The sequence below is a fragment of the Paramormyrops kingsleyae genome, chromosome 19 (assembly GCF_048594095.1).
Source record: "Paramormyrops kingsleyae isolate MSU_618 chromosome 19, PKINGS_0.4, whole genome shotgun sequence".
Lineage (NCBI taxonomy): Eukaryota > Metazoa > Chordata > Actinopteri > Osteoglossiformes > Mormyridae > Paramormyrops > Paramormyrops kingsleyae.
The window spans coordinates 2,166,351-2,238,439 of record NC_132815.1 but is presented as its reverse complement, the minus strand read 5'-3'; the positions used below and the strand labels follow the sequence as shown (position 1 = coordinate 2,238,439).

The window sequence follows — 72,089 nt, the reverse complement described above, 5'->3', positions numbered from 1 at the left end:
TGGAACTGAACTGCAAGCAGCCGCTAACACAAACGTTTATATGTTTAAAATTCCTGTGTATTTGTAAAAACTTAACAAACCAGGTTAACTGAGAGCAAAATAACCTTTGTCTCCATTTTGGATTAGTTTTTGTTTTTACTACTAGCTGGTATTTTCACTACAGCATTTTTTTCTTGGATGCACATGCTGTGCCCTCTGATAAAAAACAAAACTGAGATAGAACCAATGTAAAATGACTGGTGAAAGGGCATATTTCAGTTACACACTTAGTGAATGTAACCATTTTTCTTTCCCCTTTTGCTCTAGGGAAATCGTGAACTCTGGGTAAGGACTTCAGGCTGGGATCCGTAGGCAAGACACATGGTGCAGATTAAATAAAGATGGAATAATGGAAGTAAATTTGGATATCATGGCACATGCGGGTTCCTGTTAGTTCATACGTTCTGAGCCATTGTGTTGTTTTGTTGTTGTTGTTTTGTACTTGTACTAATGAAGATTAAGTGTTATTCAATGTATTCCATATGAAAATCGAATGTGATTCACATTGAAGAGTATTTTCATGCCTAATCAGTGCTTAATAATTGTATTATACAGCAAGTAATTTGGGGGAAAATATCAGTTTTGTGCCTTTCAAAAATTATTAGAACCACTGTAAAATTTTTATTAAAATTATTAACACATTACTATGGTAAAAGCAGGACGCTGCCTGCTTTAAAAGCATTTGTGCAAAACTCCAACAATACTACAAGAACACTCCAACAATACTACAGCAATACCATCTGCCAATTTGTTAGCTTTTCTCTATGAATTTTATCAATTGTGCGAAATGTATGTGGTTGTGCACTGTACAGTTTAATCTGAGCACTGCAAATTTTTAATGGGAATAGGTTATTTGCTTAAAAGGGCCAATTTAGAAGTATCAATAAACACCTTGCTTATATCTAAGTTAAAGTAAAAAAAATAATTCAGTACTAAATCTTATCAAACTATGATGCAGAGGTGGAGATTTCAGGTCCAGAGAGCAGAAATCCAGACCAAGATTTTGCTTCAACCAACCAGTTTAGTATAAAGAGTCACAGTCAGAGAGTACTCAACTGGTTGGTTGGAACAAAATCTTGGTCTGGATTTCTACTCTCTGGACCTGAAATCTCCACCTCTGCTAAGATGAATCAAAACTGAAAGAGAATGAGGCTTGACTGCCAGATCTGACTCTCTGGTATTGCATTTGATAATGTCTTGTCTGCTTTGTAAATGATGAAGCCGATTTTACGGTTAATGTATTCCATACGTCCATATCAGAACAGGAGTATAGCTGAGGACCCGAGACGCCTTCGCTTGCCGTAGCTGTTTGGGACCTGGTTCTCTTATCTGCTTTGTCTCATTCTGATTTCTGTTTAATATCCAACGTCAACATTTGCAGGAAATGGTTGCTGGGGAACCTTGCATGCACCAATCTGGCAGTTATACATTTGTACCAGCATCAAGAAGGAAATGTGTAGTGACAAATGTTCAGTTTAGAAGTGGTTGTTGCTTAGATACCTGTGAAGGGTCAGTATACTTGCATGGTCCAGGAGGAAATTACACATATGTTTTTTCAAGCATATCTGAAGTAAATCGCAAAAACAGGGAATTATGTGTTCTTGAAAAACCTCTCTTATACCAAATGGGTAATACTTGGGGCTTGGGGTGGTGCTGTGGACATTTGTTGCTTCGCTGGATGGACATAGTGGTTTACAGAGTCCAGGATAACGGGAATTGTCCACATACCCACATGGTAAACACATAATCACATTACATTTCTATGTTTTGATAAGCAAAATGCTTTGTTGTATGAATAAAATGCATTTGTGTGCTCTTTTTTTCTCATTTTTTATTTTTTTTTTAAATCTGGACCACAATAGGCACTATAAGCCTTTTTCAGCCTTTGCCGGCTTGTAAAACACGTCGGCGCAGCCTCTTTGCCTCTTTGCTTACACAGCCTCTTTGCCGGCGTGGCCTCTTTGCCTCTTTGCTTACACAGCCTCTTTACCTCTTTGCCTGTTTACTTACACAGCCTCTTTGCCTCTTTGCCTACACAGCCTCTTTGCCGACGTGGCCTCTTTGCCTCTTTGCTTACACAGCCTCTTTGCCGATGTGGCCTCTTTGCCTCTTTGCTTACACAGCCTCTTTGCCTCTTTGCCGGCGTGGCCTCTTTGCCTCTTTGCTTACACAGCCTCTTTGCCTCTTTGCCGGCGTGGCCTCTTTGCCTCTTTGCTTACACAGCCTCTTTACCTCTTTGCCGACGTGGCCTCTTTGCCTCTTTGCTTACACAGCCTCTTTGCCGACGTGGCCTCTTTGCCTCTTTGCTTACACAGCCTCTTTGCCTCTTTGCCTACACAGCCTCTTTGCCGACGTGGCCTCTTTGCCTCTTTGCTTACACAGCCTCTTTGCCTCTTTGCCGACGTGGCCTCTTTGCCTCTTTGCTTACACAGCCTCTTTGCCGACGTGGCCTCTTTGCCTCTTTGCTTACACAGCCTCTTTGCCGACGTGGCCTCTTTGCCTCTTTGCTTACACAGCCTCTTTGCCGACGTGGCCTCTTTGCCTCTTTGCCTACACAGCCTCTTTGCCTACACAGCCTCTTTGCCGACGTGGCCTCTTTGCCTCTTTGCTTACACAGCCTCTTTGCCTCTTTGCCGACGTGGCCTCTTTGCCTCTTTGCCGGCGTGGCCTCTTTGCCTCTTTGCCTACACAGCCTCTTTGCCGACGTGGCCTCTTTGCCTCTTTGCTTACACAGCCTCTTTGCCTCTTTGCCGGCGCAGCTCTTGCAGCTCCAGCTGACACCGAAGCTGATGTTTTTCCAAGGTAATGATGCCTCTTTGTAGAATTGTAGTAAATATGGAGCCTTTGCTAACCATTTCAAAATGTGGTGCAATATCAACATGTTTTAGCCAAAATAAATTAGCTTCAAGGAAACCTATTGAAACAAGCTGTCTGTTCACTTGTGGGGTTAACGAATTCATAGAATATAATTAAACCGTTTTGATTAAGGGAATATAGGCAGGCATATTTGCAAGCATGTCTACAGGCTTATTCATGGAAATCCATAAACCCTTATAATGAGTCTTTTTCTTATTGCCATTTATTACCACAAAATCCCATTAGGCTTGAATAGTCTCCATTTTATTAATTAAAATAGATTAAATGGCATTAAAAGTAATGAAGTATTTGCCAAATAAAGGGATCAAAAGCAAGGAGCTTAATCAAAACACAAAAACTAATTTTAAGCTGGTATTTAATATTAATTACATTGTTACCACAGATTTTAAATGTACCTTTTTGAGTTGAAGTCATGGTTACTTGCATTGTAACCCTTTACTGAGCCTCAGAAATGTAGCATATTACTGAGATCAAATTTCTTGTACTCAACCGCAGTCCAAGCTGCACAGACCAAATTATGTCTTTAATGCTTAAATGTAAAATGCAAAGTGATGTTTTTATGCTACTGACACTCTCTGCACCTTACAAGCCTCAGGAGGCTACACTGCAGCTTTGGTAAATTCCAGTGTGACCAGTGTAATGGGTCTGACTGGTGTAACAGGTGAGGAGATCAGTGAGTGAGTGTGACGTTATGGGGTTAGTGTGCGTGCCGACCCACTGGCCGGCAGTAACTATTCTACTCACTAGAGATGCCACATAGGATGGACCATACAGTCAATGCCCTCTGAGCGAGCACTTTACCATTAAGTGGCTGGACCAGAACAGGACCACAACTGTCACATCACAGTTATTATTGATAAACATATTCTGTAACATGCAGCATAAAATAGTGAGGGACCCCCCTCCCTGTGTTAGAATACTACAGCTTTGAAAATGAATTGTTTATCTATTTTCATATTCCATCTGAGCTACTCCTCTGTTCCCCTTTTTTCTGCATTTTGTGCTTCAAGCTGTCCAGCAATCCGGAAGGCATTTCCTCAGTGTGGCACAGTCCATTGTAAAATACTCCACTAGGGGCAACATATTTCTGAAAGCACACACATAAACCTCAAATAATAAGCCTCGTGTCCAAACAGCCTGTTCTGATTTTTCTGAACGATTTAATGTAATTTATTAAATATGTTCTTGCAACGTCTGACTGCCTTCTGTTGTCTGTTTATTTATTTATTTTGATATAATTTAAATTTACAATAAGTCACGGTCCACTTATGAGTAGTCATAAATAACATTCCTAAATACTTGCTAAAATCATCATAAAACCACAAATCCAGTGTTGTAAATTACACGGAGGGAAAATTATCACGCCATACAGTCAAAACCTTCAGAAGGCAGTATTCAAAGGCCAAGAAACAACAGACCAAATGCATCCAGAACGGGGGGAAGCAGCCTTTCCTCAGGTTCCGTTTATGTATTTGTTTAGGCTTTCAAGTCGGCGTTGAATCATGACCCATATAGATAGGTAGGTGGCAAGAATTAATAATAGACATACTCAACCTAAGCTGAGTTTAGGGATAAGGATGATTGTGTTAGAAGCAGATCATACAGAGCATCTCCCTGGCAAAAGACAAGAGTTTGAAATCAATAGGAGTTGCCAGATTTTTTGTAGGTGTGAATATGTGTGTGTGTTTATAATTAAACATTTGATTCCTTGTAAAACGTGTGTTTATTATTATTCGGTGTTTTTCCATATGGTTCCTTGTTTTGCCCTGTTTGTTTAATAGTTACCCTTGTTATTCTAGTCTCTTTTGGTGTTCAAACCTATTGCTATCTGTCGATTGCCCTCACCTGTACTTCAGTAGTCCTAGTCCTATTGTTAAATGCCTGCACTTGTTTCTCGTTACTCTTTGTAACATGTCTGCCCGTGCTCTAGTCTTCAGTCTGTCATTGTGTGTCATTTGTGTTGGTGTGTTCTGTTAGTTTCTGTTTCTGTGGTTTTTCTTGCTGGATTACATGATGACTGATTAATATTTGGTTCCTAATTCTATAACGCATGAGTTTTGGAAATTTGCTCATCAGTTGTGTGTATTTCAAGCAACAAACTGAAATGAAAAAATGATTCAATTCATATGACTTGTTTTGGAAGGGAGCCCTTGCTCCTGGTTAAGAGTTCACATATTTGAGTGTGATGCTGTCGTGACTTCGGAGTGGGGAAGCAGGAGCCAGAGCCGAGGAATCAGGTAGACTAGGGGTTGATTTAGCAAACAAAATGGAACACGAGACAAAGCAAAAAACGGACGTCACAACGTTAATGACCGTACTGGGGGAAACATACTTAAACACAGACTTAAATACACAGGACTAATGACAGGAACTCGAAACAGCTGATCACATGATTCCACATGAGGTAACGAAGGGGCGTGGCACACGAGAGGATCGGACGAGCGGGTCATGACAGATGCCATGCTTAACTAATGTCAGGCCATTTAGTCAGGAAGCTCTAACAGGGAAACTGAAATGAAGTTTCTTGAACATGCTGCTGGGAATAAACTGCGTTTCAGTGTCAGATATAAATGTATAACTCAGTGGGTCACGACGCCCTGGTTGTGATCTGAAGGTCACTAGTTGAAATCCCAGGTTCAGCAGACAGATTTCGCTGTTTTTCCTCTGCCAAGCCCTTAATCCCCAATTTCTCCAGGAACTGTCTGACCCTGCTGTGTCAAATGTGCATCTGCCAAACAGGTAAATTATAAGACAACCCTTCTTTTTGAAAGCGTCTTCATCTTGTTCTGATCTTGTCCTGTACCGCAGCATTTGTTTTAAAAATCTGACCATTTGACTCAGTGTATTGGTTTACCTCATTCTTTTCATGTCTTGTTGCCAGTAGGATAGTCAATTTAAAATAATTTAATAAATTTAAATAAAAACCATGGTTTTCCACGCCTGCAGACATATTTTTATTTTTATTTACAAAAAATTAGAAAATTTGTTGGAATTGTCCCTATAGTATAATTCTGTTAAGTCATGAGTAGTTCAGTGGTGGAAATCAGTAAATTTCTCATCATGTAACTAAGATTGCCGCCCCCCTACCCCGCCCCCCCCCCCCGAATGTGTGAACTCCCTACAAAAAACTGGATGAGTGATCGGAGTCCAACCATACCCGAAAAAGCTCAGTGTGCTTGCTGTTTGCCTTGGTGGAAGTTTGACAAGATCTTTCTGGATACTCAGATGTCCGTTGTGGTGTGTGTGAGTAGTGACCTCCAAGCTGGGAAAGTAGCTCACTGTGGGTCCGTGAGTTTTCCAAATGGTGTCAGCATCATGAAAACAATCCTTGTGATGGGCCAGATTTCACACTGGGATACAGGGCTCCATTGTTCTCCTTCTTCTAATCACAAATCTGTTTTATGTTACCGCTGGAGAAGCTGTATATCGGCATCCCTCCTCGTTTTAGAAGCCAGTGCTTCAGGCCTGAGCTGTGATCACTTGCACTTTGACAGAGCAGCACAGCTTCTAGGTGCGTATCGCTTCTTCCCAGGGCAGCAATGTAGAGCTTTCCCAGCTGAAGATTGTGTAAGTTGTGTGTTACTGCCTGGGAAGTGTACAGTCAGAGCTCCTGCTGTTGAGAGAGGAGTAGAGGACGGGCTTTCCGAGAGGAAGGCCAAAGGGTATCGATTCCCAGCCCAGGACAACGGGGCTGCAGGCAACATTCCTGTCTAACACCCCCGACCCGCCCCTCAATGTCTCAGCTGAGATACTTGAGATCTAATGGTTAAACAGTAACACTTTTTTTGAGGGGGCACAAACAATGTAGTAGTTCATGCTCACTTAATGTATGAATGAACCAGAAACTAAGTGCTAGTTTCAAACTGATCCCATGTTCGTTCATTAATCAGTCATAATGGTTCATGCATTTCATGCAGTTACTATATTTGTTCATGATTTGTCCTTGAGTAGTAACTGAGTTATTAAGCTACTTGTGCCCCCTCAAGTGCAGTGTTACTGATTTAATGTATCAGCACTGTTTCTCCACAGAAGCTGTGCGATTTTGATTAGGTAATGAGCGAGGGGGGGGGGCTGCAATCTAAAAATATATTTCAATACCAGTCAGGAGCAGAGTGTCTCGATTAATGTATTTTAAAATTTATTTTGTATTGATGTCTTTCTTAATATGGTAAATTAGCCACTGATGGGTATATGAATTATACAAAAAGTAAAATACTGATCTCATGTTTGTTCATCCTTAATGAATTGACGTGTCTTATCTCAAGTAGCTACTATATTTGTTCATGATTTGTATTTGAGTAGTAAATGAGTTACTACTAAGTTACTAAGAAAACTGGAAGAGACTTGTAATCGCTGCAGTGGAAACTCTGGGCAAATGTAAACTGCACTTGTATGCATTCAGGCTATCTACCCATTCAAACTGTTTCTCATCGTGGAGAAGCATCACATTTTGCTGTCACAAAAGTTTGATCTGCTATGGTATGTGTCACGATGCGGCAAGAAGGCGAGCAGGGAAGCAGGAGAGCGAGCCGAACTGACGGGTAATCAGGGGTTTTAATGGTCAAAAGACAGACAGGTAGGGACATCTATGGACACTACAATGACTAATCTGGGGAAGACTGACTGAGACTCGGACTAAATACACAAGACAAGGCAAAAGGAATAGACAACAGGTGATGACAATCAGGCAAAAACAGGAGGCAACGAGGTGGGCGTGGCACACATTAGGATCGGACGGAGCTGGGCGTGACAGTATGGAATAAATAAATAGTTTTACCGTAGAAAAGCATGTAACAAACAATTCCCTGTCCGTGCTGGAGGACAAACCTGCTCTGGTTACAATGTAACTCCTGATGCTTTATTATTGTCCACATTCCATCCGCCTATCCTGGGGAGGGTCACGGGTTTATTTTCTGGGTGATGCTAAATGACCTTTGTCAATATACATGGGACACACTGCAAGGTTGTATTTTATGAGGTTGACCTTTGCTCTGCCATTACAGACAGTGGCAGAGCGTGTAACCTATAAAAAATGACATTTTCAGTGGGTAAATGTCTTGCTTGGTGTGAATTGCTACACAAAATCTGGAGGGCAAAATTGCTACACATCTTCCACAAAATCTCAAAGTCACTGGCAGATTCAAACCAAGTATAGTAGGAAACCTTTTTCACAGAACTGATTTCATTTTCCCACACCTGCTATCTTAGGCAGTAATTATTCTGCACTTTTTTAATGCCGATACAATTTAAGTGAATTTTTGATTTATACTGAAATGTCCAAATGTTTTCTATATATCCACCTTTTAGAGTATAGTAGAGTTTAGTATAGTATATTATGGTCCCCCTCCTCTCCGTGAGTCTTTTTCAAAGGAATGCAGCTTGTTCCAAAATTTGAAATTCCTCATAATTAATGTTAGTTCACCCCCATGAAATGTCAATAGAGAGCGGCACGGTGGCAGAGTGGTTGGCACGGCTGCCTCAGACTTCTGGATCTGGGGTTTGAGTCTCCATGGTTCCATGTGTGTACGGTTTGCATGTTCTCCCTGTGACATCACCGGGTTTCCTCCAAGTACTCTGGATGCCCTCATCTGTCCAAGAATTTAAGGTGAACTGGCATTATCGAATTGACTATAGGTGTCACCCCATCCAGGGCTGTTCCCTGCCTTGCACCAAAGGCTCCAGACCCCCCATGACCCTGAACAGGAAAAGCAGTTGTAGAAGATGGATGGAAAATGTCAATACTCTAATTAAAGGGCCGTGAAGAAATATTTTCTTCCTGCAAGACCAAGTCAGTATTTTTGCACATTATTAAAAACCAAATTTAGCCAGATGAGTTGTACCGATGTATAGATTAAAGCAAAAGACACTATTTGTGTTTGTGTGTATTTGCAAGAAAGTGAAGCATGCGATCTTCATGTGTTCCCATCCTATTCATGCAATCCAAATGAAAGAATCCAAATTACTACAGTCAGGGTCAATTAGAGACAGTTTCTTGAATGTTTTGGTAAACATTCAGACGTGATTTAGGCTGAATATAAATCTAGCTATGGTCCTATTGTCAGCAGACAGATTCTGTAGTCACATTGTGCCACAATCAAAAGAAATTCCAGAACAACCCTAGGCAAGAAAAAAAACCATTGTTTTCATCTGGAAGGTGTTACAAAGCCATTTATAAGAGAAAAACCACAGTCAAGGGTCCAAATGGAGAATTCTTAGGACAATAATGAATTGTCCCAAGAGTGGCAATCCTGCCAAAGCTTCCCCAGCAATAGGACACAAAATTGTTCAAGAAGACAGAATGAACCCTACAAGAGCATCCATGGATCTGCAAACGTTTGTCATCTTGGCTGGAGTGATGTTTGCATCTCCACCATCAGATAGACACTGGGTGAAAATGGAATATTCTGGAAACTGATGCTCACCAAGAAGAGCATAAATAATGAAGTGTGCTGAAACCATTTGTTTGATCTTCAGGATTTCCGAATAATTTTCAAAGAACAGATTCAAACACATTCAGAGTCAAAACAGAGACAAAAGTGGAACTTAATAGGTGACATACATCCTGTTATGTCAGGCAAGTAGCAGCGGAAGTAGGAACCGGTAATCACTGGTATTCTGCTGCTGAATCAGATAACTATCCTGAACAGCTAAAGTAAAATGGCAGATGCACACATGGTTAAAAATATTAAGTTTAAAAAGTTTTTAAATGGTTATGTCAGCCAAGCATTTAAATATAGCAATGAAGTACTGTAGTGGAAAATGTGTTTTTTTTTAACCTTCAAAGATTTCATGACCATTTGCATCAGTCAAATAAAATGCATGAAATGTAAAAGACTGCATGTGGCTATTTAATTGAACATTTTGAATTAGAGAAATGTGTCATTTTTTTGTCCTGGGAACCATCTGTGAGTAACCATTTCCTTTTCTAAATGAGAGCTTTATTAACTAACGTTCGTCACAACGTTGCTTCAAAACTACTGGCATACGAAGTTTCTGTGAATCCCTCTGTTCTTCTGTACCTCTACACAGACAATGCTGGGTGGATTGCAGATCAAACCCAGTGTGACGCCCTGCCCTCTCCACCTGTCCAAACCCCTGTTCCCTGTGGAGGCGTGGCTGGTTTAGGGCCACGCCTCCTACTGATTAGTCCAGCCTATTGTTCTGCCCTCCTGTTAACCACCCACAGCTGCCTTGTGTTTTACTCCTCGTTAGTCATGTATATTAGTGATCCCCAGTCCTGTGCTCCCCAGTCCAGCCATTGTTACCTGCTGTCGCTTCTGGGTTTTGCATGTGTCTACACATAAAAGCCGCCCCTGAGGGCTGGTTGCACCAGCAGTGAGCTTTTGGGTTGTTCTTCATTTCCCTGGTGTGACACTGAGATGAGACGACTGAATGCGCTGATCGCCAAATGTTTAAAGCTCTGTGTAAGTGATGTGAAGATCGATTGATATTAAGTTTATCACCATTTCTTTTCATAGATACAGACCAGTCAAGTAATATTTTATCAGCACAAACCTGCATTTCTTAAGGACTATATATATAATCTTGGGATCCGTACTTCTTTACAGCTCTACCAAATCTACTTAATTAAATCGTTTGAAGAAAAGGCAGCACACGCACAGTAGGTCCCTGGGGTCAGGATTATGAAACATTGTATAAAAGACTAAACAAAATTACTTGCAAATGTTTTTCCAAGAATGTGGAAAAGAAACGGTTAGACCAAATTTCTGTAATGGTGTTAAAAGCAGAAAAGCTGAAGAGGAAATAACAATTAAACAAAAAAAAAAATGTTTCAAAACAGAGGAGGTTGTTTGTGTTGGAAATAGGCAGACCAGAAGAGAAATCCCCTGGGGGATGTTATGGAAGGAGTGTTTACTGAGAAAAGAGCAACAACTTTAAATGCGCCGAAACATGGAGGAATCATTTTCTCTGCAACAGGCCTGGAGTGCCGCTAAGGTGTGGGTTCTTTGGCGGTTTTATTTGTCTGCAGGTCGTGTGATCATGTATACAGCCTGGAGTCCGGGCCTCTTCAGGACGAAGGTGCCTGGACTTGCCTGCCTACTGGGAGACGCTGGCCTCTCTGCTGTGGTAACAGTATCTATAGCGGCACTTTCAGACCAACCCAACAATGTTAAAGCGGCTGATGGAGCCGTTTGTGTGCTTCTCATATATCATGGCAATTATGTGAATTTAACCTCGCCATTGACAGCTCCCAAATGATAGAATCTATCCCTCAGACAGCTTTATCAAGATTTTAGATTGTCTGTGCTGTAATGAGTCCTTTAAATAACCAAATGACAGAAACTAAGCATGCTTTTCTTGGGCAGTTTTAGTGTGTTGATACAACTGTAAGTGTTTTCTACTACAGCAGTTAATTATATCTATATACTCATCAGCAGCAGTATAAAGAATGGAGAAATGGTTCATTTACTGGTTCTGCACTTGAATGCTCTCCTGTTCCTTCCAGCCTAAGGAACCAGACCGAAAATAACAGTTGAATATAAGCAGCTGTAGCTGTTTCACTAAGGATGTTCATTAAACAATTGTAATTGTCTTCGTGTTTCCCATGTTGGATTCAATACAGGAACAATACTGATGTCTTACTCTTTGTGGGATGTGATTGAAATATTATGTCATGTTTCCACTTTAATAGGTTTAAGTTACGGTATATGAATATCAATGGAATATGTGAAACTGAAATCAAGTTAGGAATATAAACAAGTCTAAGTGGGGGTCCACCAGCTAAATAAGGTGGATTTTTAGATTTAAAAAAAAAAAAAAAACCCTACACTCAAACAAATACAACAATAAAACAACCTGAAGACCTTCTGAAGTTTGTACATCTAGCAGTGGTGGGCACAGCGAACCGGAAACTTACAGTAGCTTCAATAACCGCTAATCCACTAAATCCAAAGATTAATTTGACAACACTAAACCAATAAACCACTAAAAAAAATTAGCGGAAGGTTGTCTGGGCTAAACGTAAGTGAACGAAGATAAAGTCCATTTAAACTAGAGTATGTTAAATCCCACAAGTTATCCGGCTAAGCAAGAAGTCCAGCTTTGTGATACAGGTCCCTGTTCTCTGCTTAGTTTAAGGTACCCCAATTTAAATGGACTTTATCTTAGTACGGATTGACATTTGACAGCTAACATAAGTCTTAAATTATTTTTTTAAATAGCTTAAAATGTAAACAGATGACATGATGCAGTAAAATGCTGCCTTGAGTTTAAGAAACGTCTAACATGAACCACGCTTTTCAGGTTTCTGGCAGTAATAATACTAAATGATAAACATTTACTTGCCATTTGCACAAGAATGACTACAGGTACATTGGAATTCCTCTCTTTGCCTTCTCCACCTCACCTTAAGGGTCATAGCACAGGGTCAGTCGACACGCCACATCACTGGGGGTTAAGGGCCCCGCTCAAGGGCCCACGGACATGCGACTGTTCTGCCAAGGCTGGGGCTCAAACCACCATCTTCCAGTCATGGGCACAGAGACGTACCTCACTGAGCCCCTCACCACCCCCGCTATGCTTTTCTTGTGATCCTCACATCATTTTCTTAGCTTCTTGCTGACTAGTTTCAGCCATTCTGTTAGGGTGTGGATGAGTACTGAAATATCAGTATTTTTTTACCTGACAGTTTAAATATTTATATTATTTTGGAGTACAGGATATGGGCTACTATCAGACAGGGCCAAGAAGAATAGGCACCAAATATCAGGGTACCAGCCTCGGAATTTTTTGGTTGTTGCCCATCCCTGGTAAATGAATAAATTCCCTAGTTGCAGATCCCTTATTCTACATTAAGCAACATGCGCCAATATGCAAAGCAATAATGACATGCATGAGAGATGACCAATAGCAGCCCATGTGAGTCATTAAAAATTCAAACATGGATTTTTGCTGTCAATTATGTAAACATTTTTAAAATTCACTGGACTACCTGTTGAAAGATGGATGGATGGATGGATGGAAGGTTTTATTTCTCTCCGACTATTTGACTGCTGAATTGTCTGCTCCCTCCCAGTCTAAGTCTGAGTCTGTTAAAAGGACTGATACCTCAGGACTCGCAACTCTGAATCTAAATCTGTTTACTTACTTACTGTCTGCTTCAATGTCAAACTTCAGTACATATTTTCACCGTTTTCCCCTCCAATCAGGTGGTTAACTGTGTGTCTGTCTTTGTCTTAAGATCATGACTTAAACTGACAAGCCTAAATTATGCTTACATGCCTTAGTATTTCTATTCCTTTTGTTACTTATTCTTAATTTGAATGACATTTCAGCTCAGTGTGTGACTCCATGGATCATACACCAGAAGCTGACAGATACTTGGCTTATGATGGATGGATGGACCTTTCACACTGCATGTGTTCTGTGGAAAGTTCACTGAGGTTGCTTCACTGTAATGGTGTCTCAGACGTTTGATCGGAGACAGAGGTGTTGGGGTTATGTGCAGATTGAAGATGGCCGACATACAGGCGAGACGCACTGGAGTAAAAGACACACATCAGCAGCTCCAGTCAGCGTGCGGCGGGTTAATCCCGCGGGCTGCTGTTTCCGCGATTCCACGAGGCCTCTCCTTCAGAGGCTGTACAACAAAGGCAGTTCAATGTGTTTCTTTCTTCCAGCAAACGGCTTCCCTCGCCCAACCTCAGCACTGCAATGGGCCCCGGGGGGCCCCGCGGCCCCGCTCCCTCGCTCCCTGGCTCACTCGCGTCACCCTGGCAGCCTCGAGCAGATCGCCCACTTTGACAGGAAGGGCTCTCTCCAGCTGGGGTATCGCCGGCCCCGGAGGCGAGTTTCGGGCGCCTGCTGCTCCCTCAGACAAATGGCCCTTTCTGCAAGGTGTGGCGCTTCCAGACGTGGTCACCCCGAGGTGAGATGTGGTAGTGGAAAAAGACAATCCTCTCGCCAGTGGGTCGGAATGTTCTGCAACGTGGACCAGGGGAGAGGGGGAGTGTGGAAGGTGGGAGTGAGAGAAGCACTCAGATAATATCATGAGCAGATCCTGCACAAAAGCAGCATTTCACAGCAGTATATCAACCCCCTTATGCTGGGCACCTTGCTGCAGACCCACACTGACATCTAGTGGACTCCTAGGCTGTAGTGGATCAGCTCGAACCTCACAAGCATCGTCCCTTTGCTACAGGTGGCCATAGCTGCTGCAGGGAAATGATACAACAATAATGACATCATCTGCTGGTATCAACGCATCACACAGTCATTCATGTTCACATTATGATGTCATTGTAAATCACAGGGCATTGCTATGACTTCCTGGACATTAAATACTTGGACTGGGAGGAACACTTAAATTACACACATACCTGGCTTTAAAACCGGCTGATAATCACATAACATCTACCACTGTAATAAAAATGTCACCGAAGAAACACTGACCATAGAAATCTGGTTTCATTTAATTATTTAGCAGACCCTTTACCTTATCTGCATTGGTGGTTCAGTGCTGGAAATCACAGCCGCCCCATGAGCGGCCAATGCAGAGCTCCTCTTTTAGGGGTGGCCAGTCCCTCGGTGGGCTATGTCTCAGGGGTGGCGAGTCCCTCGGTGGGCTATGCCTCAGAGGTGGCGAGTCCCTCGGTGGGCTATGTCTCACGGGTGGCCAGTCCCTCGGTGGGCTATGTCTCAGGGGTGGCGAGTCCCTCGGTGGGCTATGTGTCACGGGTGGCCAGTCCCTCGGTGGGCTATGTCTCAGGGGTGGCGAGTCCCTCGGTGGGCTATGTCTCAGAGGTGGCGAGTCCCTCAGTGGGCTATGTGTCACGGGTGGCCAGTCCCTCGGTGGGCTATGTCTCAGGGGTGGCGAGTCCCTCGGTGGGCTATGTCTCACGGGTGGCCAGTCCCTCGGTGGGCTATGCCTCAGAGGTGGCGAGTCCCTCGGTGGGCTATGTCTCACGGGTGGCCAGTCCCTCGGTGGGCTATGTCTCAGGGGTGGCGAGTCCCTCGGTGGGCTATGTCTCAGGGGTGGCGAGTCCCTCGTTGGGCTATGTCTCAGGAGTGGCGAGTCCCTCGTTGGGCTATGTCTCAGGGGTGGCGAGTCCCTCGGTGGGCTATGTCTCACGGGTGGCCAGTCCCTCGGTGGGCTATGTCTCAGGGGTGGCGAGTCCCTCGGTGGGCTATGTCTCAGGGGTGGCCGGTCCCTCGGTGGGCTATGTCTCAGGGGTGGCGAGTCCCTCGGTGGGCTATGTCTCAGGGGTGGCGAGTCCCTCGGTGGGCTATGTCTCAGGGGTGGCCAGTCCCTCGGTGGGCTATGTCTCAGGGGTGGCGAGTCCCTCGGTGGGCTATGTCTCAGGGGTGGCGAGTCCCTCGGTGGGCTATGTCTCACGGGTGGCCAGTCCCTCGGTGGGCTATGTCTCAGGGGTGGCGAGTCCCTCGGTGGGCTATGTCTCAGGGGTGGCCGGTCCCTCGGTGGGCTATGTCTCAGGGGTGGCGAGTCCCTCGGTGGGCTATGTTTCAGGGGTGGCGAGTCCCTCGGTGGGCTATGTCTCAGGGGTGGCGAGTCCCTCGGTGGGCTATGTCTCAGGGGTGGCGATTCCCTCAGTGGGCTATGTTTCAGGGGTGGCGAGTCCCTCGGTGGGCTATGTCTCAGGGGTGGCGATTCCCTCAGTGGGCTATGTTTCAGAGGTGGCGAGTCCCTTGGTGGGCTATGTTTCAGGGGTGGCGAGTCCCTCGGTGGGCTATGTCTCAGGGGTGGCGATTCCCTCAGTGGGCTATGTTTCAGAGGTGGCGAGTCCCTCGGTGGGCTACGTCTCTGAGGTGGCAAGTCCCTCGGTGGGCTATGTCTCAGGGGTGGCCAGTCCCTCGGTGGGCTATGTCTCAGGAGTGGCTAGTCCCTCGGTGGGCTATGTCTCAGGGGTGGCGAGTCCTTCAGTGGGCTATGTCTCTCTGCCTGTATTTGGGAAATTGCTGATTCAAGCCCCAATCTTGGCAGAACAGTCCTGTGTCTGTGGGCCCGTAAGCAAGGCCCTTAACCTCCAGCTCCAGGTGCGTTGCACATTGGCTGACCTTCTGCTGTGCCCCCCCCCCCCCCCCCCCCCGAAGTTATTGAGAAGCTTGATTTATCATTTACTTACATCCAAAGCGACATACAACTGAGAAAATAGAATCAGATGGTTTCTGGGGCAAATGAGGATTTAAGGCTGTACTCACGGGCTTGACAGTGAATTCATTCTGCTGGCCATGGGATTTGAGCCAGTGACCTCCTGATCATCTGAATCCGCCGAGCCGCACAGCGCACCTAAAAGCAAAGTATGGCCCATATAGGAACCGATCTTGGGTAATGAGCACCAGGCTCTAACCAACTGAGCTTAACTGGGCAAGTGTTCAGCAGGCCAGGTTTCCCGGGACTGGGACTGCCAGTTTGCTGGCACGCCCTTTTCATTCATAGATGTGGCGTAATTGCACATAGGCAATGATCACTTACAGTGCTGGAGCACCACTGGAAGCAGGATTTGACACCTCAAAAATCCCAGGACGTTCCCTCACCCTCACCCAGGTCTCCCACAATTAAGTCTGCCGAGAGGAGGCAGAAGCCTCCCTAAATAGGGTCTAGGACCACCTATGAGTAGAAGTCAAATTCCCATAGAAGGCCTGTACAGTGAAAGTGTGTGTGAAATGAAGGGCATCAAATGGAGATTTGACCAATCTGGTGTGAAGAAGGTAGGGATGGACAAACTGAGGCTTCATGAACCACTTACTGTATTTTTTGACCCCACTAGATGGTGCTCTCTGTTCCTAAAAAGGGCACAAAGCCTCCCCCAAAGTAACCCAAGAGCACCATCTAGTGGAGTCAAAAAATACAGCAAATGGTTCATGAAAAGTATCAGAGAACTGAAGACAGCATGCAAATTATGACTGGCCAGGACTAGGAAATGTTTCAGGAGCTGTCCCTGTCTGAAAGTGACATGGAAAAAGAAATACTTCCTACATATGTATTGTCTATACATATGTCCCGTCTTAGACTTGTTTTGGAGGTTTTTTAATCTTTTTTTTCTCGTCTTAGGTCCTTGGTGCAGAGTGATGCTGAGAAGTTTGATCTGGGCTATAAGAGTTTGGGTTTGGCACCGAGACTGGTCATGGTCATGGTCATGGTCATGGTCATGGATTATGTGATGGCAGAGTTTTTGGGGCCTGGGGGGTGGAGTGAGGGAGTTTGATGTATAATGGATCTTTGGAGTGCCTATGTTTGTAGTTTGGGAACATGATCTTTATATAGATGGCCAGGGCAGGGGTGAGACATGACATGCGAGAGCAAAAAGGTCTGTATGGAACAAAAGGGATTTTCCACCATCTTAGTAAAAATGTGTCTTTGATGGAAACGTGGGCAGGATCACACATCATGAAAACAATGAGCTGAATCGTCATTCCAACTGTTGACATATTTTGTTTTTTTACTCATTTGATTTTATTTGTATTTCTCGCTTTTAATTAGTAGCACACATTCATTATATTTTTAAAACATGGTTAAAGTTCCCTTATCTTTTCCACACCATTTGAATGGTGTTAAAAATTTTACAAATAAACCCAAAGAACAGAGTAAATCCCCTTAATAGTGACCTGTGTAGTTTACCATAGTCAGTCATGATATGCTAGCAAAATAACATTTGGAATTGAAATATCGGTCCCTCTTTACAATAAGGCTCCCATTGGCTACTTGTAAATAGCAGTAACTCATTAATAAAAAGAAAATTGTGTTATAACTTGTTTAAAATTGTCTATTAGTAATTTACAAAGTGTTACAACCTAATTAATAACCAGATTATAAACCATTCTTAAACTCTTTATATGGGTAGCCTTATTGTAAAGTGGCACCGAAATATTAAAATCACTCCGTCTAAGAACGCCGTTATGGATCTTGACTCAGTCAGCTACACACCATCAATCAGAAGGTGCATTCCAATGTGTGCACACCAGGTCCAGAATGATCTCTGTGCTCCTCGCCATGCGTGGACCGTATTTGAGATGCAGAGAGGCGTACAATTATTTTTCTATAGCAAAATGTTTGATCTGACAGGTCAGATTATATGTTCGACTGTTCACTGCAAGCTGCTCTCATCTGTACACTATTCACGGGACTTTATTCCAGGACTGGGCCTCCCTCTGCTTTTCTTCAAGAATCACCAGTGAAATTGTGATTTGCAGAGAATCAAATCTGCAAATTCATATGAAATATTTATAATGAAAACACAAACAATTTTAAAATCCAGCTTTAATTTCCTTATGACATCAAAAAAGTTTTTCCTCTCTTTCAGACTGCCAGAAATGTTTCTGTTTTTATACATGGACAACATGCATGCAGTTCTGTTCCCAGGAGTTAATGCGGTATCTCTCACCACTGAATTCATGACTGTACACTGGCATCCCCGGAAGGGAATTTCGTATTTTGATCTCTGGCGTCTGTCTAGTTAGGGCAGTATGCTTCCTAACAGGAGTTACACAACCAGCAGAAATGCTATTTATCATTTACTAGAACTTGTAGAATGTGCCAGTCTTGGCACCATAAATGAGAGAATCTCTCTGTGGCACTTCTCCAAGCACTTTTTTTATATATCCCAATGGAAAAAGTTCAGTTTTTTTATAATGACTTTACCTGAAGGTAAATCTCTTGCAGGTCCTAACATGGATAACCCTCCACGTCTCCACAGGCATCAACACAGAGGTGTCTATGAAACACGCCTTCTGTCTGTCATCAGCGCTTCTCAGTCCTAAGCACTTGCCATGATTCTAATCTTCTCGAATAAGTATCAGGGCATCAGAAGACTGGAGGGCTTTGACAGAAGACAGAAGCTACCACTCATAGGTCACCTTTACCTTTTGCATTGTATTGCACTGGTGAGTATCTTTCTGCAAAAGGCATTTTTGTCCACTTTAAAAAGCACAGGGCACAGGACTGTCTAAGACAGCATGCCAGCTCGCCACTGGGCACACACATACAATGCCAATGTCCGTTCACAAATCTACTCAACTTGTAATATTCAAATGTAATGAGAACACACAGACTGCACACACAGATCTGGGACTGAAATCCGAACCCCAGAAGAGTGAGGCTGTACTCTGCCCCGGAGCCGTGATGCCACCCCTCAACCTTTAGAATAATCTACAAGTAATTCAAATGTAGACCTCAGTATTTTCATGATATGATTACGTCACGTGGGCTATTCAATACTGCAAAAATTGGATGGAAAAAAAAAAGTGTTATTCCTTGGAAGATGCCGATCATCAATCATTTACACAATGTCCCCACGATGAGATAAAAAGCTATTATTTTGACTTTGCCGGGACCATTTCTTCAGTCGCCACAAGGGGGAACTCAATTTTACAAAAATCTGTGACGGCAATCAAAAACACTAAAGTTAGGATTAAGGTTTTTCCCATAGAAATGAATTGATGGTCCCCACAAAGATGAATTCAAATACAGTATGTGTGTGATATACATAATCAATACTATGAATATGATTCAAAGGTTAATGGTAAAACCACTCATGATTCACATACGTAAGACATTCAAACACTGCTGGAGATTGCCTTCAGAGCTCAGCCAAATGACAGCACTGACCATGCCATATCATCTTTGTTGCAACAGTAGATAGAATCGAAGATGCAAAAGTTGGTGTATTTCATGCAGCTCTTTCCTGGGCTCCTTGTGATGACACGGGGGCTCTGCAGGGTGTCTCCTTGTGATGACACGGGGGCTCCGCAGGGCGTCTCCTTGTGATGACACGGGGGCTCCGCAGGGCGTCTCCTTGTGATGACACGGGGGCTCCGCAGGGCTAATGCACGGAAATCAAGCTGTTGCTTTCTGTCCACGTGTCCTTGACTTGTAACGTATTTGTGTAGCTCAACAGCAAGTGGAAAACTGTTCAGTGCTCCCAGCATACATTTCATCTACATGACATATAAGTCAAAGCATATATTAAAATGACATTACTAGCTGTCCAGCATTTCTTTAGACGACTTTCTCCCAGCGACGCTGGCGGGATAGAGCCATCTCCACTAGGCCTCACAAGATCTGGCTCTAATCGAATGCAGTTGGAGCTGACCACACGTTCCTGGATGGTCATGCATACACACCCATTCTGTGCTGTCTACTCATGTCAACTGCTCTGCAAACTGCTTTGATGCCCTTGCTGCAGACCCATTTTCTAGGTATAACGTCTAAACAGAACCTTTGTTCCTATTCCAGCAATCTGGACCATCTGAAGATTCTTCAAGTACAAGATCCTGGCAGCTCAAATCTTTTATGACTAAATAACATCATTTATTCTTTCATGTTTTCTAAAACAGGCTAACTCTAAGGCCAACTTCTCGTTGCGTGCGCTCGACTCAGCCGATGTCAGTTAACCACACCAGCGAGGGTCAAAGTCAGTAAAGCTTAGGGGCCAAGTTGGAAATGGAAGGCCTCTGATTTACGCTCCTTCTGGTGAGCTTGTGATCACTATTACGGGGATAAATGCATGCTGCTACCCTCCTCGGGTTTTCCACCACTTTGGTGTTGAGCCTCGTGATTCCAGAGATGGCATTCTCCTTCTACAGCTGATCTTCTAATTCAGACAGATCAGCTTTGAAAACTTCTGGGGCTTTGTTATCCAATCACTGTGATAACATACAGTCTGAGCCAGTGAACTGGACAGGCAGCACAAAGGTTTCAGTGCTTATGATATCCACCAAGTTTTTCTATCCTAGAAAACCATCAAAGACTATTGGAAAAAGAGAATAATATCACCAGAACATATAGAGAGTTTCTCAATGAAACCATGGGTGTTCACCAATTCAAATTCTCAGATTGCCCCCAAAAATCCTGGGACCTGTGTACTGCCACTCCCCACTGGAGGTGAAAACATATCCTTGACAAAATTAATCTTGCATGAATCAACTAAATGAAGCTTCATGAACCATTTGCTGTTTTTTCTCACCCTACTAGCGCTCTCTGTTCAAAAAGGCTCATGGGAGTTTTACTGACACAAAAATTCTAAGGGCAGAAGGAACAATGATTGGTTCAGAGAGCTTACCAATCAAATTGTTGAGGAGGTGGGTCCAAGCAACTAGAGGTGGCAGGACCAAGACATTTGATTGGTTGGTCCCACCTCCTCTAGCTGCTTTGACCCACCTCCTCTACAATTTGACTAGTTATCGCTCTGAGCCAATCATTGTTCCTCCCATGAGCTTCAAAAAGGCCTCAAATCATGCCCCAAAGGAAACCAAGAGCACCATCTAGTGGGGTCAAAAAATACAGCAAATGGTTCATTTTATCTGTCACTAATATCAGGGTCACGGCTGGACGTTGCGGTGAAAGTATTCTCATACATCACAATAGCATTATTATTATAAAACAATATTTTTCAACATGAATTACTTTAAAATGATGTTCAGGTGATACTGTTATCATGCTAACACTGACAAAACCATTGTTGAAATGTAAAACATATAAATGACGTTCCATTAACTTCACAGTAAGAACGTTCCCTGCCACTTCCCTGACTCACATAACGTTGGTTAAATTTCTTGGAACTTTCCCTGTTAGCTGGGTATTTGAAAAAGCAACGTAAATACTCAATTCGAGGAGCAGAGACGACACTTCAAACTAACTGTAGGTACTGTATGCACGATTCAACAGCACAATTTTTATTAACTCTCAGTTCTGCCTAAATCTCTGTTCCTATCTATGCTTTAATCTTACATGAATCCCGAGCAGAAAGAATGCAGTGAGAGGCTTTCAGTGAGCTGGCTATTTGCCTCCAGTGGAAGCTGTTCCACCCAGACACGATGTTCTTTATCCTGTTCTTCAGCTGGCCGCCCAGATGACGGCCGTATTGGGTTCTTTAGACTCCATTATCTTCATGTTCGGCCAAACAGAACAAGCGGACGACGCAGCACGGTGTCTGTCGCGTGTTGACATCCCACCCATCAAGCGAAGGGGCCCAACCCTCCATTGGCTGAGGCAAAGCTTTCCATGCATGGCATCTTCCTAGGGGTATCAGTCCCTCTCCAGGCACCACCCCCCCTACCTGCAGACTTGTGAACTGCACCCCCAGCCCTCTTATTTCCCTCCATTTCCTTTGTTCTCATTTCAGCCTCCTCACTGACACAGACACACGCCAAAGTCATTAGGTCACACATTCACACATCTGTGCATGTCAGCCTAGACTGAGCCGCACACTCCGACTACGCCCCCATGTTTACCACATGCAGAAAATTAAGTTAAATACTCAAAATTGTAAATTCTCCAAACTTGAAAAAGACAATAATGATTTACAGCTGTTTGAGAATTATATTTTCCCGCTAATTACATAAATCCTTTAAAAGTAAATGCAGGGTTACATATTTGGCCTCACTTTTAAAGATTGTTGCATAATAATTTCATAAGAAGGGCCTTTGTGACAAAGTGTGCTAATTAACCAGGAAATATCACACTGGAATAAGTAATACCAGCAGTGTCCATGTGTTATAGTTTGTTGTAAGATTAGCATCTGCTGGTACTGCAAAGAGAGCCACCTCACACTGGGACAGATGGACGGAATGGGGCATTTACCACAGCCCTGAGGGTACCGCAGCCCTGAGGGTACCGGGTACGGCAGCCCTGAGGTTACCGCAGCCCTGAGGGTACCATAGCCCTGAGGGTACCATAGCCCTGAGGGTACCGCAGCCCTGAGGGCACGGCAACCCTGAGGGCACGGCAACCCTGAGGGTACCCCAGCCCTGAGGGTACGGCAGCCCAGAGGGTACCACAGCCCTGAGGGCACGGCAACCCTGAGGGCACGGCAACCCTGAGGGTACCCCAGCCCTGAGGGTACCGCAGCCCTGAGGGTACGGCAGGCTGGGCCTGCATCCAAACCATTGTTTAGGCTCCAACAAAACAGGGACCGTCAGGAGCAAATTCAACAGTTATCCTCTAGTTTCTGATCTCTCACTTTTGTGTCAAAAAAGACGACATACTCTACTTAAGTTTTAATCAATTACAGTTAATCAGTAACTTTCAAATGAATCAATTTGAGATGCATGGAGGGGGCACATACCCAACACAAACAATTATCGCCAAGGGCTGGCTAAACTTTTGGAAGAGCATCATGGGTAAAATGTCACACTTAGGAATCACGGAATCACAAATTATTTCGGCCGATAATAGAGCACAGCCACAAGTTTAAGGTCTCCAGACCGACACCCAGTCCCAGAGTCTGCAGTCATAGTTGCTAGCTGCAATAAGAATGTCTCCACCGACTGAAAGAGAAGAAGGGCAGTAACAGGTCACCGTCTCCCTGCCCCTGCTGCGTGTGGGAGCCCTACATGCGACTCCATGTTGCATGAGTTATGGGCAGGGATTCCTCTTCCTCCTGGAGCCCAAAAACGTGTGGCTTCATCGATGACTCCGAAGCGACCATCCCAAGTGGTCATGGCCGGGGGTGTGTGATCTGTGATAGACTGTATGAGCATCCAGCATAGCATGCCCCCCCCCCCCCACCTCGTGGTCTGTGCTGCCAGCAGTACGATCTAACAGGGTCACCCACTACACTGTACTGGACAAGTGCTGGAAGATGAATGGATGAATAACAGAAGAATTATCCCCCCCCGGCAATGGAGACTCCATCTGTCAGGTTCACATTGGCCTGTTCAGTGGATTCACAATATCGAAATGCCAAAACTTACTGTGAAATGAAATACTGAAGACTGGCATAAAGAATTATAAAAAGCAGGCCTTTAAACTATATGGTATTACAGAACACAGTGTTCTGTTTTTTTTTTAACAAAATATATACAAAATTGTTGCATATCAAGATTGTTTCTCTACTTAATGAATGTTCTTAGTTTTATATAGCAGAAGCAAATGTGTTACCCAGCCAGGGAAAATTAGCTTGAGATAATACATTCATATTTGAACAGTGCTGGAAGTGCTTTACGGATCACGTCCTTGCGTGGTGAAGCTTTAAATCTGCTCTCTGTAAACATATTCAAGGCACCGGTTGCCTGAATGTGGAAGGAGTACAGGGTTGCGTTTGATGTCTCTCACCCTTTTGGAAGAACGGGGGAAATGTTTTTCTAAATCTGCAATGCGTGCAGCTGTGCTGGCATTAGGAAAGTTTTGTATGCATAGTCAGGAGGTGGGGGTGGAGATCAGTGAGCCATGGAAGACCAAGATAAAGTAGAGACCCTCTTTGTTCAAAAAACAATGAAATTCTCGGTTAACCTTTCTGAAGCACTCCCAGGAACACGCTGTCTGCATCTATGGTAATCAATATCCATTTGTCTCTTTAACACGATAATGAAGTGATATTTTTTCCTTTCCAAAACTGTATCCAAAACTGGAACCTGTATCACTCCAACATGCACACACAGACTCGCTGAGTCACTCAAACACACACACACACACACACACACACACACACACAAACCCGCTCACACACACACTCAAACCCGCTCACACACACACACACACACCATCTCTGTTTGATCGGAAACATATTTATCTATAAATGAATTTAGTGACACTACCGCTTGCGCTTGATGGATCTTCTCCAGTGTTTTAATTCCTCTCTTCATGTGGTTCAGACAGAGGCCGACGTAAATCAGGACAAATCGCTGTTTCTTCTTAGCCTAATTGGCCTTTGTGGTGCAGGAAATATATGGCAGCTGTCTAAATTTGTACTAGTAAACTAATGTTGGGTTAAAGTACAAAGAAAGACGATTCTTGAGTTAATGAGACAGTACATTGGGCCATTGGATCCCGATTACTGGCCGTGGAATAGAAAGAGGGTCTGGAAGTTTGCAGGGAACAGCGCGGCCTACTGTGTGTGACTGCAGAAGGCTTCATCTAGCCAGGCCTGAATTAATGAAGCACTGATTCAATCCAAATGCCCTTTGTTCAAACTGACAGCCTGTGGGAAACATCATGTATTTTCACTTCCTGGCATTTTCTATATAGCACACGTGACATAAATCACCAAACTGTCCAAAGGTAGAATGCACTCACACTAAAACAATGCAACATTTAACACGCATCACGGCAACTCGTGGCTGATGTGATTTCCCAGTCTCTGTCCATTTCTGCTTACACTGTACCTCTGGGTGGTCTTTGAGTTCAGGGATTTCATTTTGAATTCCATATTAGCATTTCGAAGTCCAAATATCTTGCGTGGGATGAAAACAAGAAGTTTCCAAAGTTTTTTTTTGTGGAGGAGAATCCCACGCCAGATGAGAACATCATTATTATTACGTGAAGCGCGGCACGGCCGTGTTTGGCTTCGCTGTATTCCCCTCAGGCTGTACGGAAGATGACCACATCGTTCCAGTCACTCAGAGCTGATTTGTGATTATGAAGACCAGTGTTTTGTTTTCTGTGTCTTATGTTTTCCACAACAATTTTCTTTGATTAATATAAAACCAAACAACACTTGATATTCATTGGACTCTGATCTAACCCACAGAAGGTTGTTATTGGAGGAGATATGATCAGCAAAACGCTATTAATTAATCATTATGTGGTTTATTAAACCTTTCTGCTGACTGAAAATCCTGCATTTTATTTATTTATATTTTTGCTTTATTTGCATTGCCTGTCCTCAGACATTAATAAGATCAACATGTATGAAGCTTCTGAGCTTATGCATCTCCTCGCCGTCCCCATGGAAACAGATCTGAACTGCGTGACCGACACTGCGTGACTCTGACACCGCGTGACCGACACTGCATGACTCTGACACCGCGTGACCGACACTGCATGACTCTGACACCGCGTGACCGACACTGCATGACTCTGACACTGCGTGACCGTCACCGCATGACTCTGACACCGCGTGACTCTGACACAGAGCAATGATTTCAGCACACATTTCTAGACCAATGTGAAAGCCAAACTATCACATTTTCCTGAATGTTGTACAATTCTGTTGTTGTAAATTGTTACGCCAAAGACAACCAAAATAAATCTAATAGTCCTGCCATTATTACTAAAAGCCAAACTCCAAACTGCCTAAATATGTCCATTTTCTTTCTAAAAAAACATGACCATAAATTCATTTTATACTCAAACTCAGTCTTACAACTAAGCTTACTTTGCCAAAGAAGAACTGAAATATTTAAGGACACACTTACATGTTTGATGATATATATATATATATATATTTTTACCGTGGTTCATAACACAATAATGGTTGCATTTTAATAGCCCTGAGGCCTTAGCTATTGTAAAACCACATGTTCTGCTAAATTCTCCTCGTTGCTCCACTCAAGCAGCATTGGATCTTAATCCAGCATCTGATCTGTTCATAGCCTTCTGCCTGCTGTGAAACTCTCCAGGCTCCCCTGGGTGAAAACTTACATTTTTGCTTGTTCTACACGAATCCTATGTTTGGTTTGCAGGTGTGTGTAATATTTCCAAGAAAACAGCAGTTATACACGTAGAAGCTGAATCATTATGACCACCCCCAACATGAAGTGACTAATGTTGACTATCTAGCAAAAATGGTGCATGTCAAGGTCTGGGTCATATTATACTGTAAGCTAACATACGATCTGAGTGACTTTGAAAAGGGCCAAATCATTATGGCCAGATGAGTGTGCCTGAGCATCTCCAAAGCGGAAAGGCTTGTGGCCATGGTGACTACCTGCCGAGAGTGATCCCAGGGGGGAATAACCAGGAACCACAACAGAGTGTGCAGGGTGTGAATGGGGGCTATCCTGTCTGAGGCAAACCGAGAGAAGGGCTACTATGGCAGATAGTATAGGGGGGCTATGAGTGTGACATGTCAGGACGCACAGGAAATGTGGGGCTATGTAGCCGCAGGGTGTCCATGCTGAGCCACTTTTTACTAGATAGTCAACATTATTCACTTCACAACCTGAGACAGCAGTCAGCTTAACTGTTCATAATAAGGTCCGTTTACATCAACAGCAACTAGCAAACTGCACTTTGCAACACAAATATACACGATCTATTCTATTACACTGCACACTGTACAGATACTGCCATTGTGATGTCATTTGAATATATTTGTTTTATATATATTTTCATTGCCTTTAGTCTTAACCTTTTAAATGTATCTTTAATTTGCAAAACCTTATTGCACAGCCTCAGGACCGAATCTGGGTTCGTTTCACTACAGATTGTACTTGTATAACTGTGCATGTGACAAATGAAGAATCTTGATCTTGAAACATGGGAGTGGTCATAATATTTTGGTTCATTGGTATGTGTGTGTGTCTATAGTCAAGTACTTCACAAAAACCCAAAAATCCAGGCAAAACACAGCCGACTCCGGTAAGTATTATTCCCACATGATTCATCTGCCATTATTTATCAGTGAGAACCACATTGAGGGTTCTATGCTCTGTAATGAGGGACCTATGCTCTGTAATGAGGTACCGGCACTCTGTAATGAGGGATCTATGCTCTGTAATTAGGGATCTATGCTCTGTAATGAGGGTTCTGTGTTCTGTAATGAGGGATCTGTTCTCTGTAATGAAGGATCTGTGCTCTGTAATGAGGGATCTGTGCTCTGTAATGAGGGACCTGTGCTCTGTAATGAGGGATCTGTTCTCTGTAATGAGGGATCTATGCTCTGTAATGAGGGATCTATGCTCTGTAATGAGGGAACTGTGCTCTGTAATGAGGGATCTGTTCTCTGTAATGAGGGACCTGTGCTCTGTAATGAGGGATCTGTTCTCTGTAATGAGGGATCTATGCTCTGTAATGAGGGAACTGTGCTCTGTAATGAGGGACATGCACTCTCCTGGGTACATTATTTGGAGGAAAGCTGCGGGTTCAGATCTGGGTGCTTGTGGGTGCTACATACTGAACTTTAGCCCTATATTAAGCTCCGTTCTGTGCCCTTCAGATTGTTTCCTGATGTGGCCTATGGAAGATAGCCACTCATCTGTATTACATAAAGAGTAACAATTCAAAAAGCACTCCTCTTTTGGCAGAAAAGCATCACTTTCTCAAAAATCTGTTAACGATCACATGCTAACTGTATGAATGTGAACGTTCAAAGTTTCCTAATTTATTCAATGAGACCTTGTTTTGTGCATAACTTTCTTCATGATACTGAAAGACTTGATTAAGTCTGCCATCTGGTGGTGGGTTTGTATTCTCTAATGCAGTACAAGCAACTAATGGATTATGTATTATGTAATTTATTGTCTGGTAAGCTGGTTGTAGCTTTACTTGAGAATGGTTTAGTTAAAGCTTTTAGTGGCAGTGATTCTAAAGACTGCTCACTCTCAGCCATTATTCCGTGTGCTCCACTATAAACACATGTCCACATCTGGCGACTCCTTGTAAAGCAATGATTGGACCAATGAAGTCCCATTTACATCCTATGCCATATGTGAGTTTCGGAAGGTCAATGATGAAAGCTTTAAGGAGGACGATCACCAGAGGAATGGAGAACATTCCATTTTGGTGGATTAAGTTTATGGCTGTCAGCATAAATAACAAATTGGTTTTCAAAGACTATCTCTGACTCTTTGTCCAGGACAATGAGGTTGGGCCGGTTTGTTTGACCCCCTTTTACAGGTAAGACAGAGTTCCTGTATCTATGTTATCATGATCCCTGGTGTGTTTATACCTGTATGCCTCGGGAGGTTATTGTGTGTACCCCCCAGGTGAGAAACACATCAGCAGAGGTGGGTAGTTCAGGTCCAGGGAATAAAAATCCAAATCAAGATGTTGTTTCAGCCAATTAATTGAGTACAAAGAGTCACAGTGACAGATACTCAGCCGACTGGCTGAAACTAAATCTTGGCCTGGACTTTTCCTCTCTGGCCCTGAACTTCCCACCTCTGCACACCGTCTTTGATTTTACTCTGTAGTCGGGTACAGAAGACTGGCCAGCTCACAGTTATTCAAATATTGTTATACTTGTCTGACTTTAATAAGGTGATCCCCATGTATGTTGTATAAAACACATTTTTGGTCCACCTATCAAAAAGGATGTACAAATGATTGCCATTGGTTCTTAGAGGAGAGCCCATTACAGTGGGCATTAAGACTGATGGTAACTGATAAATTCAACAGATGAACTTGGAAAAGTCACACAGAAACCAGTCTAAAACGTGTACTAGCTTGGGTTCTAACAGGATCTTGAAGAGACCCCCTTGGTTAGGCTTGTGTGACCCTTACGGCGTGCGGCCGTGAGCATTTTCACACGACTTTTACTCCGATTTGTAACTCATTAGATTATTTTCAGGTTCCTGTTTTTGTTTTTCTCTCTTTTTTCACCATAAATAGATGCAACTGGAATCAATCACATTTCAAAGCGGTTGTCCGGTCCCCCGACGGAGGGTACAGACGTAAGGCAGAAACTGCAGAGGATAAAGCTGCAAGCGACTGTCTGCGCTGGACTCAGGAACGACTCTGAACACGAGCAGCTGGGCTATTAGATGTCGTGCCAAGTTAATATTGACACCAACTGAGCAAAACTTTGAGGATTCCTATCAACTTTGAACACTTATTTCATCAATACCCACAATAATTAGGCAGCTGGGCTCATTTTTGCCTGACCAAGGATGCAATGCATTACCAAAGACAAGCTAGTTACCAGCTGCCTCAGTAACAAGAAAGCCTGGCTTTCCTTAATCTCTCATAGGGAAGCTGGACATCAGTCAAAACAAGTGTGGTGATCCATATGGGTCAGAAGAAGCAGAAGGGGGCCGTTTAAGTCGTCTGGCTTATGTTTCAGCGTAAAATGGGGTCATATCTATCTGGTCACATAAGCAGACCTCAGAGTGACATCACCTGATTGGTTGAATTTAAATCACTCCCTCCTGTCTCCAATCAGACATGCATGTATGTTAGCTGAAGACAGCTTGCAAGCATTAAGACGAGCCTTTGTAAATATCGTCTTCTTGTTGCTCTGATTGCGATCAAATTTGAAGAAGTGACATCAGCTTTGTTTCCAGGGATGCAGATATTAAATGAGGTAGACTGTACTAGGTCATCATCTTGCAGTTTTATTGAGTTTCCCCTGAAATAGTCCCAGTAAAGCAGAAACAGTTAAGCATCACATTTTGCACCCATGTTCTATTTTTGGCTTTTGTCTCAAGTGTCAAAAACAGAAGCGAAAATTGCTCTAATTTCTGAAAAAACACACAGAAGCAAAAATTTGCCCTGATTTATCAAAGAAAGCTGTAGGTGTTCGTTATTTTTAAATAGCTGTATTATCATGTTAGAGTTTTTTTAATTCTCAGTTCAAGATTCAAAGATCCACTTAAAATATGGCATTAAACCAAAAGTATTGAATAAATAACAAATGCATGTGCACTAATTAGGGACGCGAAGGTGTTTATAATCCCCTGCTGAAGCAGCTGTAAGCTTGTTGGATCAGTATTTCATAAAGAAAATGTTCACAGTCTCTCAGGCAGACTCAGTAACACACATTATTCTGGTGCGATGTGAACCTGACTCTCTTAGAGGCTTCGTGACCCTTTAACTGTGGACTAATAGACAGTTACGACCTTCCAGGATGGATGTGGCCTTTCCTGCCCCCACCTTGCTCCTTTTTGCTGCCTGTAAAGCAGACTCGCTAACCCTCTGAGATTTACGGCCGTTCTAAAAAGTGCGGCTTCTTTTTGATGCTCCAGAGCTCGAGGTCCAGATGAACTCCAGTGAGAAATATAAACTGCAGTAAATTGCAGTGCTCTGATCTCAGGAATCATTCAGTCAAGGTCATTTTAAGGGGAAATAGGCGTCATACTATGTTTTACACAGTAGCTTTTTACACAGTAGTATACCAGCCTTCAAGCTACTGGCTGTGGATGAACACGGCAAACTATTCAAATTAGTTGTCACTGAAAATAAAATGCACAATTTTTATCATAGAAAGTAATTTTTTTAAAATTCCAGAACATTCAGGGCTGAGTTTCCTTTTGCGTGTCATAGAAATGTCACCCTCCACCAGAACTCATAGAGCAGGAAGCTATACCACAACAACCGAATGTTCCTTAGTAAAGAAAGTCACTGTGCTTAACCAGAACACCATCTGTGGTCCAGGCATGAAAAGGTATGAAAGGCATGAAATCTGGACACATGTGTGTCAGTTTGCTAACTGAAATATGCGCTATAAAAAAAATGACAAATTTTCCATTTACTTATAATTGACAGGATCATTTTGCAGATGTTTTTTTTACTGTAATATATAATCGTCTGCATTTTAATGTTACAAATGTAGCACAATCACTTCTCATTCCAGGGCTGGCGATGTGAATCATCCCCAACCAGGATAGGCGCCTTGAAGAGTGACGGATGAAATAGATGGTTTAAAAAATGCTTATTTTATGCTACAAAATGGAAACCCGTGAAATATTAACCAAAACACTAGTGCATGAGGAGATTAGATTGATGGTAATGAACATTTGATCAGTACAATGGATTCTGATTGACTTACATTATGCAGAGTATTTGTGATGCTGATATTTCGTACGGCAGGACGCGTCTAACAAACCACATTGGTCAGTATTAGGAGCTGAAGCAGGAAGAGGATAAAGAGGGATGCTGGGCAGCCAATCAGAGGAGGCCGGGAGGCACTTGCTGCAGGTGCCGTGCTGGGTGGGCGGGGCACAGCGGGGCGGCACAGATGGCAGTCGCGCCCGCAGAAGGAGCATGTGGACAGGCTGCGGAGCACTGGGGTGTTGTAGGTCCTCATCGCTCTCCTGCCTGAAGCAAGGAAGTCACATTCAAATCCTCCTTTATCCCGCACTCAGACCTGATAAATGTGTGCAAATTCGTTCCAGGTCTTTTTTAAAATCAAGATTTTGATGATAACTGAAGTTCAAAACATTTTATATTAGGTAGAGAAATTTTAATTTTGAGAAGCTATCATATTCAGTTACAATGCTTGATTATTAAATTTGTACGGTGCTACTGATTGGTCTGAATTATAATAATTTAATGTTGAGTTTAACTGAAATGATGGACGTCAGCTTACGGGGTTCGTAGAAGTCATAGACGATGACCATGGCATCCTGTACAAGAGCCACTTTGAAGCTCCTCACTGTGGGGATTCCTACACATACTTGTGATTTGGTCACCTGTAGATGATTCCAGTTCATTTGAGAAGACATTGCGGAGAAGAACTGAGAATCCTAGAAATGCCGATGGCTCTCTACTCCATATGAACACAATGCAGTAACAACAGTGCAAAGTAAATTTGACAGTCTTCAGTGGATCATTTCTGTCACATTCAATTGTGACACAGCATTAAATAACATTAAGTACTCATTTAGTGAGGCATAATTCCCATATTCGAGTCAATTCCATCTTACAGAATTCTTAAGGTGACCTTTGACATAAATATGAAGGCAAGAGAAAGACATCCAATCATCTGCTTACAGAATCCAGGTACAGAATGACTTTTCCTGGAGGTGTTTCCACCTTTCTGATCAGATCATTGGTTGCAATTCCTTCGTCACTCAGGGTGAAACCACTGAGCAGGCCGACCTCCATCAGCACCAAGCCTGTCCGAGGAACCTTCTGGCTTTCCAACAGGCTGGAAACGTGAACAAGATGTAGCAGAATTTCTCTCTACTGCAGTGTCAATTTCTCTCTATTGCAGTGTGACAGTGCAGTACAGGCACAAGGGTTAACATATGGGTTAGACTTGTTTTTGATAAGCCACTAGAAATTTATGCAGAACTCCGGCAACGGGGTCTGGCAGCTGCTTACCTGGTACAGACAGAGAGGGTTAGATGGTCCATGTCACTGCTGTTGACAACAACGTCCAAATGGAAAGCATACATTCCTGCCCCATCTTTGTGTTTGCTGGACGCTTCTCCATTCTTTACATTGTAGAACACTTTCAACTGTAATTTATACAAGAGAGTTACTTTTGGAATCTGATTGTTGAGTTTCCCCCTAAATCGTACGACCTATTTGTGATATTCTGTAGCACATGTATCCTAATTCTCCTGATTCACAGAAATTTTCTCACAGAAAACGTAAGAACCAATAAATAAAAATGGCTGTTTTGAAGATATTTGCTAAGCAAAATTACATAATCTGTTTGCATAGCGGTTTTATATACATATTAATACATTTTGTATAGCTGTGAACTAATTTATAATTTTTATTTTTTTTTGCTGAAGCTAGAATCAAGAACGTTTCTTAGTGGTCTGCATGTTTGCGTCTTCTCTGATCTGAACACATCATACTTTTGCTAAATAAACTAAATAAACTTCTCCTCCTAAATAAACTACATTAATTTATATACAACAAAGTAATAGGAATATAATAAGAAAATACAAACTGAACATAGAGAATAAGACAAAGCTCCCATCAGCTGAGTTGGATTAATCAATGAATGACATGTGCAGAACACAGACTTTGGCAGGTTTTAATCCCCATAAAATGCCAGCATTGCTAATTAGCAGGGGAGGGGAAATGTTTTGCTTGGGAAGAGCCTGTAACTGGGAAAATCAGTGCCGACCTGCCAGTTGAAATACTGGATTTGCTGCTTGAAAGCGGGAAGCACTTGCGACCAAAAGTATGCAGATTTATTTGCCAGGAGTAAAATTTCTGGTGTATCTCAAGGCCAATCTCCTCGAGCAGAATCGCAACATAAATATCCACTTTCACAAAATCCATCTATGCATCTATCTTCCATAACAGCTTCTCCGATATGGAGTAGAAGAGGTTTAAAAAAGTGATGCGAAGTAATAAAAAATGTGAGTTTCATTTCAAACTGGGATCGGAGACGCAGACTGTGGTTTTTAGCAAAAGTTCATTTCTAAAGTAATGGAAGACCTACCTGAAACAAGGCGAATCCTCGTCCCTCCATGGAAATTCCCAGACGCATGCTTTTGCTCGTTTCAATCTACAAGCACAAAATTCCGTCATGCTCCAGTTGATTATACTAACAGAGAGGCGGTAACTTAGCCACTCAAACTCCAGCATTATTATTTAGTTACGTTTGTTACTGTTTTTCTGACAGAAAAGAAAGCGAGTAACGTGACCTCTTTGCTCTGGTGCAGTAAGTAATTGGTGGAGTCGATGTGGAAGGTGATCGCGGTGCGTGAGGCTGTGCTTTTCACGTGGATCGTGGTGTTGATGGAATCCGCACCGCTCAGAGGTGCGTAGTATGACAGGGCATGAAGGGCCATTATCGTATCCTGAATGGGACGACGACAAAAGCCATACAGACAGTCGCAGCACAAGTGAATGACGGGACTGGCCTAGCTAAAGCAATAGTGACATCTGAAGCTCTTTACAGGTGAACTCAAGAAGGATGACATTTTATATTGGATTTTGTTTTTCTTTGTCTTTTGTGTGAAGCCTCCCGAAGTCCCAGCATACGCCAGCATGGAGAGGAGTTTTATCTGAAGAGCAAGCGCCCCAATCCCTATATACTGGCCATGCGCATGTGCACGGTGTCGCTCGGACGCTGCAGACACGCCCCGCAGACACGCCGGCAGACACGCCCGCACGCGGGACATGGCCGTGCTGCATCGCATGGATGTCATTAGCTTTGCTGGCCCCTGCTGCAGGACATGAGTCACATGACCCCCCCTGACTGAGCGGCCTTTGATCTAAGGCCTGCCTCCCCACCTCCACCATTCAACCATGCCTGTAACCCCCCGCCCCCCCCCCAAATTCCAACTCTAGGGGCTGGGCTGGATCTGAGAATCATCACGTAATTTATGTTGTAATGCGCCTCGTTCCCAATAATGGCCGTCATTTGATTAGTTTAGGTCTTTAGACTCTAGTCCTGATTTTTCTAGCATTAGACCTCAGAGGTGTAAACAGTAAGCAGTTTTACGGAGTGAAGTGAAGGACGGACAGATAGGGGCAGCGGCAGACCTCACCTGTGCTGAGCCATACCCTCCCAGATGGTTCCTCTGCTGGCAGAGCCACTTCAAAAGCAGGATTCCTTCCATGACCTTCGCCCTCATGAAGAGCGTGAGAAGCACGTAGGACGCGATTTCGATGTCCACCGAGTGCGGCTGCCAGGAGTCAGGCGGCGGCACCTTCGAGGAGCTCCAGGACATCACACCATCTGGAGGACAGAGGGCCGAACCAGCAGCAGGTACGGTATCAGCTGTCAGGCGGAGCTCACATGGATAACTGACGGGGACCCAAGAGGAGCAGGGCAGCGAATGTGGCCATGTGACGGTGTATTCCAAGTTTGTTTCAGCATGATCCAATAACAGAAAAGCCTTCCTTCCTCCTACGTGTTTCCTCTAGATCAGGGCTCTTCAAATCTGGCCCTCGATTCCAAATCCAGGCCGTGTTTTCAGTTCTCCCAGGTAGTTAGTTTAATAATAACTGATTCTGATTGGCCACAGAGGCTTCACTCCTGGCTCACAGGTAAAGGAATGCTGGGAAATCAGCAGTACTCGGCTCCTGAGGACCGTGATTTGAACAGCCCTGCTCTAGACACAATAAACTCAAATTACTAAGCGGCTGCTGTTGCCTGGGCTTGGTTGTTACCATGTACATCTGCTCTCCTCATCAACTCGATCAGCGCCGTTTCGGCCTGGGGGCTCTTGGCCAATGACAGGACGTAGGCAACCAGGCTGAGGCTGTAGTTGCTGGAGATCCCAAGTCCCAGCTTGGTCTCTAGAAACATCCGAGCGCTGGACACCTGACTTGGATAGATGTTCTGAAAGCAAGATTTGCCTTTGGGATTAAACTTGTAAGGTCATGAAGAATCAATGGGCTAGAAGATCAAAACACCTTTTGAACTGGACAGAGTGGTCAGAAAAGAATCAGAATATTTCAGAAATGTTAAAAAAAATAAAAGGTTTTCCAGACTTTGTGAAAATTGCCTAATAGTACATGAATATGTGATAATTTATGTAAAATATATATTAACAGATCAATATATTGTTCTACAAAGATTTTAACTTTCCGCTTCAGTTTTTCTGTATATGAAAAACTCAACAATGTTAAATTTACATGAACAAAAGGTCACCAGGACAAACATGAATATACAGGGAGTTCACAGGTTAAAGTCTGACTTTAAGTGGAATTTGTAGTTAAGTTCGTAGCCCAGGGACTGCCGGCATTCATGAGCATAACCCCCCCCCCTCGCCAGGCTGCGCTCACACCATGTACGCCGGCTCCTCCAGCAGTGCCATCAGTACGTAGGCTGTCAGGGAGGTGGGGCCGTCCGGCCCCCCCCGCAGCTCGGCGTCAGTCACTCTCCCCGGCTCACCGAAGCTTCCGTCGGCCTCCTGCTGCCGGACCAGCCAGGCCGCCGTGCCGGACAGCACGTTCTCATCGATGGGGATGAAGGGCCGGGCCTGCAGGAAGGCCCTCAGCACGAAGGCAGACAGCCTTCAGGGGGGAGCCAGGGGAGGGGGGGTCAGTCACCAGCGGGGGCACGTGCCTCCGGGAGCCCGTCCACGAGGAAGCCACACGTACTGTACGCACCAGGTACTGCCCGCTGAGTCACTGTCTCCGAAAGCACTGAAGGACCCGTCCCGCCTCTGATAGGTCAGCTGCTGCTGATACCCTGAAAGCACAGCGGCCATAGGCTGTAAAGGGAATAAAGGGTAAAACCATCCATCCATCCATCCATTTTCTGTACCCTCTTGCTCTGTATAGGGTCACAGGGGTCACAGTCGTGATATTCTTTCAAATTACTTTTCATTAAATTATATTAATATCAAGAAGCTCGTAAGAGAAGTAAAAAACGTTTTTAATGGTTTTGTTTCACTTCGTGCCCCATTTCCTGCTCAGCCAGAAGTTCGTCTGGCCGGCTCACCTTGCTCCATGAACGTCAGCGCTCTGCTCCGAATGTCCTCCTTCACTCGGTCGGCTTTGGTCAGGTACTGCAGCACGTAGATGCTGGGAGCGAAGCTGATCATGTTCTGCTCCCCACAGCCAGAGGGCATCTGGAGAAGCGAGTCCAGCCCCGATATCGACGGGCCCAGAATGTCACCTGAAAGGCGAAAGATCTTCTTAGGTGTCCACAGAGCATTAGGCCTAGCCGTCTTAGGGAGAGTGAAAGCACATGGCTTTCATAAGGGCTGATGTTTACCACAGAAAGGAACATCTTTACGGCATCAAAGTAGATCGCCGAGCGGATTGGCGTGACTAACACAGCATAATGTTTTATTGCCCTTTTCCCAGACAGATGACCAAGGAATAACACAGCTGTTTGGAGTCTGTTTACCATAAAACAATAATTTGAAACATCGCCAAAGCTGCTATTCCCTCATTTCCTCATGGAAAGACTATTCGACGTCTTTGAAGACAGCTTATCTTTTCGCAGATTTTTTTTTGTTCTTTTCTGGTGAACCGCTGTCTCGTGAAAATCAAAAATGCAGGCGATAACTCCGCTGAAATGAAGCATGACGCGGCGTGACGTTGCTTGTGAGCCCCGGGGGTCACATACCAGCCACGGTCACATGGGCCCCCTCGCTGCCCGGCACCACATCTGCGGGGAAGGCGAACGCCATCTCCTCAGACAGCCTGCTTTCCGACAGCGGCATCTCAAGGAACAGCGACTTAGTGAACAACTTCTCCGTTCCTTCAGGCTACAAGAAGAGAAATCATAGTAAAAAGTTCTGAAGTAAACACCGAGAACAAACGATGATGCCTGCGTCTTACAGAAAATTACATACAACATAACCGATAACCAAAATGTTACCAACAAACAAGATATCTGCACTGTACCTTGACCAGAACCTTCCTAACAATGGCATCAGAGCCAATGTAGGACTCTGCTTTCACAGATACTGTGATCTCTCCAAGAACCTTCGGTCTTACTGGGAAGAGAACCGCAGCACTCCCCCGACTCTCTACAGAGACTCTCCTTATGTTGGCCATCGATGGTCCATTTTCGTCTTGGAATATAAACTCAAATGACTTGTTCTCTGCTACTGTCACCAACACCTAGAGAAGGGAAAGGCACGTACTTATTTGAATTTAGATTGTTCCGGAGGCACCATAGTAGGATATTAAAAATCCAATACAGAACAACAATCTGAATGAAGTGTGTGTAGAACATACAGTGCAAGAAGCTGCTATGATATTCGCCCGGGATCAAGCAGCGTTTACTAAAGCTCTGTCTCTGCTCCCATACCACTGAGGGTAGCCAATAGATAATTAAAAGTTTCTGTGATCTATAGTGTAGTTTGTATAAAGAATAAACATAAATGAAAATCAGACGAGAATATATTTAACCTGTCATTCACCTCAAGTTGCCGTTCCATGTAATTAAACACGTTGACCTCTAGAATTAACTGTTCTCCTCGGATGATGTAAGCTGGGAGACCGAGGAACAGGAAGAAGTTCTGGAAAACTGCAAGCTATCAGAAAGGACTCCAGTTAGCATTCTGATTGGCTGAGATCAGTGGACAAAACAGCAGTAAGTGTTTCATTGTTGGGGAGTCAAAGTGCTTTAGATATCTGCAGAGGAATCGTTCAGGTAAGTATCTGCATAGCTCCGGTTTGGGGGATTTTTCATTCAAAATAGTCTATATTTTGCTCAGAAGAAATATTTTTTTTCTTGGCACAACAGTGAAACGTTCATTGCGGGTTTTCAGGTATAATACTCAAACAAACATTCAGTTCATTTAAGTAACTCGATGTGCTTTTACCTGTCTATTCTATTCTATTCTATTCTATTCTATTCTATTCTATTTTCTAACTTGTGCAGTTTGCTTTATGAATGTCCAGAATGGAAAGAAACCCGATGTGTAAGAGTACCTTTGCAGGAGTGTCGATGATCCCCAAGCCCAGGTTATCAGACACGACGAAGGCGGAGGCGGTCCAGGTCGTGATGCTGTCTGGGACTGTGACTGAGAAACTCGCTGTTGTAGATACACTGTGACACACACACACACACACACACATACACACACAGGTTGCTATAACCCATGCTGATGCCGAACAACAACCATATTCTATGCTCTCTATGCTGTTGCTTTCCATCCTGCTTGCCTGCAGGGGGGGCTAGAGTACTGCTGCCCAAAAACAAAAGCTATTATAATGACCACAGGAATTTACCCAAGAGAGGTTTATTAAGCAGCATGGCCTTTGTGCCTGGGGGTGCCCTGCTCAGCCCCGGCAGGCTGCCCCCCCACCCCCCCGATTCTTCCTGGCTCCTACCTCATGTTGGTGTTCAGCCAGAGCCAGGTGTCTGGAAAGTGCCTTCGAACCCAGGGCACTGGGGCGGTCATACTGTCCTCCTGAAGGCTTTTCCCTCTGACTGCTGAACGCAAAACATTCAGTGACATCTTTGCAAACCAAAACGTTCATTCCTCTGAGTCGTCACTGCATGACTCTGTAATTTATAAGACATTTAATCTGGTTTTCATACAAATGCCAGATGGATTCCCTTTTGAATATTAATTAAGAGTTTAATAGTATCATCCTGGCCCTGCGGAGTATAGTTATGCTTTAGTCTTTTTGTAACTCACGTAATTTGGCTTTAACATGATCCTTCACTCTGGACAACCGGCCGTCTGTTAAAACCACCAGGTTACACACCTGGGAATGTGGGGAAAGTGTGTATTATACTGGTGACGTTAAAATGGACTCGCATCACTGCTGTGCTATGTTTGGCGATACTGTTACCATGGAAACGCAGTTGGTGTCGCCCGTCATCGCTCCGCTGGATGGACTGTCGCTGTTTGCAGCCCATTCCAGCTTCTCCAGAACCTGGAAGGGTAAAACACTCATCAAACCAGCAGCTTTTGTCACAAATCCCAAAGCAAGCAAAGAGTAGCAAATAGGACAAAAGTTCAAAACCATTACAAAGGACACATTGTACTTCGATTGAGTGATAAGAAAGGGCTTGAGTTTCACAATAGCCATTCTTCTTAAACAAAAACAAAAGGGGGCGAGTCTATTCTATTACCACCATCAAGTACGTCTTGAAAATTAAGATTATCTTGGCTTGCAATATAATGCCACCCTTTACGTTTACACGGCTCAGATAAAAACTAAATATTTATGCCTCCCTTAAAGAGTCCTTAGTGAGATCAAGGGTCTCCCTCACCTCATACTTGCTGATGTCATTGTCAGATTTGGGCCAATTGGTTGCCTTGTCAACCACCAGAATACCGACTAGAGACCCGGGTTCAGATACACGCACACTGAGCTCCACCTTCCCCGCTGGTTTTGTCCTTGTTAGACTCCAGTCCAGAGACACCTACATAGAGTAACGTATTAATGGATATAGGCCATTACATGCGATTACTGGAACGCACTAAGCAAAATAAACATTAGACTTGATAACCTGTATGTCTTTTTACATGAGCACTTAAAACAAGTAAGACTGAGGAATACGACCAGGTAAGAGAGGAGGGATCAGCTACACAAACTTTACCACCATTAACCAGCATGTGTTTGTATTAAATCAATGCATGACATCTTATTAATGGGCTGCAAAGAACTCATGTGTTCTAATCAGTGGCACCTGGCCATTGGCTGGAAGGAACATGACAAACTCGGCAACTGTGTGACCAAGCGGAGCTCAGCCAGGTGAAGGGATTTGCTACATAGGCAAGTACAAAGAGTCACATAAGTCAATTACATTGTTTCTCAGCGTCTGGGCAACAGGAATCATCAGAGTGTCGCTAAGCACGTCCCCCGTGGGACAAACGACAAACGCAGTGACGTAGGCGATGGGAGCCCAGGAGGCGGTGGGGAGCAGAGAGAGAGCGGCTGCAGTCCACCTCCCGCCATCCAGCAGCCCGTCTCTGGACACGACCTGCAAAGACAAGCCGCTGCACTGCGCTGCACCTCAGGAATCCAGATTGGTTTTACTGAAAAATCATATTAATGTTCAAAACTCCAGGGTGCCCGGAGAGATTAATTAAACCCAATCAGAGAAATATCAGAAGTAATCCCAATTATATAAATATATGTAAAATGTTCCAGACTCTAAGCTACACTCCATGTTGCTGTTTACTGTTACTGGATCTACATCAGATGAAGAAGCATATTCATACAAGCATCCAGCAAATGCTTATATGAATTATTAAACAGCAGAGACTCTTTAAATGTCTGACAATCTAGTTAATCAGCTGCAAATGTGTGTGACTCTGACTCAGTAACGGAATCGACATTCTTCGCGTCTCCTGACTGTGACTCAGATGCAGCTATGAGCATCACAGACGGATCACGAGAAGTAGTGTGTAATTATCATGGCAAAGCTTTACACTCTGTTATCTCACTAATCTTCATTAATTATATTATTATAATGTAACTATTGGAATTCTTCACCTACCTGTAATGTAAACAATACGTATGATATAGTACCTACCAAATAGTGAACCTCGGTTAACAGAAAGTTGCTTTGTATAACCAAATTAATGGGTATTCCAACCTAAAGAAAACAAATGATGAGAAACATTAATGAAAGCAGAATAAAGACTGCGACATCAATTAACATAATGAAAACACACCATAAGATGAAAATAGATGGAAGTCGTATTGGAGGATATGCAATGACACTGCAGTGGAGTCAAAATCCAAAATGTACACTTTAAGTTGACTACAAATAATTCGTAAAATTTTGGTGAGAAAGACTAGGATGCAAGGTGTAAACGTGCCAAAGCACTGAGTAGTACACATCCGTACACTGGCTCGGAATTACAGGTAAAATCAGCAAGTTATCAGAGAATCAGAATCAGGCGATGTATGGAAATGCAAAGAGGCCAAGCAACTACGAAAAGTTGAGGCAATAACCAGTAAATTCTTATTTCTGCTGGATCTTCCAGAATGCTGCCCCATCTACCCTCTTTTCCCTGAGGGAAATAACAGCTTTAAACTGCAATTGTTCCAGCATTTTCACACCTTAAAGTCAAGTTTAATGAGCGCCACCCTTCAATTAGCAAAAACGCAAACATTAACTACTATCTGATCCAAGGCCTTTCTGCTCATTCAGGCCTGCTTTACCTCAGGATGAGCATTAGTCCTGCTTAACTGCAGGTAGAAGTTGCTGGTGGAGGAAGAACTTCTGAACACTTGCAAAATTTTATGGTTCCCTTGGAAATCAGCCTGTAAATGACAGCAGCCTGTGATCTCTGATCAGTCAAGGTAGGTTACAGCGCATTATGTAATATTGCTGGATTATGTAACAACATAAACAACAAAATGTAACAAATTTTCATCACGTAATGGGACGTTACACACTGTGTAAAAATGCATTATATAATAACACCACATTTTGTAATAAAATGTTACTAATATATAGACATTATAATATTATTTTGACATATTATTTTGACATTTTGACATTTTATTATCATCGTTATGACTATCATAATTCAATTTGTTACATTCTCTCCAGTCATTACTTAATGTGACATTATTAAATAATGCATTGTTACTAGGTACAGTGTTTGCTGCTATTCTCTACCTTTGACATACTTTCATATCGCATTTAATAGTATACTGAATGGCATGGTGAAATCTGAGCAATAAAACCCACCTGAATTGTAAGAGAGGTCACATCTTCTAACAGCTGAAAGCGAATGGGTACGACCTCGTCCTCTGGGACAGGGAAGCTCATGGAGAGAGGAGAGCCCTCTGCCTCCTGAAATGCCAGGTCCGCAGCCTCCTGTGTCACATGCTCGTCCTGGAGGAAGGAGCTGTTGAACCCAAATGACCCCTCGTGCCTCCAGCTGCCCGGACCAGGACCCCTGTGCTGTGTCACAGTCACTGTCACGTTCTTCGTCTTCTCTATTGGTTCCCCATTATATGACGAGATCTTCAGCTACAGCCATAAAACAACAACATACCTTTTAACCTTAACTGATACAGGGCTGGTGCCTAGGGCACCGACCACCGAGGGGCACCAACCACCGAGGGGCACCAACCACCGAGGGGCACCAGTCTCCGAGGGGCACCAGTCTCCGAGGGGCGCCAACCTCCGAGGGGCACCAGTCTCCGAGGGGCGCCAACCTCCGAGGGGGCACCAACCACCGAGGGGTGCCAACCTCCGCGGGGCACCAACCACCGAGGGGGCACCAACCACCGAGAGGCGCCAACCTCCGAGGGGCGCCAACCTCCGAGGGGCACCGACCACCGAGGGGCACCGACCACCGAGGGGTGCCAACCTTCGAGGGGCGCCGACCACCGAGGGGCACCGACCACCGAGGGGTGCCAACCTTCGAGGGGCGCCGACCTCCGAGGGGCCACCCGACTTGCCAGCCAATCTCACTTTGCCTCAGACGGGGGTCCCCAGTGGTGATCCTCACTTAGGGAGCCACATTGGCAGGACCGGCACTGCGTTGATGTTCATTAACACCCCAAAACTGGCAGTTATTTACAGGAGGGAAACCCTTATCATGAAACATGACCCTTTCCACTATTAAATACAGTTTGTTACCAAACTAATGCGTTATTACTGCTTTTGGGAATGAATGTAATGTAACAATCTACAAACAAGAGCAGCTCATGCTCGCTGCACCAAATACAACAGTCTCTCTCAACTGAAAGGCCATTACTTACATAAGTGGAGAAGTTTAAAGATGGTTTTAGTGTTCTGGGATGTCCATAAAACAAAAGATGATACCTGCTTTGGACAACAGTCACTTCTGATGTAGCATTGCTTCTTAATCCTTACAAAACCAAAACAAATAAACAAAAAAAACAAACACAAGGAAAAACAAGGACTCAAACACCAAAAAATAGAGTGGTACAAATCCTAAAGTAATAGCTTTAATACTGTGTGGGCTTTCTTCTTTGATTAATTAGAACACGTGTTATCTTACTTTTACCAATCAGTACCACTGAAAACAACAGCACCATGATATTTCCAGAATAACAGGTCTAGGTTTATGAGGAAGAAAGATAATACGTTCTAACCTGTCAAGGTCTCTGTGACAATGACTGTGACATAAACTTTTGCCTCATTTTTAAATGGAAAGGGATCCATCGATCCATGACCACTGGTATAACTACGGAAAAAGTCCTTCTTATTGAATACAAACCGGGCGGAACCATTGATCTGCAAAAATAAATGTTACAGTGAAATTAAATTGGGTTATTAATCAATCTTGTGTTTTTTTTTTTTTTTTAATGTTTTTGTCCTTTATATATACAGTATATGTACTCTATACTTTGTTTTATCCCTAATAATGTCTCTTTCTTTGAATCTCCAGTATTTTACCAGGATTAACAATCACATAACATTTCAAACCAGGCAGCTTTGGGGATTTTTATCTGCATGTTCCTCTGTAGGAACCAGGGGGCAGGGGACGTGTAATCCACCCCCCCAATATTTAATTGGACTTCATTCATACCCCGATAAACAGACCTTTTTATTTTAAACTCCCCCCCCCCCACAAATGTAATTGTGTGTAACGTTCCGTATGATAAGGATTTCAGGAGTAGACTCACCTCTTTAGTTTGGCTAGCAGTCATGGCCGTTCCAAGGTGGGACAGACTGGCCGTTACGGTCAGCGTGCCCCAGACTGGCTTCCCGTAGCTGTATCTAGGGGAGAAGATCCCTGACTCTGTATATCACACCAGGATTGGCCTCGTTTCCAGCACGTTATTACAAATGAGATCACCATGCACAAAATGTGGATATGTGCGTGTATGTCCCCGTCAGCGGAAACGAGTGACTTACTGCGCAGTGACATTTCCAGTTAGATTGGCTCCGTAGTAGGTGACAGCGGGAGCCTGCACCACCACATCAAAGGCCGGAAGCACTGCATTATTATTATTATTATTATTATTATTATTATTATTATTATTAGTTTATAATACAGCCATTTACAATCTATGCTCGAGTCCATCCTTCCATGATGTAATTAAATATTTTAACATTGTACTTCTCACCATAATAGTCCACTGTGAACGTCTTTTCAGTCGGAATGTCCTGCAAGAGGAAAAAGATACATTGCACTTCTCTCTCTCTCTCACTCTCTCTCACTCTCTCTCTATCTATATATTTTATATATATATAAACATCCTATATCAGTTTTTGTGACTTTCATAAAACATAACAGCACTTATATTTCACATCATCTTGTTGTCAAAATGCTCCACTTTCATTTCAGTCAAACTGCCAGAAGCTGAACATGGTCCACAGGCTGGTTTTCCACTGTTAAGTTTCATTACAGTCTCAGCAGAACCGACTACATGCAGCGACAGCCCAAACTCACATTAACCAAAGCCTCAACAGTCCACATGCCGAGGGGGGGTGTTTTAGTCAGCTGGAACTCCCTGGACACGACCCCCAGAAAGCTGTCCAGTGAGAGCCACTGCTGTATCATGTTCCCCTTGGGATCCTACTTCACATCAGTAAAAAGGAGGAGGTCAATCTTCCATTTCATTTGTGTTCAGAATTGTGTCCCAGTTCATCCACTTACATCACCTTTACACTCATCCCCCTCCCCCTCTGCTCCCAGTAACCCCTCACACCCACCTTAATGACAATATTACTACATCATTCCATGCTCTTCACCGTTACACTCATCCCCCCTCCCCTCTGCCCCCGTAACCCCTCACACCCACCTTAATGACAATATTAACATTGCTCCTGCTTGGTTTTCCATCTGGGTAAACTGACACCACCCGAATTTTCACCATTTGTCCCGGCTTGTAGACGGATTTGTCCGTCTGAATAAACGTAGATGAGATTTTGGACATAAATTTCATCACAGTTGTGTTGCTGAAAACCACATTTTCCCCAATGAAGCCGTTGACAGCCAAAGTATAGTTACTCTGGGAAATCAGGTCAGAGCCCAGAATCTGGAGGGGAGAGAAAAAGGTAGAAATCAGGACTAGATGGGCAGAGGGAGAAACAGGTCATGACTGCTCAGGTTTGTCCCAGTCTGCTATCAGAGCAGCAGCAGTAAGGCTGTGACACTGTGAACAGCCACGGTCCCAGAGGGATAATCTGTATCATTTCATCATTTTACAAAAGCTCTCCCTGCCGGAGCCTTTTCAGGAGAGAGAAGCTGAGAAGACTCCGACATACGACACCCCACATAGAAATGTGACTGAATAGATGTTAAAGTCACTGTCCTTTAGCTTAGGCAGGGCCTGGACCTCAGCCGTGTCAGATATCCAGTCTCTTTAGTCAGTAGCACAATATTGTACCCAAGCATCGTAACTAGAAGAGTCACACTTTTCTACGGTCAGGTATTAAATCAAAAGCAGGATTTAAGAAGAACCTGATGAGGCCAGATACTCACTAGTAAGAGGGAGAAGCTCAGTGTCCCAAAGCTAAACTGTATATCGCCACAGTCCATCTTATATCAATCAGCGACCTCATTTACAATCCCTAGCCACTGAGCTGGAGACCGTATGAGTGATAAAGAGACACAAAATTACAGACAATGTAATTATTTTGTAATTATAATGTAATTATCTTGCAAATATTTACATCTTCTATTTAAGTTCATAGTCATGAGTTTTAAATATATCCTATGTAATACAGCATATAGAAACATTATATAAAAGACCCGCTATACCATGAGCCACACTTACTGGGGGGAGAATCTGAAGCCCAGTAGATCCTGTAAGCAAAACAATTGTTACATTTTGTTCGCAACAAAGATCAGAACCACATATATGCACTTACAGCACTTATTATGGAATTTACAACATTAATAATGTAGTTATATGGCACAACACCCATGTTCCCATGTCTGTGCTAAATTAATTCAATTTTTAGTGATTTCTTTGTCATAGCAACACGTATCACACACTGCTTTGCCTTCAGACTGACACTCTGTGTTGGCTCATATTAATGTAATTCTTTCAAGTTCATTCATTCATCACTATTCTAATCGTACTGGGCACCAGTTCCTACCCGAACCCCCATATACCTGCTGGAAACGTTTTCTCAGTCTGACGCAAGCTGGTGTTGCCGTTAAAGAGCTCAGTGGTCACTCTGACCGGGGACTCGGTGAAGACCGTGACTGACAGTGAGACGGGCGTCCCGATACGAATTACTCTGGGGACTGAGATCAGGTAAGAAGGTCTGGAGCTGGAAAAACAATACAGAGTGTGGGAGTGAGAGACAGAACCAGAACCACGAGAGACATTCACATATCGATCAAGCAGACGTGACAAAGCCCCACACCAATCATCCTGCTGCATTCTGTCTTATCTCACAATAAACTTTGAATAAGGAAAAAATCGTATACCATACTACTCATATATTAAAAGGGTAATCCGTGTGTGAGTGCATGCACAGTAATCGAAAGCTACATAAAGTTACAAAAAATACCTCTGCAAACATGAAATGTCAATTCCACACTAAAGGAAATCCATGGCCCAAGAGCAGATATATCGTGGTACCTTGAAATGTTCTGTGCTCCAGTGCAGGAGACGAAGAGGCCACAGATCCCCAACCACAAGAGCTGCTCCATCTCCCAGCTGAGAGGAGAACCGCACGGCACGGTCCTGCACTGCGGGCTCATCCGGAGGCTTCTTCCTCATCGCCTCACCTGCTTTGTTCAGACTCCACCTACGGAATCAGCCAGTCCTCCCTGAGTCGGGCGAGAAGCCCCTGCAGAGCAGCCGGTGAAGCTGGTCCCTGGTATTTGTTCTTGGTGTCTCTCTCGATACCTTTAAATTCTGCTTGAACCTAAAAAAGAAATCAGAATGGAAAAACATAAAATAAGATGTATCTTAACAAGGAATATTCCAATTAGTAAATATTTTGCAAATGTTTCATGCCAGTAAATAGCATTTTAAACATATTGTTTAATCCATTTGATGACGGGAGGCCAGTCCATCGCAGGGCACAAGACAGGGGACACCCTGGATGGGAGGCCAGTCCATCACAAGGCCCACGCACACACAGTCATACACTATGGGCAATTTAGAGATGTAACTTAACCTGCAGTGCATGACATTTATCAACAAGAGGAAGTCAGATTAAAATAATGAAAACGTGGAGAAATAAACTTCATACATGAGTAGGTTTCAAACTCCATGTCTGGAGGAGTGACACTGCAGTGCTGCTCACTGATACATACACAGGGCTGTGAGCAGTGCTACTCACTGATACATACACAGGGCTGTGAGCAGTGCTGCTCACTGATACATACACAGGGCTGTCAGTGCTCACACCTTCCACACTCTCACACTCTCACGCTCATGCAAGACATCTTATGGCAAATCTATATTATTCCATTAGAAACATCAAATTAGGTACATCAAAAGCATTGTGGTAGTTTGCAAACCCTACAGACTATTTACAAGGTCTGTTAAATATGTATAAATGCATTTGCATGTGTGTGCAGACGTGTCTCGAAAATCTCACTCCTGCCAGATGACCAAAGTTGGCAACTCTGATATATACATATCCATCCATACTTGGCAACCCTGATATACACACATATCCATCCATACTTGGCAACCCTGATATACACACATATCCATCCATACTTGGCAACCCTGATATACACGCATTTCATCCATACTTGGCAACCCTGATACACATATCCATCCATACTAGGTTTTCCAAAGCAGGACTATGCAAAGTGACAGCATGTACCACTTTAACATTTGCTTAAGCATCCACACAAATAAATGAAAGCATACATTAAACAATGGTAGTTGTGTATTTGTGCATCTATTAATGTGATAAAATACAGTATGTTGTATTATTAGAGTAATTATCTGGTTTGGCCCCAAGGGAACTACTGTAATCAAAAACAATGTAGTTAAAGTAAGAAAAGAATTTAAACACAGTTTTTACATTTTAACTGCATATAAAGACACAAATCTGGCAGAAATTACTTGGTTCAATGAATAATTAATATGTCTAATTTTTTGCCATCAGAAGGGGAACAGGAGCTTATAAAATTTAGTATGACATACAGCATACAACAAATTATAAAAATGCATTCAATTCACTTGATTAAATAAATAATACAAAGATTGGTGGAAGCTAATTGAAGATAGCCTTGTATTTTTTGTTTGAAATAATTTAAACAGAGTTACTGACAAGTTTAGGTGGTGTTGAGTAAACTACATTACTTTTGACTGCTACATTGTAACATGGTCCTTATTTTCTTTGGAAAAAGTGTGTTTTGTAATTTAAATGATATCTCATTACACCAGAAACCCGCTGTCACACTGTGCTGTTATGCCCAGGCTTCCTCTTTTAGAAACTGAGAAATTCAAGACTATATAAAACTTTTCATGTGGACAATCAGGAAGGGATCATAGGTTTTATTCCAACTGATCTACATTAGCTGTAACCACAAACCCACAGAAAATTGATGGCATTGTTTTCAATCAAATGCAGAAAATGTAAAACTCAGCAGATTGTTACCACATGCAAATAAAAAAACCCATAAAATCGGAGCTCACAAAAGCCCCCATTCACCTTTAAAAGCCTTCACACCCTGGCATTTCAAGGATGATTAGAAGAATGGAATTAATCATTGTAATATAATTATATGTCCAGCAAAACTAAACATCAAACATAGAAGCAAATGCAGAACCCAGTGCAGAGTCCTGTTGTCAGAAGTATTCGCAGTATTGATTCTATCATGTATAAAACGGTTTCACTGCACCTTTTTCATGGTATCTATTTCACAACCTGTACTTTTGGTTTGCTTTAACGACTGAGGCTCGACACTCTGTGTCTAGACCTGAGAGCAGTCTCACACATGGGGTGTTACAGAACGATGACTAGTTCAGAAGTGTCAGAGCTTTCACTGCGCTTAATTGATGAAAAGTACAGCCAGTGTGGCGTCTGCATGGTAACACACAGGACATACTCTATGCAAGCCTGTATGCAAGCTGCGTCACTGCACAATACTGACAAAGGGGCAAACAGCACAAACTTAGCTAAACATTTAAAGGACCGACATACAACGCAATGCTAAGAGTTTGAAGAGACATGTCTTATATCTGAATTAACAAAATATTAATCTGTATGAGCCTATTGCAGCTGAAGTAGAGATCTGACGTGAATTTTTTTGTGGATTGAAACATGTCTATTGTAGTCGGCCATGTTTCAGGGTGACGCAGTGGAGCAGTTGTTTGCAGTGTTACCTCACACCTCTAGGACCAGGGTTTGAGTCTCTGCCATGACTCTATGTGTGTGGAGTTTGCATCTTCTCCCCGTGTGGTTGCCCTTGGGCACTCTGCCCCCCCCCCCCAAGTCAATAAACATGCTGAGGTTAATTGCTGTTACCAAATTGCCCATAGGTGTGTGTGGTTGCCCTGTGACGGGTTGGTGCCCCATCCTGGGTCACACTCAGCCTTGTGCCCATAGGCTCCAGACCCCCTGCACCCCTGAATAGGACAAGTGGTTACAGAAAATGGATAAAGTTAAACATTTCTGCATTAAGGCAATGATCTGCAATTATTTGGACCTGTGGATTGTGTTTGGCTCCATACAATCTTTTGAGGTTGTGTTGAATAGTCTTGATCATTCAGATACAAACTTGTGTGCAAGTGTTAGAAGTATTAGGCTTTGGGACAAGATAAAGAAGAAATGTAAAAGTAATGTATATCTGTTCTATTATGCATTGTAATAACATTTTTAATAGTGTTTAAATATTTACTGCTCATGAATATCTCTGAATGCGATTTACAGTGTGATTACAATGACTGCTATTCATATTATTACGCTTTGACTGTCCATTGCAAAGCTTCTTAGATTTAGTAAAGATTACAAAAAAGTTACGAAGTTTATATTGCAAACGAAATTCATATCAAAGATCTACATTTTGGTATCATCACAACACTAATGTAGAGCTTGCAATCTGCTTAAACCATTTAGGGGTCTGAGTAGCATAGCTGCCTGATCCCTGTTGTTTTGTTCTTGCTTTCCATCTGCAGTGTGTCTTCCCTTCTTTACTCTGTTCTGCCACCGGCGTCACTCCCACTGTCACTATGGCTGATGCCGCTGCTTGGATCGACGTCAGCTGAGGTCCTGCTCAGTCAGAGTCAGTGGGTTTCTCTTCTCGCTGTCAGAGCCTACCGAACACTGCTGCTGGTCCTGCATCTCCACCTTCTCCTGTGTGGCCACTGGTTGGCCTCCTCATAGATCTGCCAGCATTGGTTGGAGCCCCAAACAGACAAACCGAAATGGACGTAGCTGATTCAGACGGGGGGAGACAGCCATGGTTCATCAGAGTTCTGTAGGAAAAGCTTGCAGACATGGAAGCCAGACAGCTGGAGAGCCCAACAGCTTCATCCAACAGCTCAAAAGTCCCATCCACTAATAGAGCATTCAAAACAGATGAAACTCATTGGTGCAAATAGCCCCCACAATTTGCACTTCTGTAATTCTGCCCAATGCAGTGACAACCTGGTTCTCGATATACATCAACAGACATTTTTCGTCTATAAATTTGTAGGAAAGTAGGGCAGTTTCTGTGGGAAAAAGTAGAACAGCGTCTCATCCTGACATGCTAGTTTTCAGTGAAACCCTCTCGTGTTCCGTATAGAATTTCGAAGTGACTTCCAAAGCATCTTAAATTCCAAAGACATGAAAGGAAAGTGAAACATTAAGAAGGAAACGTCTGTGTTTTCAATCACACAGCAAAAAGGCTCTTTGCAGTGTAACATGACGATTTTGAGTTAAACCCAGCTGCTGTGTGCTGCTTTTGATGGTTTAGATGGTGTGATATTCAGTGACTGTTACATGTGAAGGTGATGTGCATCTCTGATTTCTTTGTTTTTGTCTCCCCCTTTTACCAGATCAGTCAAGAACAGGATTGGTGCCCCTGGCTGTTCAGCCATATCCATTTGAAATACAGGTAACCCATCATTGGTGCTCAAATGCTCCAGTGGAAGATCTAGCCAATCCCAGCTGGTCTCGTCCTGATGGGAGGGGCCAGCTTTTAAAGGCTGACTGTCTATGTCCCGTATCCCTGTATTAGTCACCACCGCCGTATGTTATATTCCTCTGTAATGACCCCCCTGTCCTCTCCCGTATCCCTGTATTAGTCACCACCGCTGTATGTTATATTCCTCTGTAATAACCCCCCTGTCCTCTCCCGTATCCCTGTATTAGTCACCACCGCTGTATGTTATATTCCTCTGTAATAACCCCCCCGTCCTCTCCCGTATCCCTGTATTAGTCACCAGCGCTGTATCTTATATTCCTCTGTAATAACCCCCCCGGCCTCTTCCGTATCCCTGTATTAGTCACCAGCGCTGTATGTTATATTCCTCTGTAATAACCCCCCCTGTCCTCTCCCATATCCCTGTATTAGTCACCATCGCTGTATGTTATATTGCTCTGTAATAACCCCCCTGTCCTCTCCCATATCCCAGGGTGCCCCCTTGGTTTCTCCCATCCAGCCCATCTATAAACACTCTTACTGTCCCTCCTGATCCTATATTTGTGTCCCTAATAACTATCTAGTCCAAAGCCAGGGACAATAACATCATGCATTTTCCATACCCGCTTGACCCGTTGTGTCTGTAGCTTCTGGGACAGTGTCATGAAAATCTATTCTGACTCAGTTACTCTGTTTTCCACCTTTGTTTCCATGGTCTTCCAGTTATCAGGTTCCCCAGTTATGTGAAAGTTACTTTAGCAAAAACATTGTACATTTCTTCCTGGGGCCCAACTTCAAACTGAATACCATAATGAAACTATTTGGCAAATGAAATGTAACGTAACTTTACTATACTATCACTAACATTAACTGATAGCATTAACATCAACTACATATGCTACCTTTATCCAGCGTTTTAAACACTGAGGGTATAATCATGGAGAACCGCAGAGGTGACCATCAGACAGTGTCTGGCCGTGAGGGTATAATCTTGGAGAACCGCAGAGGTGACCGTCAGACAGTGCCTGGCCGTGAAAGTATAATCTTGGAGAACCGCAGGGGTGACCGTCAGACAGTGCCTGACCGTGAGGGTATAATCTTGGAGAACCGCAGAGGTGACCGTCAGACAGTGCCTGACCGTGAGGGTATAATCTTGGAGAACCGCAGGGGTGACCGTCAGACAGGGCCTGGCCGTGAGGGTATAATCTTGGAGAACCGCAGGGGTGACCGTCAGACAGGGCCTGGCCGTGAGGGTATAATCTTGGAGAACCGCAGGGGTGACCGTCAGACAGCGCCTGGCCGTGAGGGTATAATCTTGGAGAACCGCAGGGGTGACCGTCAGACAGCGCCTGGCCGTGAGGGTATAATCTTGGGGAACCGCAGGGGTGACCATCACAGTGCCTGGCCGTGGCAGTGAATGAATGTTGCCCATTATATCACTCTCAATGGCAGGTAACACTGATGCATGTTTGACTGATAAAGGAGCATCAGTGTCTGCACTTTGACAAGCCGACTTTCATGGGGGAAGTTGCCTGAGTTAGTTTAAGGGATAGAAACATATTGGCTAGATCTTATCTTCATGCATCATTTGAAGTCTGGAACCAAAACTTTCGCTGGTGTCTCTCCTATTCTGGAGTTCCCCACAGTGAAAGACCTTCGTTGGATACTTTCAAGTCCCAAACTGGATACTGGATACTCACAAGTCCCAAACTGGATACTCACAAGTCCCAAACTGAGGGATTGCCACCAAGCAACTGCAAGTTAGACAGCGGAAACCCTGACTGCTGTTAGTGTGTAAGCACTGAACAGTGGTTATGGTACTCAGCCTTATTACAGAAAGCGGGGGAGGTGCTCAGAAGGGGGGGGGGGGGAGTCCCACAGACTCTGCGGTCCTGCAGGATGATTTTGATGCATACATGAGAACCTAAAGAGACACCTGGAGGGGTGTGACTGGGAAGAATGGGATCCCAGATCTACTCCTAAGTGATAAACTGTTACTGGACCCATTGATTTTCCTTCACAAACAGCCTATTTGAATACAGGAAATGCTCATAATCACACGTGGCACCAGAAGACCAGAGGGTGGCCTCTATGGACACACTGATGGTACCTTCATGTTTCCAACCGGCCCTGAGTGTGACTTTGAAGGAGGAGTCTTGCAGGTCCAGGAACCATCAAGTGATGTGAAGGATGGCATCCTCAACCATTCACTGCAGAAGTGTATGTTTCCCAGATGGAGTGAAGGGCCAACTCAAGGAGCAAGACCAGTGCTTCTCCATGCGCCATTCATGGCTTGGGCCTTGTGTTCCACGGCATTTGGTGGCTTTCAGCTACCTGGAGAGATAGATGGTGTGTTCTTCTCCAAAGTCCTGAGTCACTGATCCACTCCTGATGCTTACCTACTTTCCGCCAAGTACTGTAAAATGGCAGTGGGGGCAGTACACCTTGCTTTGTGGGTAGGTGGTCTGGTTTGAGGCAGTGGTCAGCAAGGTTCCGCTAATCCACTAATTATACTGAAGCTAATTTTTTCATTAGAAAATTAGCGTTTTTGCTAACTTTGAAAACCGTTAGTGGTATAGCTAACTTCTGCTAAATTTAGTTCCACTAACTGTAAACCCACTAACATTTTGTCGGCGGTAAAGTAAATAAAGTTTAACAGTCTAAAACGTTTGTAAACCCTGAAAGCATAAATATCTGTTCCTGTCTGTTGTGAGCATGTCTGCAGCAGTCTATCTGGCACGCTATTGGCTGACTGTGTGCAAAGCCAAGACACAGCTGGTCGATAACCTGTTAGATTTAAGGTAGTCTGGGATCAATGTAGTGAATGAAGTAAATGAAGAGAAAGTCCATTTAAATTGGGATACCCAGAATTAAGCGGAGAACAGGGGCCACAAAGCTGGATTTCTTGCTTAGTCAGATAAGTTGTCGCATTTAACTTTCTGGAGTCTGAGGCCTCTCAGTCGCTCTTGAGGTAGTGTGATATGCCTTGACAATTTTAAGTATTTCACCTTTCTAAAAAACATTTATCCCAACGTGCTACAAACGCTTTTATTCAGCACAAATTCCAAAAACCAAAAATCTTAGACCATTTAGAATTTTATTCTTCTGTTTTTTGGTTGACTCAACTTTAAACATATCTTTTTTAAAGACCAATTCTCAGAAGTACGGTATTGAGAAATTGTAAAGTTAGAGAGAAAAAAAAGCAGTGACCTCTGCTGGCCAAACGGGAGCATGACAAACAGTCAAAAGTAACTCTGGGCCAGCGCATTTTCAAATAGGCATCCCATGCATAACAGATCTTATACATGTAACAGTGTCTAAACACACTGTATATCTCCACACTGCAGATAATATTCATTCATCAGCCTGTCGCCTATGGAAAGAAACGCTGCTGGTGCAGTCACTGCGCTGAGCGATGCTCCTCTTCCTCTTGGTGTAAACAGCAGCTCCAGTGAGCAGAGGGACGATCAGGGCCAGGAAGAAGAAGGAGAGCCTGACGGGGAGCACTAGGAGAAAAGCACTGTCATGTTATCAGAGTGACACCATGTGGAGGGTCAGGGAGACGCATGCTGACAGTGAAGGTGACAGTGAAGCGTCACACTGCATAGTGTCAGAGAGGGATTAATGAAGCAGACTGGGAATGAGTCTGACTGTCAGAGAAACGGCTGCATATATTCAGGGATCCTGCAGGATATGAGCATCTTAATCAGATTTACATGGATGCATTTGTCTTCATCATTATACTGATGCATTAGTCAGACATTTAAACACTGATAAATACCTTAATGGTTTTACCACGACCCTGTTCTGGATGAACAGTAATGAAGCTGGAAGTTACTTAAGATCTTTCCATGATTAGCTTCTCAGTAACAGCACTTCATTAAAAAGTGAATCTGGATGTGGAAACACACTTTCATCCCTGCTGAGGGGACCTGATCTTTTTAAAATTAAACATCCTGAATACGCAGCTGCAGTAATACACTGTGCTACTGGATTACAGTTTGCTTTGTCCTTCTCATTTTCAGCAGGGGGGAATTTCTAGAAAATGGGCTGTTTTTAATAAAGTGCTGTTTATAAAGATGCTCAAAGCATGAAACAATTCTGAGGTTCTTATGTGAAACATAAAAAGACTTTTGTAATAAATACTAACAGCCTGGAATGGGCTTAATTTTTTACATTTCAGGCAGTCCGCGGGTTAAGAACAACTGACTACACGGGCTGCCATAAAGTCCATTATATAAAAAATTCAGGTCAAACACAATGGTTCGTAATACCGAAGGCATGAACTGCTTTGTGACGCTTGTGAAAATATCGCGGCTTCAGCGCTTCGTCGGCTCTCGGTACAATTCAGTATCGTATGTAGTTACGTTTATTATTACCGTATAATTATTATTGTTATTACGTGTTGTATCATTATTATTCAGACTTAAGTACAAATTCAACTTAAAGACAGACTTAGGGAGCAGATCTCGTTCGTAACCTGCGGACTCCCTGTATTTACCAACAGCGGTAGGTTTATATTCAGTTAACTCTTTAATACTCTGTCTAGTGCCTGACATTACAGAGACAGATCAGCTGTCAGATATGAGAAGGAGAGTTCCTACCAGGGCTGGATGGGAGCTTCACCTTCCCCTTATCCAGCAGCTGACATCGCCATTCCGTCTGGTCCTTCTCTGTCCCCGGATGGTTAATCCGCAGAGTGGAGATACAGCGGTCTGGGTGTGTCTGGGAGCTGGGATCTCTCTGCCCTGGGGGGTCTGTGTCACTAACCCACCGCAGGGTCACAGTGTGAAATGGGGCACGATAACACCGTCCAGGACCATAATAGGTGTACAGGAGACAATGCAGGGTCACGGTGTCGACAGACAGCAACTTTCTCACTGTAAGAACACAGAAAGCAAACATTCCACCTCGTGTTACTTTCTTTATCTCCTGCTTATTTCTAGGTCTTAAAATGACAGCGGATAAAACGTACAGATGCGCTATAGCTGTATGCATCGCTGTTTAACCAGAGATTACGGCCGTGATGCTGACGGACTATACATCCATCCGGCCATTATCCATAACTGCGGATCTAAAACCAAGTCGTGTCGTTTGTCTCGTCGAAGGAAACTAAAGTTTCTCCGCAGGAAACCAATATATTCAAAGAGAGGACATGCAGTCATAAAAGCGTAATTACTGCATGAAAAGCTTCATGTATAAATATATAAAAATGTTAAACAACTGGTTGTGTTTATGGGAAATTTCAAGCGCAATAATATTTCATAAGGTAAACACTCACCGATAAGAACAGACAGGAAAGCAGCAGTATCATCTCCGTATTTCTGTCCATTGATAAACTGCTGATATGTATACAATCCAGCATCTTCAGCGCTGACATTATTAATGTGTAGAGAGCAGTCAGTCAGCAAACTTAGTCTCCTGTGTTTCTGTGGGCCTTTGATCTTCCCATGACCGACCAGTTCAACAATAGCTCTGTTTGACCTCCAAGCATAGAGCCACGTAGTTGAAGAGCAGTTAGATTTTACAGTGGTTCCCAAACTTTTTCCAGCCACGTACCCCTTGAGACATGTCAGCCTCAGCCGCGTACCCCCTGCTACCAACGACTCTTAATTAGTGTCTATAAATAGATTGCAATACTGCATGCATAAAAATAAATACTGCACAGTCGATTATTTCTCACCACCAAATGAATTTATTCATATATTTTAGTAATGACACAATTTTAATCACGAACTTTACTACTTAATACTAGCAGTGTATCAAAAGATTTATTAAAATTAACCATTTTTTCGAGAACATAAAGACCAGATGTGAACTTTCATTAAACAGAAGTTTATTTAATGTGATGGATGTGCTTGGGCAGAGGCACACAGCTCTTCAATGTTTGGCTCAATTTGGGAAAGGCTGAGTCTTAAATCGTTTTCCACACAAAGTCTTGCTCTGTATTTTGTTTTCATGTTTGTTAAAGCAGAAAATCCACTTTCGCATAAGTATGTGGTGGCGAAAGGCATCAGTGTCTTGACAGCGCTCTTAGCCAGCGCAGGCTGTTCAGTGCGCAGTCCAATCCAGAAATCCGCCAGGGTCTTTTGAGCATATTCGACTTTTAGAGATCCGTCTGTGGCGATCTCAATTAGGCTCTCCTGGTCAGACGCTGATAACGAAGTAGGCATGGCGGTGAATGGGTGACGTATCCAGTCATTTGAGCCGTCCGTCTCTGGGAAGTATCGGCGTAACTGCGCCGCCAGCTCCTCAAGGTGCATGTTACAGTCGCGCTTTACACTGTTTGATAGTGTGAGATCATTTGAGCAGAGAAAATCATGCAGCACGGGAAAGACTTCTGTGTTGTTTGTGTCCATGCAGTTCTTCCAAAGGTTTAACTTCTTTATCATGGCCTCAACTTTATCTTGAATATTAAATATGGTTGCAGAAACGCCTTGTAATCCGAGATTGAGCTCGTTCAGACGAGAAAATATATCACACAGATAAGCCAGGCACGTAAGGTACTCTTCATCATGCAAATGTTCAGACAGCTCAAAGGGATGGTTACTGAAGAAAACTTTAAGTTCATCCCTCAGCTCAAAGAAACGGGTCAGCACTTTTCCTCTTGATAGCCAGCGAACCTCTGTGTGGAGTAATAAAGTCTCATGCTCGCTGCCCATCTCGTTGCACAACGCAGCGAATAAGCGAGAGTTCAGCGGTCTGACTTTCACAAAGTTAACCATTTTTACAGTGGTGTCCAAAACATGTTTCAGACGGACAGGTATTTCCTTTGCAGTAAGAGCCTCTCGGTGGATGCTGCAGTGTACCCAAGAGGCATCTGGCGCGACTGCTTGCACACGCGAAACCACACCTCCCTGTCTCCCAGTCATGGCCCGTGCGCCATCAGTGCAGATGCCAACACATCTGTCCCACACGAGTCCATGTGTGTTCATGAATGTGTCCAGCTTTTGAAAAATATCTACTGCAGTTGTCCTTTCTTCCAGCGGTTTACAGAACAGCATGTCCTCCTTGATAGTTCCTTCATGAATGTAGCGCACATATACGAGGAGATGCGCCAGGCCAGCCACATCCGTGGACTCATCCAGTTGTATTGCATAAAATTCACTGTGGCGAATGCGCTGAAGTAGCTGCTGTAAAACATTTTCTGACATTGCATTGATGCGTCGTGAGACAGTATTGTTTGATGATGGAATGGACTGTATCGTCTTTTTTGCCTTTTCCCCCAACATTAGTCCTACCATATCTAAGGCAGCAGGGAGAACGAGGTCCTCCACAATAGTGTGGGGTTTGCTGGTTTTAGCCACTCTGTAACTGACCACGTAAGATGCTTGTAGTCTGTTTTTATTCATATGATCTGGCACTCGAATGCAGGTTTTACTTGTTAAAAGTGATTTTAGCTGTCGCTCAAAATATTCTCTTGTTTTATTTTTCAAATGGGGATGATTTGTCTCTAAATGTCTGCGCAATAGTGAAGGTTTCATTGAGTTGTGAGACAATACTTTTGCACAATTAACACATTGTGGCCGGGAAAATCCACCAATATTTATATATGTGAACCCCAGCGAAATATAATTGTCATCGTATTTGCGCTTCTTTGATGAGGTTGTGTTACAGTCCCAGGTGACATGCTTTCTCCCACTTTGAGGCTCCGCATCAGACCCTTCATCAATTTCCACATGACTGTCTCCAGCTATGCTAGCCACTTGACTAGTAACCACAGATACATCTGTGCTAGCATCCCAATCTGACGAACACATTGTTGTTGAACAATCACCTGTGCGGTCACTGGCAAATGTATCTTCAGATATGAGCTGATTGGTGGTAGTGGCCGGTGTCTCGGTGGTAGGGCGTTTCTTTCTTGTTAACCATTTGTCCATTTCGGCGCTGCACTGAATTCTTGGAGGCAACTCCGACAGTCAGATGTCAGTCAATTGGGCAAGTCACGCCCATGTATTTTGTTAGTGCAATTTTTTGCTGAACACCAGAGGGTGGTATATACAAATGTATTTAATAGCCACATCAAACTGTATTAGTGCAAATTTAGGCTTTTTAAATTCGTCATGTCTCCCCCCCCACCCAACCCCCCGTCCTTCGCGTACCCCCTACAGCCTCTTGCGTACCCCCGAGGGTACGCGTACCCTAGTTTGGGAACCACTGAGTTAGAATAAAGTACATTTTTACACGGCAGAGTGACATCATCTCCCTCTGTGACGTATAAAGCAGGGGATTCCCCACCGGCACCTGGGAGAGAAACATGAAAAGTCATTGAAACAGCAAACGGTTTAGTCACGTAAAAACTACATAACCTCAATAATCCGCTAATCAGTGCGTAGGATGCAGGTGGTAACAGGGCTGCCAGCTTTGGTCCGCTGGCTGAGGTGAGATTTTCCACTCAGGATAAATCTGCACACACGCATTTACATGAATTTCACAGTTTTATTACCTTGTAAATAGTCTGTGGGGTTTGCAAACTGCCCGGTGCTTTAGGTGTAGCTACTTTTAAGTTTATAATGGAATAACAGATTTGCCGTAAGATTCCTTGCATGAGGGTGAGAGTCAGAAAGCGTGAGAGCTGGCAGCCCTGTGGTGAAGCTCAGCTATCGGCTGCTGGGAAAATTAGCTGGTGTTCTGACGAGTTGAGCTACCTATCGAGACGTGCTATCGAGCCTTTCTGCGCATGTGCAGTTCCACCGTTTTAGGATTATGGTTAGGTTTTAGGGGTTAGATTTAGGGTTAAGGTAAGGGTTTTAGGGGTTTTTTGGGTGTTACGGTTAGGGTTAGGGCTATCGATTAGCACTACGGTAGCCTAACTCGACAAAGTAGCTCAACTCGACAGAACACCCGGTCGAGTATACAGTAGGTACGCGACTATCCAGCGCTGCGCTGACCTAATCATGACGCCAGATCCGTGTGACGCTAAAAATAGATTTTAGCTGAGCGCTGTTTTTGAACGTGTTAGAAAACTTGCTCTCTTATTAGCTGGGAATGGGAAATCACCTCGGGAATCCCCTTATAACGTAGATGATTCACCCACGATCAGCCTCTTTTTCGAATTTTTTCCAATGGAAATAAGATGAACCATTTTACTAACAGCTTGAAGTTGTGATCCGAAATTTAGCCAAAAAAACGCGCAAAATTTGGGATGAAGGTGGGCACAAATGTTTTTTAGACTTATATAAATCAAATCTATAGGTATTTGTGCATATGTATGCTAATTTTGAAGGCCATACGAAGATTCCGAAGCTATGAAATTGATTGCGGAAAATGTTCTGTCGAACCAGAAATTTTCAAGATGGCGAAGTGGTCAGAACTGACATTGCAGACTGTTATTACACTTTCTGCATACAAAGACCACAAAATAGTATCAAAAATAGTAGACCTGCTTATTATATTTTGATAATCTATTACTAGAATTACATTGTGCTGAGTAGGGGTGTTGAAATTAATCTCATAATCGATGCATTGCGATGCAGACGTGGACGATTCTGCATCGATGCAGTGAGAACATAATCGATTATATCATAATGACATTGCTTGGTGATTTTCTGCCGGCGGCATAAAAATTCTAGTTAAAAAGTAGTCCTGGCTAAATCCGTAATCTGTCCTCTTCAAAACGTCCATTGTCGGAAGTATTAAAGTTTTTTTAATTAGGTTAAATCGGCAAAAAAGTAAACCATGTCATCTAACTTTGTTTTACCTGCATCGGGGGCGTGTAGTACCGCTGTCACCCGAAGATCGCTATTCAAATTTCTTTTGGTAAAAATTTAATTTGAATATTCCAAATATTAAGGAAGTTATGGCCATTTTTGTAAAACAATTGTGCGTGGATAAATCGCGCCTAATTGATCAATCTATCAATTAATTAAATTAATTAATTGATAATTAACTAATTAATTATTATTATCTTATTGTGCTTTCAATTAGCTACAAAGTGATACCAACCTTTTAGATGTCTGCCAGTTTTTAAGGGAACTGTGACCTTTTTAAGTGTGCACTTAGTTATTTGACATAGAAAAGTGATCACACTCATTTCTATTGTTTTCCATTAAAACGAAGGGGTCAAAACTGAGCCGACTTTCTAATCTTCAAAATATCATAACTTCCTTAATATTTGGGCTAGAACCAAAATTCAAAGACCATTTTTTTGCTTATTTCATGCTCTTTCCAGTCTTACAGCTCCAGGAAGTCTCATTTTTTACTCACATACCTATATACAGGCGGATCGATCGACCCGATTTAATAAGTAACGTTAGTCTTTGCACCGTTTCCTTCTTCTGCTCGGCTACTTCGCTGGCAGTGAGCGGACTCCTGTAATGTTTGTCTTTTAAGGAACAGACAAACTCGACGAGAGTTTTATTTAATGACTTTTACTAAAAGAATCACCTCAGTGCTTTATTTGTATTCCTAGTGCCCGCGCTCCGTCTGCGCATAGCCTCATGGGAAGTGTAGTGAATAATAAAAGCAAGGTATGCAGTTCTTAATGACAGAATTTTGATGTCCAGTACACAGAAAACGATGCACACCGATTATTTTTGCGGTATGAGCCATCTCACAATTTGTGAAAAATCTTGGTAATTGCTAAGAAAATTTATTTCTGCTCTAATTAGATGTTGGTTTAGCATTCTCGGTTCATGGTAACTAGCTATTGCACACCCCTTGGTTTCCCAGATTTCTTTACGGGCGAATTTTTATTAATTTTTGAATCGCGTTTATCCATATAACATACAATGAACCACGTGAATCGGTTAATAACTTGTAAACTAAACATGACCGGCACATTTGGTGATGTGAGCTTTGATTAGTGGACTCAGGGGACAATGCAGATTCCTTAATTGGGATTTCTGACATGACACACCCAGGTTATCTTTGTCTGTAATAGTTATTAATTATTATATTGCATCCATCAACAAGCCCCCCGACCCCCCACACACTCTCTCTGCATGCATCTTTGTACATCTTTTTAATCTAACGCACATCATATATTTTCATACTTTTATATTCTAATATTCAGTACCTCTGAACCCTTTAATATTCTTATTGTCTCGCCGACAAATGTAAACACGACCCAGATGAAGGCTGTGAAACAAAATACCCTCACAGGGGACTTTATTATCAGGAACAGAAGCAGGGAGAAGCAGCACTGACTGGACTGGGGAACTGAGGACTGGGCAGCATTTAAATACAGGATCTACAAAGGAGCAAACAGGAGGCAGCTGGCAGTGACTGACGAGAGGACAGGAATGAGGGGTAGGAGGGGCTTTCAATGATTTATCTACCTGAGTATTAAAGAAAAACGTTTTTTAATTTTTCAATATAGTCCCCTGATAACTCCAGACACTTCATTCACTTTTCCTGCAATGACCTTAAGCCTTTTGAAAAGAAATCTTCTGTTTGACCTTCAAACCAGGACGTCACAGCTTCATCACTTGAAAACCGTTGTCCAAGAACACTGGACACGTCTGTCTCATTTGGACTCTGAGCTATTAACCCATTAATATGTTGCCAAATTGCACATTAACCCTAACTGACCCTATACTGTATATACTGTAACTAACCCTATATACTAACCCTAACCCTATATATAACTAACCCTATATACTAACCATAACCCCTTTCCTTTGCTCTTGGCTGGCAACATGTCCGCTGTTTGCACAGGTATGTGCAGTTCCATGCATCTGTAGCTGACATGGTTAGTTGGTGTTGCTCTTCACTAAAACTAGATCTGAATGACCCCAGTGTCTTCTGGACGTCTGTACCGGCTGTGGTGACAGTAGTGCAGGCCATCGCTGCATTTCTCAGGTATGTTTCGTGCCGATGAGGCAGGTATTGCCGGTGTGTTTATTTTACTATGTGTCACTGTGTTGTTGAACTGATCCACTCATAATTGAATTGTTTAACTTGAGCTTTTGGCATTGAATGCTGCTGTGTTACTAGAAAATTCAATTGCAGAAAGTGTATAGCTGCAGTGAGAGTATTGGTGGGGTAACTTATTTTTAGTTTTTCATCTCAAATGCCTCCTTGTCATACAGTTTGTATTGACTTGAGTTTTATATACACTTTAGCACCATTATGCTCGGTTATCCTGCAGGACTGTAGTGCCCCCACACAGCCCCTTTGTTAATCCTCTGTTAGGCTGTAATCTACTGCAGCCTCTGGCCTGTTGTTTAGTGTTTGGACCTGTGACTTGCTTAAATGCACTGCTGTTCACATCACCTGTAATATGATCTGTAATGTGTTTTTTCTTGCAGTTCCTGCTGTATTTCCTTTGTGTGAGTGAGTGGCTGCCTTCATGTTTGTATGCATGATATTGATCAGTGTTCCTGTCTTTATCCAGGTACTGCATGTCAGACCACAGAGTGGCTAGCGCCCCTGGTGGTGGGACCTCACACTGCATGTGACTGCATGTGCATGTTCTGCATTCGTCACTAATTCCTCTTTGTGTTGTTTGCTTTGAGAAGTGTTTAGTGTGCTGCTCCCCTGTTTTCCCATCATGCACTGGTGTCTCTCTCCTCTGCAGCTCCTTAGCCAGTGCATGCATCGTCTGTGCTGCCCTGCACATGTTCACTGCCTTTTTCAGTGTTACATCCTTCTCATTCAACAGTCTTTCTCTTGGATTATTTTCTGGAATTCTACACAGAATTTCCTCAAATCACCAAATTCACAGGTTCTAATTAATGTCAGTAGCTCAGCAAAGTATTGATCAAACCTTACACTTTGCCTCTGGTCTTAGGGGACAAACATATACAATGTGACCCTGGTATCCACAGTTTCAGTAGCAGCAGTTTCAGGTCGGACTTCGTCTGCGAGCGATGTGGGTTAGTTGACTCACTCATGGTCCAGGTTCGTGACCTAGAGGAGCGACTGGCTCTCATCCAGCATAGCAATGAGTTAAAGGAGAGAGTTAATACGCCTTCTAGGGAGACTATGTGTACGTCACAAGCGGGGAGGGGGGAGAATGATGAACAGGTAGGTCGAGAGAGCTGGGTGAACGTAGGTCGTAGACGTAGAAAAGGGCGTACACAGTTCACAGAGGCGGCATCACCTGAAGTAACGGTTTCTAACCGCTTTCAGGTGCTTCCAGCTTTAGAGCCGGAAGAGACTGGGGAGGCAGGTGGGCCCTTGGGCACCAAGGAGCCACCTAACCCCAGTAGGAGGGAGGTTGTGGTAGTAGGGGATTCAATTATAAGAGGTGTAGATAGTTATGTGTGCACCCGTGATAGAGGGTCCCGTACGGTGTCTTGCCTGCCTGGTGCCCAGGTAGGGGACCTTCCAGATCGAGTGGACAGGCTTTTGGCCCCAGCCGGGGTGGATCCAGTGGTCGTGGTGCATGTTGGCACCAATGACATAGGAAAGGGCAGAAGGGCTGTTCTGCAAGATAAATTTATAGAAGTCGCGGATAAGCTTAGAAGCAGAACATCCACGGTGGTATTCTCTGGAATACTTCCCGTGCCACGTGCAAGTCAGGCAAAATTAGCTGAGATAAGGGGATTAAATGCGTGGCTAAAATGGTGGTGTAGGAAAGAGGGGTTCAGGTTTATGGGGCACTGGAAGACCTTCTGGAACAGGTGGGACCTGTTCAAGCCGGACGGGTTGCATCTGAACCATAGGGGAACCAGTGTATTGGGGAGGCGTATGTGCAGAATAGTTGAGGAATGTTTAAACTAGGGACTGGGGGGGCAGGGAGGTCAGTTATGAATTTATGTGGGGAGAGACGGAAAGCCCAAATAAATATTAAAAGTAGACAATGTAAAAGGCCTACCATTAGTGGTCTGTATTTGAATGCTAGGAGTATTAGAAACAAAATTAATGACTTAGAGGCTTTAATTTCTTCAGACAATTACGACATTATAGGAATAACTGAAACATGGATGAGTGACAATGATGGTGATGAATATAATATGGATGGTTATACGTTGTTCCGTAGAGACCGGATAGGCAAGAAGGGAGGTGGTGTTGCAGTATACGTAAAAGAAAACTTGCAGGCAAGGGAACTCACTGATAAAAATAAAAATTCAGAAGCTGTATGGATCAAACTTGATGCTAAAGATTCAAATGGCCTAATTGTCGGGGTTTGTTATAGGGCACCTAATGTAGCTGTAGAGGAAAGCAGAATATTATATGATGATATCAGGATTATGAGTAATAAAAATGATGTGGTGGTTATGGGTGATTTTAATTTACCTGGGATACAGTGGGACACAGTCTCTGGCTCTTCTGTAAATGAACTTGAGATGGTGGAATTAGTACAGGATTGTTTTTTTACTCAGTTTGTTAATACTCCTACCAGGGGAGAAGCCCTTCTTGATCTCGTTTTTTGTAATAACCAGGATAGGATTGGAAAATTAGAGGTTTTAGACCCATTGTACGGTAGTGATCATAACATGGTTAAATTCGAGGTTAATTTTAGTGTCCGAAGAGCAAAGTCTAAATTAAAAGTATACAATGTTAGGAAGGCTAACTTTAATGGTATGAGACGGAAATTAGAAACTGTAAACTGGACAGAGTTAAATAGCAAAACAGTTGAAGAGGCATGGGAATTTTTCAAAAGCACATTGTTGCAAGTGCAAGAGGACTTCATACCTGTTTCCAGCAAAACTAAATCTAGGAAACGACAACCAAGGTGGTTTACTAAGGAAATTAAGAATAAAGTCAGGAGGAAAAGGGCTCTGTTCCACAACTGGAAAATAACTAATGATTTCAAAATCAAGCAGGAGTATCTAAGTCTACAGGCAGAGTTAAAAAATGACATTAGGCTATCAAAGAGGGATGTAGAAAGAAAAATTGCATTGGAGGCTAAGCATGACAGTAAAGGTTTCTTCCAATATTTTAACTCTAAGAGAGCACTAAAAGCTGAAATCACTAATTTGCAGGATAGTAAGGGCCTTATAATTGATAACGAAATTGATATGGTAAACGAGTTTAATGATTATTTTTCAAGGGTGTTCACAATAGAGAACACAAGTAATTTACCACCAATTAATACGAATACAGCATCGTCTATGACCAATATATGTATAACTGAGGTTGATGTGATACTAAGCCTAGCTAAACTCAAAATAAATAAATCGCAGGGGCCTGATGGCATCTTACCTTTAGTCTTGAAAGAGATGAGGGATATTATTAGCCAACCTTTGACTTTAATATTCCAGAAATCGTTATCTGCGGGTGTGGTACCATCAGATTGGAAGCATGCTAATATAACACCCATATTCAAAAAAGGGGATAGAAGTAATCCAGCAAACTATAGGCCAATCAGTTTAACTAGCATTACTGGAAAAATAATGGAAGCTATAATTCAAGTGAAAATGGTAGATTACCTAGATGCAAATAACATTATAAAGGATAGCCAACATGGATTTAGGAGAGGTAGATCCTGCTTAACGAATCTGCTTGAGTTCTTTGAGGAAGCTACAAGTGAAATTGATCACAAAAAGGCCTATGATGTGATTTACTTAGATTTCCAGAAAGCCTTTGATGTTGTCCCCCACAAACAGCTCTTGTTAAAGCTTAAAGCTGCAGGAATTTTAGGAACTGTGGCAGCTTGGATCAAAAACTGGCTAACTGATAGGAAGCAGCGAGTAGTTATTAGAGGCACTATGTCACAGTGGGCCTCCGTTTATAGTGGGGTACCGCAGGGTTCAATTTTAGGACCACTATTGTTCCTAATTTACATTAATGATATTGACACGAATACATACAGTAAACTGGTTAAATTTGCAGACGACACTAAGGTGGGCGGGGTAGCAGATACTAATCTAGCAGCAGAGAGGCTTCAACGGGATCTGGATTTAATTAGCGAATGGGCTGATACTTGGCAGATGAAATTTAACACAGATAAATGTAAGGTAATCCATGCAGGGAGCAGAAATATACAGTACAGATATTTTATGGGTTCCACTGAAATAAAGGTAGCTGATTACGAGAAAGATCTCGGTATGTATGTTGATGCTTCCATGTCCCACTCTCGCCAATGTGGGGAAGCAATAAAAAAGGCGAACAGAATGTTGGGTTATATCTCTAGATGTGTGGAGTTTAAGTCAAGGGAGGTGATGTTACACTTATATAATTCCTTGGTAAGACCCCACCTAGAATACTGTGTGCAGGTTTGGTCACCATACCTCAAGAAGGACATTGCTGCCTTAGAAAAGGTGCAACGAAGAGCTACGAGAATGATTCCTGGTCTTAGAGGAATGTCTTACGAGGAGAGGTTAGCGGAACTGAATCTGTTCAGCCTTGAGCAAAGGAGACTAAGGGGGGATATGATTCAGGTCTATAAGATTCTAACGGGTCTGGATGCTGTTCAGCCAAATGACTATTTCAATATTAGTCTAAATACTAGAACTCGTGGCCATAAGTGGAAATTAGCGGGAGAACATTTTAAAACAAATTTGAGGAAGCACTTCTTTACACAGCGTGTAGTCAGAGTATGGAATAGTCTTCCTGCTATTGTAGTGGAAGCTAAAACCATGGGTTCCTTTAAATCAGAGCTAGATAAGATTTTAACAACTCTTTTTTTTTTTTTTTTTTTTTTTATTGCCCACCACCACCCCCCCTCTTCGGAGGACAACTTTATTTTACATTACATTCAAGAGTAAAGATTGTGGCCGCTCCGAGCTCACCAGTACCGTGGAAAAGGAGAAAAACAGGGGGGGTACAAAAACAACAGCGTAACAATAACAGACATCAATCACCATGGGGAGAGGGGGAGAGAGAAAAGAAAAAAAAAAAAAGGTATACAGAAATAATAACACTAATAATGTAGGCGGGATGGAAAAAAGATGAAGTATAGGGGAATACAGAATACAAACAACCATAAGAAACATAACACTCATCAAACAACAAGAATTATAACAACATCAGTGATACTAATAATAATTAATACAAATCGGTATTATATATATGTAGCATACACACACGTAATCGTACCGTTATATATGTATATTTCAATTCCTAAATCTATAACATACCCTAAAAAGTAATAATAATAATGATATTGATCGCTCAACCAGTCTTGTATGCATGTGCAAGTGTAGGTGTGACCTGATTTGTCATTGGATGTGCTGGCATTTAATGCCGTCAGGGGAGGCGGCAGCACCCCCCCCCCCCCCAGGCCCAAGGCGAAGGCAGGAGAACCAGGCAACCGAGGCCACCCTACTGCCCCCCCGGCACAAGGGCCCACAGCCACGCATCCCAGAGACAACCACCCGCCCAACCCGAGAGGGAGCCCGCGAGGGACTAAGGGGGCGCCAACCCCCGCACAGGGAGGCCCGCAGAGGGAGGACGGGCGGCGAGCCCCCCAGCCCCACCCGCAACCACCCCACCGGGGCAGGCGGGTCCAGGGCCGAAGGGCCCCACCCACCGGGACCACCCCCCCCACCCCCCGGCGGACGGCCCCCCACACACCGGGGGAGCCCCAGCCCCCCCAGCCCGTCCCCCGGGAGGACGGGCCGCCGCCCACCGCAGCGACCCGGCACGCCTCCCCCCCAACACTGCAGGATGATCCAAGGGGGGCCCATACAAAGAGCCCCCCCCCCACCCGGGAGCGGACCCGCGGCGACCGGGGAGCGGCAGACACCCCGCCCAGCCCAGACCGAACCCCCCAATCCGCCTAGCAGGGCCCAGAGCGTCCCAAGATTCCCCGGACCGCCCGCCAGGGCCCCACCACGGCGCAGCAGAGCCAAGCACCACCCGGCCCGCGGCCCAAGAGAGGAGGCCGCCCGCACCCGCCAGGGCCACCCGAACCCCCCCATGATGGGTCTTCCCCACCATTTTAACAACTCTGAGATATTAGCTAAGTTCTCCCAAAACGAGCTTGATGGGCCGAATGGCCTCCTCTCGTTTGTAAATTTCTTATGTTCTTATGTTCTTATGTATCTGCAGTTTACCGTTTGAGGTATTTTGAAAATTGTTTATAAGTGTCAAACTGTGCGCCAAGCGAGTACAGGCTGTAAGCTGGTGTTACGGCACAGGCGGGAAAAAGTTGACGATCCACTGGTGGCTCAGTGACAAAAGGGGCTTATATACAAAACAGAAAAGAACAAACTGGGAAGAGCACAAATAAAAGGACCATGAGGGACCAAAAAGCAAACAGGGAAAACAAGAACTAACTACAGGAATCCTAAAGTAACCTAAGAAGGAAACAGGGTAACACAGGATTATAAAACAAGCAGCATGGATACACAGTGAGTGACTAAAGACCTGAACAGGGGCAGGCAGTAAAATACAAAGGTAACTGGGCTAATGAGGGGCAAGGTGTGGAACATCAGACAATCAACCAATAACAATGGCACAAAGTGTTTAGTATTGCAAAGTGTAAGTGTTTAGGAACAACAGGAACTCAGTCACAAACTGGCAGGTCATGTAAAGTAACAGCGGGGTCATCGAGTGCTGAGGCACATAGTGCATAAAAATTGCGATTGATCTGTTATCTAAAGGGGGCGAAGCTTACATGGTGTTCCTTCACAGGCAGAATAAGTGGGCCCCCCATCCCCAATACCACCCCCGCCCCCCCTTGTCACACACCAGGCACAAATAGGCATGTATGTTCTGAAGAAGGAATAAAAAACTTTAGCAGTTTTTGTTAAAGTGCTATTTTATCCATCCATCCATTTTCCAAACCACTTATCCTACTGGGTTGCAGGGGGTCCAGAGCCTATCCCGGAAGCAATGGGCATGAGGTGGGGACCAACCCTGAATGGGGGGCCAGCCCATCGCAGGGCACACTCACACACCATTCACACCTATGGGCAATTTAGCAATGCCAATTAGCCTCAGCATGTCTTTGGGGGGAAACCGGAGTACCTGGAGGAAACCCCACAATGACATGGGGAGAACATGCAAACTCCACACACATGTGACCCCAGGTGGAGACTTGAACCCAGGTCCCAGAGGTGTGAGGCAACAGTGCTAACCACTGCACCACCATGCCACCCCCTGCTAGTTTATATTAGTATAAAATGTGCTGTTTCAAATGTTCCCCACCATGTAAAAAAACCTGTTTTTTAACCTTGTGGGGACCATTTTTCAGGTCCTCACAAAGATCTATAAATACAATCAAAAAACTAAAAATGGCAAAAGTCTCATACTTTGTTTGGTTACTGAAGCTTAGGACTGGGTAGGGGTTAAGGTCGTTATGTTGGGATTAGCGTTTTCCCCATTGAAGTGAATGGAGAGTCCCCACAAAGATATAATTACAAACCTGTGTGTGTGTGTGTGTGTGTGCCCTGCGATGGGTTTGCACCCCATCCTGGGTTATTCCCAGCCTTGCACCCATAGCCTCCGGGATAGGCTCCAGACCCCCTGTGACCCTGAATAGGACCAGCATTTACAGAAGATGGATGGATGGATGGATGGATAAAATAACCATCCATGTACTTATACCATCAAAGAAATAAAACACTTTAGCATTTTTGGTTAATGTGCTATTTTAAATAAGTATAATATATTTAATAAGTCTTAAGGAATAAAACACTTCCGCAGTCAGAACATTTTTTTGCGAATATCTACCCAAACAGGCCAGCAGAGGGCAGCACATATCACCCGCACCAGGGGGTTATGTGTTCCTTATTAGGTGGATATGGTCAGCTGTGTGCATATGGGCCTGTATATAGCTGTTGGTTTAAGTCCACTTTTTGTGACTATCTGCCTGCAGTCAGCGATGGTGTGTGTGTGTATACAATATATACACATAAATACACACACACTGATTATACTTTATATATACCGTCCATGTTGGCGAACCTTGCATCACTGCATGAACCCTCACAGAACAATACAATTCAATACATTTACGGTTTATTACTTTGTCCAGCTCCACCACTCATTTTTTATATCCCTTTTTCAGTATATATAAATTGGGAGGCTGGCTGGGACACTTGATCATTGCTTGCTGGAGTTTTGCACCAGCTTGCAATACATACACGTTTTGTTTTGGTAACCTAATATAACAAAGTTTTAAGCAAAAGCGGACTGACCTCCCATTACGTCAATCAAGTGGCGAATGCTATAGGGGTTGACAGATGACAGAGGCTATAACATCTAAAACATTTTTTTGAATGTCGCGTGATCTACCTGCACTACCTTTGCAATCTACTGGTCGGTCGCGATCGACATATTGGGCACCTCTGGTTTTAGCAAAGTGCAGCAACCGTTTTGCAGGGTTTACCTCGACGGATGGACGTATGACATCACATGTTATGCAGATCATCGAAGGGGTTCCGGACCAGATTATTGATGAGACAGTGCAGGAGTCCTGCCGTGGTTGTGTGATATGCTATTCAAACCCACCGTGACATTCATGTTTCTATCATCCATCTATCCATCCATCCATCCATTTTCTGAAACCGCTCATCCTATCCAGGGTCGCGGGGGTCCGGAGCCTATGGACGCAAGACGGGGAACAACCCAGGATGGGGCGCCAACCCATCGCCGCGTTTCTATGATCCAGATGCATTTTACCTTTTTATACAGTTTTGAAAAGCTGC

At 43.6% G+C, this 72,089-nt stretch overlaps 2 protein-coding genes and 1 long non-coding RNA gene across 3 annotated transcripts; 1 reads left to right on the top strand and 2 right to left on the bottom strand.

Annotated features, from left to right (window-relative positions):
- Positions 1-10,231: 10,231 nt before the first annotated feature.
- On the top strand, positions 10,232-11,438 carry LOC111834490 (uncharacterized). Its single transcript, XR_002836022.2, has 3 exons — positions 10,232-10,340; positions 10,485-10,537; positions 10,907-11,438. It is a non-coding gene; the product is annotated as an uncharacterized lncRNA (long non-coding RNA).
- An 18,436-nt stretch (positions 11,439-29,874) lies between these two features.
- Positions 29,875-42,629, bottom strand: cd109 (CD109 molecule). Its single transcript, XM_072702973.1, has 23 exons — positions 42,318-42,629; positions 41,783-41,884; positions 41,148-41,210; positions 40,416-40,592; positions 39,879-40,031; positions 39,455-39,538; positions 39,298-39,367; positions 38,987-39,086; positions 38,585-38,702; positions 38,071-38,184; positions 37,550-37,768; positions 37,269-37,410; positions 36,636-36,812; positions 36,302-36,383; positions 35,977-36,205; positions 35,357-35,528; positions 34,732-34,922; positions 33,883-34,038; positions 33,678-33,743; positions 32,597-32,733; positions 32,264-32,420; positions 31,860-31,962; positions 29,875-31,588 (listed from the first exon to the last, which is right to left on the bottom strand). The coding sequence occupies exons 1-23, from the start codon at positions 42,396-42,398 to the stop codon at positions 31,368-31,370; spliced, it is 3,114 nt and encodes a 1,037-aa protein (XP_072559074.1). The 5' UTR covers positions 42,399-42,629; the 3' UTR covers positions 29,875-31,367.
- A 686-nt stretch (positions 42,630-43,315) lies between these two features.
- Positions 43,316-47,304, bottom strand: LOC140581142 (CD109 antigen-like). Its single transcript, XM_072702975.1, has 9 exons — positions 47,147-47,304; positions 46,672-46,832; positions 46,331-46,359; positions 45,353-45,589; positions 45,001-45,126; positions 44,675-44,714; positions 44,463-44,544; positions 44,231-44,324; positions 43,316-43,449 (listed from the first exon to the last, which is right to left on the bottom strand). Exons 1-9 carry the CDS (start codon positions 47,266-47,268, stop codon positions 43,444-43,446), a joined length of 897 nt encoding a protein of 298 aa, XP_072559076.1. The 5' UTR covers positions 47,269-47,304; the 3' UTR covers positions 43,316-43,443.
- Positions 47,305-72,089: the final 24,785 nt, after the last annotated feature.

Bases quoted from the DNA above. Each gene is read 5' to 3' on its own strand.
- cd109 (XM_072702973.1), bottom strand. From the start codon at position 42,398: ATGAGCTTCCCTGTCCCAGAGGACGAGGTCGTACCCATTCGCTTTCAG. The intron at 39,087-39,297 runs GTGAGTTACAAA...TGCGTTCAGCAG, and splicing joins TCATGTTAAAGCCAAATTAC to TCAGAGGGAAAAGCCTTCAG. The intron at 36,813-37,268 runs GTATGTGACCCC...TTCGCCTTTCAG, and splicing joins GGCCCATGTGACCGTGGCTG to GTGACATTCTGGGCCCGTCG.
- LOC140581142 (XM_072702975.1), bottom strand. From the start codon at position 47,268: ATGAGCCCGCAGTGCAGGACCGTGCCGTGCGGTTCTCCTCTCAGCTGG. The intron at 46,833-47,146 runs GTACCACGATAT...TTGTTTTTCCAG, and splicing joins GGAGCACAGAACATTTCAAG to CTCCAGACCTTCTTACCTGA. The intron at 45,590-46,330 runs GTAAGTGTGGCT...TCTCCCCTCCAG, and splicing joins GGCTTCAGATTCTCCCCCCA to ATTCTGGGCTCTGACCTGAT.